The following is a 56,425-nucleotide window of genomic DNA, read 5'->3' as shown; positions in this document are numbered from 1 at the left end:
TGCTGGTGTTTATTTTCAGATTGGATATAATAGACCGAGAGGAGACGGGGAGGATGGGGTTATGAAACAGCATCTATTCACATTTTGAGGACAGAAAACATGTTATCCAAATGAGGATGATCTCAGTGCTCATGTACCATATTGCACCACTAGATGGCAATGTGTCCACAGGCAAATCTTCAGTCAAGACTCAAGTGCTTTGAAACCTCTCCCCTTCTCTTTCTCTCCCTCTTTTTTTCTCACATTATTTTCCAGGAGATGATCCAGCATTAATACCCAACAATGGGGAATTTATCGGGAGGATTTTGTTCTCTCGTCTGAGGCAAACAATTATCAGATATGATGGAAAATAGAACACATTTTGAAACTCAATGTAATCTCTCTTTCTCTGTGTCTGTCACGCACATGTGCATGCACACACACTGACACATTCGGATGATTTTACACACAGAGATACATACACACGAGTCTTACAAAGTGAGGCAGGATTTATCTATGTTTTATAACCTTAATTGGTCGGTAAATGTTAGCCGGTGGTAAAGCTCTTTGAATCATTTTACATATCAGATCACGAGGTGCCTGACATCTCCATGTGAATGACTTTTATCAGGATGTGTGATAACACAGTTTGTTCTTTCCTGCCTGTTATACAATCCCATGATTCTCAGCCACATGTAAATCCCTGCTCCATGCTTCTTCGTGTCATCATCATTTATTTCCAGAGGGAACAGGGAGAACCATGACAGCGTTGTTCAAATGTCATCTCCTGAACCTGGAGGTCAGGAGAGTGATTATGTAGAGTGACATGTCACAGTGTTGTATTGGGTGTCTGGCTGAGCGGAGGCCCATTACGTAGCATTATGTTGCTATGACAAAGCAGGAGGCTGAAACCAGTGATCCACTGCACGGCAGACATGCCCATCCCCCAGCCTCTGAGCAAACAATACAATGTCACTGGGATATCACGGCTCCTGTGAGAGTCTCCATACAGTAGGAATGTTTTTAAACGCCCTCCGGTTATACACTGAAATAATACCTATATTTTCAGCAAAGCTCACCAGCTCGGTTTCCATTGATCTATTTTGAATTTAGGAGATCAAATCAGAAATAAGTCCACTTGTTTTTTGGTGTGGACATTTTTGAGTTGACCCTTATATGGTCCATTTGACCTCACTACAAAAAGGCGACACATTAGTGTAACGCATCACAAAAGTGAACGGTTTCATTATCAGCAAAACAGGGAGATGAGATGATGCAAATTTTTGGGTATGAGGGATTTGAAGCATAACTCCACCATCATGCCATCTTATTAAATTACTGAATAGATACATTGTGATACCGAGCAGGAATATTTATAATGCATAACGTCTTAATTATATCTGGTACTATTGTCTCCATGGAAACCCATCAGAGACATTTCTGTGCCGTGAACGACTTCAACATCAGCATCAACAATTTTTAGCACACTGTGTGGATGTGTCCCAAATGAAAGATGTAAAAGATATACAGCTGAAGAAGAGATTGATTTAGTCCAAATGATCGAAATGACACTTAAATATACTAACTGCATTGATGAATATCATCTATTTATTAGTAGGCCTATATTTCTTGGCTTGGAGGTGGTGGCAACCAGAGTTTTGTACAGATTAGACGAACAACATATAAAATGTTTTTAAAATTTTTTACTTTAGCAATTTGTTTCCCTCTGTTTCCACTCTTAATGCTAAGCTAACAGGTAGCCCGTGGTTTTTGATCTATTATTGTGCTTTTGTAGGTAATTGAATCTATCGGCTGTGATGTCTTTTATCTGTAGTTTGAATTGAACTGAATTAAATTGAAATGTGCCTTAACCTAACAAGAGTATAAGCACAGCATTGTCACAACACAAAATTGAACATAAAGAAATGTAAAATTTCAACATATCACACACTATTATTTTTTTTACTGTTCCAAGGAAATGTTTGTCAATGGGCCTTTTTATTCAAAGCAGTTGGATTTTTAGCATCTAATAACTCAAAATGAAAAAAGCACTGATAAACTGACCAATCTGCAGCTTGAGAGGGAATTTCAAAGCTCTGTCACCAAAAGATTTAAATGTCACTGTAAGAAAAAAGCATTGTAAACTCAATGACCGCCATTATGCTGGTGGGGGAGGAAAGGGAAGGCGAGTCTGTTGGATGCCCAGGTCACCAACCCTTGACCTCTGTCCTCGACCCTTGAATCTCTGACATCTGTCTGCTTTTCCCGCCTTCTCTCCCTCCCCCTGTTCTGTCAAAGGAATTTGATCGTGGCAGGGGGAGGAATGTTGTTTCCTTAAGTGTCACATTTTTTTTTATTCAAACACTCAGATGCTCTTGAGAAAATGCACCAGCACTCACTGATCAAGTGTGATATATAAACAGGATGTTTGTAGCAGCTCACATACAGTATAGTTCATCTGAGCTCTACTTTCCACTCCAACTGCATCCTCTATTTTTCACTGCTGATGTGGAAACAAAGCATTTGCATCCGAAAACAGATCTTTTTTTCCCCCCCCATTTGATTCTTCTCTGCTCTATCTGGAAAGTAGGTCTGTAGGCTATGACATAACAGTGTACCACAGAAAGACTTCTGCATCTCTAGCCAGTGTGACTGGCTGGAGAGGGGGAGGGGAGGAAGACAGTGGGGGAGGTGTTGTACAGTACACAAGGCTTTCTTTTTCTCTCTAATGTGCACACACACAAACACACACAAAACAGTGAAGCCTTTTCCTCCAGACTGGCTCTGACAGCTCCTACGCTCCTATTATCTTTACAGTGTAAATAAAGCAGCAGGGCTTAGGGAGCTAAATCCAATATGTCAATGGACACCGGCGCACAATGAGGAATAGATACCCAACTAGATATTCCCCCTGCTACAGACTGAGCTTTCCACACGCTTCCCCAGTCTAATAACGACACAACAAGAGTCGTGTGACTCGGCGGCACCCTTCCCCCACCCATACATATTACCATTGCTCCTCAGTGCTGTCTAGAAAGGTCATGTGACCCTCATCAGCTTCCCGGGTTGGGGGAGGGGAGGCAGATTGAACCTGTTCTTTGTTAGGAGGTCAGCCCCAGCTCTATGGCAGGAAGCGCTGCTACCGTACAGCGTGAAATAGAAGTGCAGAAGGCAGTGTGGAGGGTTTAGAGGCAGCTGACTCGACTAAGACTAGAGCAGGCAAGCATGGTTTCATATAAAATGGCAAGAGGATGATGTAACAGAAAGAAAAATAAGTGAATAGCTCTGAGGCCTGGTCTCTGTTTTTATTAACACAGGCTCAGTTTTTATAAGCATGACATTAAGACAGCTGTTTGTGTGAGGAGAGGTAGCTCAAAGGTTTACAGCTGGAAGGGGGGCAAAAAATCAAGTAATGTTATTAGGTTGTTGAAATAAATGAAAGAAATATTGAGTGTCAAAATGTGTTCAGTGGGAACCTGCTACAAAGCTGCGCAGCATCTCTACTGTTTGCAGATGATGTTGTCCTTCTTGCTTTATCGGACCATAAGCTCATCAGTTTGCGGTCGAATGTGACCGGGTTGGGATGAGATCAAGGACTTCTAATACCTTGATAGTTGTTTTCTAAGATACATACAACTGAACAATATTTACACCTCTTCATTTTGCACAGAATTTTATACTGTTTTTTGCAATTGTCTAACTCAGTATGTATGAATGTACACGAGTGGTGGATAGTGGATATGAATGGGAAATTTTATATTTCTTCTTTTATATGTCTCTACTATGTTTTTAAAAGTTTGACTGATGGCATTAGGTAGAGACATAGGGAACTTAGCATCTCAGCGCATTGATAACATATATCTGCACACAACAATAAAACCTTTGAATCTTTTGAAACTGTCTAACAGTGGAATTCTCATAACGAGTGAAGCATTCGAATTAATTAAAGAAATTCAGGTATCACACATGTGAGTGATAGTCAGTCCAGATGGTGGGATAAGCTGCAGTACATTACAGTCTGTTCATCAGGCAATATTTGTGACGATAACACTGAGCTATGAAGTAAATCTTTTACTTAAATGCTCAATTTTTATTTCTCAAACTCCTTACTGTCACAAGCTTTGACTACTTACTGAAACAATGAGATACTAAATACTTGAAGGCTAAGTATTCTTAAAACATGTTTCATTTCCAATCAAAATATAATTTCACATCTTAAGATGCAGTATGTAAGAATTTCGGTTGAAAACAGACAACAAAAAAATTATACATTTATCAACAGAGTGTGAAGGAATAACACTTTTGTGATTATGATGTATTGTGTTGCAAAGCACTTCATCGGTGCTCCAACTACAACTGAGCTAACTAGCTGATTGTAGCAACAGATGGCAGCAGTTAGCAGTTACTCTGGTGATATGCTGCCCCCCATTTGTTTTAAGTATGAATTCAACAAGTGGCCAAAGGCTTACATGTTGCTTGCACCTTTAAACCCAACTTACAAGGAATGGACAAATTAAAAGAAATGCTAAACTATCATATGAAATTCTCCACTGGTTATTCAACTAGATGCTAATTCTGTGGCCCGTGATTTGTATTGTTGTTAAGGACATGTCTTGTGTTTTTCAGTGTTGCCGAGGAAGTAATCATACTTTCTTGTCACTTAGACAGTTTCACCATGCTTGAGAGACAATGACAGTTTCTCAAGTGGTGACTCTCAGACATCCTTTAGAGGAGACAAACTGCTAATTGGTATTCAGTTGCTTATTACTCATCTTGTGTTGCAATAGTCACTTCATGAATAAGTTGTTGCAAACACTGCAAATGTGTTTAACAAGGGTACGTTCTAAAGGTCATTATGAACACCATATCATATGCACACTACCACATCAAAGTAAGAATGCAGCACTGACACAGTACAGCATTCCAACAAAATTGTAATTAATCTTGAGTACCCTTTACACTGCCTTTAATGGCACAACTTCAGAAATGTGTTCAATACATAAGATCATGAAACTTTAGTATATAAAAAATGTAAATTATCACCATCAAACCCGGGAATTATGGGGAAGAACCTTATGAGATGACAGGCAAAGTACTGATTGAGGAACAAACAGTAAAATGTAGATTGGTCACATTTGCATACGGGGCCGGATGCATGAATGAAGAAAATTACTAATTTGTCATTTTCTGGAAATGAGATGTCTCACTTCCTCCCTGAACTTTGTAGAACAATTTACTGTCAACAAAGGGCTCTGACACTGTTTTTTGGCAGGCTGGAGAGCTGAGGTAATATATCCATTTATATGCTCTCATCAAATATGGTTCCTCCAGAAAATAGCTCTGACAGAACTCTCTTTGTAGTATATGGTCCTATAACATCTGCACATCGGAGACTGGCTGACATTTGCATGTCCTCTGTGAACCATGTGTGGTTTTTTTTCTTCTCTCATTCAGAATGTAACAGCTGAAGTAGCTTGAATTCCTAAATTTAACTGCCTTCTGTGACGATTTTTTCTCATTGTCATCAAAATGAAAATAAACAGACCAAAACCAACAACGTTCTCATGTCTCACACGAAGAAAACACCAAACACTATCATGATGAATGTAAACAATGAGCGTGGCTATTGTTCGTACTCACCACTGTCAAGCTGGGCAGCATTTGATTCAAAGATTGCTGAACGTTAAGACATTTGCTACACGTATAACAAAAACGCTTAGCATAACTTACCAACCCTAGCTTTAATATCAACACTACCAGCCAGTAAAGCACGCAGTAGCGTAGTCATAAACTGTACCTGTGACCTATAAAGACATAACAGCCAGAGGAAGAATTAGATAATGACCATGGCTGGAGATATACACAAGAGTGAGATCCTTTGTCCAGGGAGAGAGTTTATCAGCTGTTAACTCACTTCCTAAAATGAAAAATCGCTGTAATAACCCTGTCATATTCCAACAGGGACTTTCCTAGCTGTGCTATTCATTATTGACCTCAAAGACCTCATCACATCTTCAAATACCTCTTATCTCCCTTGGTATATGAGATAGTGTTTTCATTTTAGTCCCACAATTACCGCTTTTTCTATGTTTCGCTGTGATGTATTGAAAATGATGGCCTTTCTTTTTAGGTTGTTTTCCGGGAGGATAATGTTTCAGGTTTTCATTTTCACAAAACGTATTGTGAACATTAGGTTTATAATCAGGGCTTTAGCCATTATTTTAGGAATACTAAAGACATGAGTCCAAGTCTCTGACACAAGCCCCCCTCATTAAAATCAGAGAATAAAAGTAAGTCTCTAAAACTTCTTTTTTTCTTTTTATACTTTATCAAGTATGATAACTGTTTAATCATTTTTATATAAATGTAATTTCTCAATAAGAAGGTTTGAACACTGTTTCAAAGCAGTATTCACACTGCTAGGAAAATATCTATACTGAATGCATATTTTTTTGACTGTGTTAGCTTGAAAGCAGTGGCATAAGATAGTCATGACAGGTCCCAGTGCACATAATGGGCCCTAGTGCACTTGTATTTAAGTATGGTCGTAGATATTTATATGTTGTATTTATATACAATGTGGACTTCCAGCAAATGGGCATATATATATCTAATGCCGCCGATTATAATTTAATGATGTGTGTTCTTTTTTAATATGGGCATATTTCTGAGGTGGCAATGTGAATCTCACACAAGGGCCGTTTCTATATGGGCCTCCCTACCCCATGGGCCCCAGTGCAACCACACTGCCTGCACTGTCTATATTTACAACCCTGACTGAAATGGTCCAAATTAAGCATTCTGAGTCTAAAAATACCAAAAGTAGTAATTGAAATACACGTCACATGTGCTTATTTTTTGACTGACAAATATTCACTCTCTCCCTTGTTAAAGGGGCACTATGTAGTTTTTGGAAAATAAATTTAAACTCAGAGTTTTGACTCACAATCTGTTTAAGTGTGTATTTGGAAAATTTCTGGTGCTTTACATTGCCACCAGACAGCCATGTGTTACAGCGTGGTGCAGACACAGCTGCGCTTGCGCGTAGGAATACGAACGTTATATGGTTGAGGGAATGTAGTGCCAAAGGAAAGGACTGTTTGACGGAAACGCAAAGCGCCAACAATGTTCAAAACCTACAGTACACTTAAATTGACATATTTTTATTTAGGTGTGCCTGCTGTCAGTACCGTTTTCTCCACATAGGGGGAGAGCTGACGGTCATCTACTGAGGTCTGTTTGTTTATTCAGTTTATTTAGTCATGAACCAAAGAGAGTTTGTTTATTTAGTCTGTTCAGGCATAAAAAATAAAAAAAATCAGTCAATGAAGATCTTTCTCTTCTAATTGAAATGTCTTCCCCAAAACTACATAGTGCACCTTTAAGCAAAAAGAGGGACACAACCTTACAATCAGATATTATGCATCACATAATTGCATGCAACATTACATGCTCGCATATTCCCCCCCCCCCCCCCCATCATGGCTACGCGGCATAAAGCACGCAGCGCAGTGCCTCCTGAACAGAAGCTGGGAGCTGTTGCTGTGGTGGCTTTTGCAGGCAAATGTGCCGTGCGCGCGTACTGCCGTGTGTACGGTAACCGGAGGAATGTGTCACACCAGTGTAGAGCCGTAATGATGTCAACTTGTTATTTACTTTCCAAATCTGAATGACTGAGCAAGGCGAAAGGAGAATTAATCAACCGCTGCGTGACCAGGCAGGCGAAAAATAGTGGCGTGTGGGGGGAGGGGAAGCAGCTCCGAGGCCAGAGAGGCGACATGCTCCACTGTAGCCTGCGAGGCTCAGCCCGGCGCTGCTACTAAACACTAAATATCAGCGGTACAACTCACTTTAGCGCGGGTTTTCGACTGCGTGCCACGTTGAGGGTACATGTTGCGCGACTATACGTGTATGTCGGGTCAAATCCGAGCCAAATGTGCGCTCCCATGTTAGGCACACACGTTGAAGCTACGGCAAACATACATACAGCGGCTTTGTAGTAACGGCACATAGACGCAGTCTTGTGACGACAGGAAAGATGTATGTTGACGTGAAAACAGTGAATTTGTGTTTGTGAACGGTTATTTTTGGTTTATAATCCAGCGTGTGAGGCAACACAAGATATCAAACTATTAATGATCTTATTAATTGACTTGTCGTGTTTCCATTATTCAGGTTTAAGGTCAGCTAGCCTTCACTTCACCCCCCCCGCCCCCACCTCCACACACTCTCTCTCCCATTCTGTGTGTAGGTCTCTCTCCCGCTGCCGATCAGCGCCTGCTGCTGTCTCTTTATGTTACTGTTCTCAGTGAACGGTGAAACTCCACAGAGTAGCCTGCAGCCTCAGCCCACAGAAACTCGGGTGTCTATTTTTTTTTTCTTCCTCCAACTTTACCGCCCAGTTGTGAGTGCGCCTGAGCCCCGAATAACGCTTCGTTAGCCCACTAGAAAATTGGCCGACAGTGAGTCATACGAGGCAGCGGTCGGAACTTGAAATATGACGAGAAGCAAAATGGGAGGAAAGTCGCAGCTAGCTTGCTGAAGTTGGAGGTTTTCTCCTTGTGGAAGAGGAAGAGGTGGCGGCGGCGGACACCACGAGTTCACTCTCACAATAAAAGGTAAGGCAGAGGGGGGAAAAAGTGCGAGTGGCGTGGCTCTGGTGCTGCGCTGCGTTCAGGCTCGCTTCTGTGTTTGTGTGTGGGTTATGTGCGAAGAGGATAATGACTTTCAGAAATTGGTGATTATGGCGTTGATTATGAGGTTGCCGGCACACACAGCTCAGTCACCCCCCTGACTCCACACGTGTGTTGAAATTCCTGCTTGTGTCTTTCAGTTTCCTCTCTTGTCGGCGTTAGTTAGCCCAACAACCTACTTTTCGGATGTTTTCGTCTCACACTCGCACCATACCTTAGTGGCTGAGCTGTGGACAACTTAAGAAATATTACTAATAAGTTTTACAGGTTGAAGGTTGTCCCGTTTTGATGAGTTATTAGGATATCCATTGTGCCCTTAATGGCACAAAAGAAAAACCTCAACCACATCAATTTACACATGTGCATTTCCAGTCATTATGTTCATGAATGATATATTTATAATGCCATGCAGACTTAGGAGGCACATGAGTGGAGGGGGGAGACACTCAACTGTACTAGCCACTAGTGTCCAAGGGACAGTTCATGTTACTGTACAGCTACATTAATAAGCTGTTTCCTCACTCTGTCAGCTGTAGTTTACTTAAAACATTACAGAGGCATCATCATATATCAAAAGAAACCCTTTAAATATGAAGCTAGAGGACCTGGGATCCCACATGTCCACAGGTCACTTAATAAAACCAGTTTACTTTCATGAGGAGATTAAGAAATGTTATATGACCTATATATTAATTGTATTTCCAGGCTACTAGTCCTGACTGTTCTCTGTAGTTTATGGAATAATGGGATAGAGCGTGTACAGACACAGTTGAGACGTCTCGCCTCACCTCTGAACATCAAAGTGTTCATTATCTCCATTAGAGAAAGACACGAGAGGGATCAGGGTGGAAATAACACCTAAAACACACTGCTGTTTGAATGCTGTCTTAACCTGATATTACTTCAATGGCCCAATAATTGATGCCCCCATTTTCTTGTTGACCTAGTAGCTGCTGTTTGTTGTATACTCAGAGTATCAGTCAGTGTTTTTCAGCTACTGGAATCAGATGGAGGCATTTTAACAAAGAAGTTGCCTTGGTGAGAAGATGCTGACTGTGCTTGATTTAATTTAGCTGTTGCTGACACCTTTTCATCTCCAATGCCATAACCATTATGTTCATTGGATTTACATTTAAAGAAAGAATGGGTGTGTATGGGCAGGGCAGTAATAAGTAATCAACGTGTAAATCTTCCTAAATTATGTTGTCAAATTCTGCTCCGTACAGCTAGGGACATTTTAACCTCCCCTGTTCGGTTTTTCCATCGGCACTTTCGGCAGCGACAAGAGACACCATTCTGTGTTTACTTATTTCCTGATGTATTTCCATCACCAGCTTAAACGCGGCAAATTATGTTGGGGCTCGTCCGAAATGGACCATCTCAACCGTGCGCCCAATTTCCTACAAACGGGTTGTGTTGACGTCAGATTGGCTTCATCTTTATTCAGCGATGAACAGTAGCTTCCTCTTCTTCTTCTAGATAATTTTGTCTTCCCGGCTTTGTTTTTCAAGCAATGAGCGGCAGATGCCAAACAAATCCTAAGAGCAATAGCTGGAAAATCCAGGATGATGAGTGGCGGGCTACAAACAACCACTCCATAGTGCATTAGTAAAGAGGGCCAAAATGTGGCTGGTGTAAAACATCATTGACTCTGAACAAGAGCATCATCAGTTAAAGACACAACTTTGTATTCCTGAAAATGTAGTAAATGAAGATACGAGCCAATATTATTTTGTCACCCACATTGATGATTATGAATTTGAACAGATCATTATAGCTTGAGTACATCATGTTTTCTCAATGTTCCCAAGTGACTTTCCAATCATGTATTGTTATATTGTTTTACAAAATCTGTTGTAAATATTAACAATGCTGAGCAAACTAGATTAAAGCTAACACTTTATTTAAAGAGTTTTGTCTGACGTCGAGCATAAAAGTAGGACACAGTGCATTATTACATCATATGTGATTTTGCTTAAATTTCCCTAAAAATGTTTGTAAAACGTTCTGAATATATGGATTTCAATCATATTGACTTGCCCTGTTAGTGTTTACCTGTCTTGTTACCAGGGTCATGCACTTGCAGTCACCCCTAATTGTAGTGCTTACAAAAACAGGTTTAGTGCCACCTATTTAAAGAACAATAGGGGTTTTATTATGTCTTAACTGCATGTTTGAGACCACTTTAACTTTGCCATTTATTGAACACTAAATATGTTAGTGTCAGTGTCTTAGTGCCTCATTACTATTTCCCACGCTCTAGCAGTTTCAGAGTAAGGTTTCTCATTGCTTCATCGACTTTGAATCATTTCTGGTTAACATTTGGTTCATTTGGTGTTTCAGTAGGTGGACACAGTTACCTTTTGTATATAGGCCTCAAACCACATAAATGAATAATGTTGCTGGCCTACAGGTTATTGTCTGACTGCCTCTTGTTCAGTGACAGGATTTGAAATGAGACTTATTGTCTGTGGTTTCAGTGCTGTATGCAGTCAGGGGACTGAAAAAGTTGATGGTACAGTATGTGAAGAATCATTATTCATGTATTTAATAGGTTGTAGTCGGTCCTCATTTTTCTCTAAATACATTTTTGATAAATTGTTCACTTCTAAGTACTCAGCGAACCGAGGCAAAGAAGAGACAATAGCGAATCCAAGGTACATTGACTGTGTGCTCAAAAGAGAAATGTATCCTCTGCTCATAAGTAGGGCAAGGAAGTCCCTGAGAAAGCCCATGTCAGCCTTGTGGTGCTGTAGAGCTCTGTATCGGGCTGTCCAAATATTTCTGTAGCAGTATTTATTTATGATAGGCCAGGGGGGGAGGTGAGCCATTCTCTCCCTCCAAAAGAGACATACAGTGTGCATGGGCCACCAGCCAACTGGCAGACCAGTGGTTACTCTGAAATAACACCCATACAAGTACTGGCTAGTTCAAGGTTATGGTTATTTATTTGGATTTATTTTGGATTTGTTTATCGTTGCGTGAGCTCATGTCTGTTGTGCCCTGACTCTGTCCTTGTGTGTATTTAAATTAAAGCGAGTGGGAGGAAACCACATGCCTTTAAGGGTGTGTTAAATGTTTAACCGTTGCAATGTCTAGCAGCTAATCGGTTTGTATTTCTATTGTGTCGGAACACGTCATAGCCAATGATTCAGTGTCCTTTAATGACTTGACATGAATTGTTAATGGCACGTGTTTACTTTAGTGCACACTGGTCTGTGTGAGGATATGTCCAGTTAATAGATACAATTTTTCCAAGGTCAGTCTGTGAGCACAAACAATCTAATTCCTTAATGTTGGCGAGTAATGTAGAAAATACTTGGAGCTGTGTTTCCATCATACGAGTGTAGTGTGTTCTGAAGAAGGCCTATAATCTTTAACTAGCGCTATTACTAGGCTTGCTGGTGGATGACTGTTGAGGAAGTTGTGCAAGCACATGCATGTCAGAGTGAGACACTTCTTTACTAAAAGGAATATTACTTTTTTCCACGTAGTCTGTCTTTTCACCACCTTCTGATTCAGCACTTGGCAATGCAGTTGTTCATCTTTTGTGCTGATGATTAAATCAGAAGGGTTTCATATGCATACAGGCCATGGAGGTTCTCCATCTGCCAGTTGCCTAACATTGTCTTTAGAGAAAATGAATGGGACTTTCAGGACTGGGGGAGACTAATAGAGCTCCTCCTACTCTTAGAAACTCTGTAGAGCGGAAACATCCCTTGATTTCTTGTTATGATGCTTCTGTAAATATTATAGCATTTATATTGAAACAATGCGAGAGTAATTGTTGGAACATTTCTTCTATATAGTTTATGTTGGGGTTAAGTGATTTGGTGATAAAACACCATTGCAGACATGGAATCTATTACATTGCTTGGTGGATGATGCACTCCATATTATATTTACTGATATTTGCTTATAAAAGACATATTGCTCCGATGTATATGTTGACCGCGACAAAACAGAACATTTCAGTACAGATATAGTTCCGAGTGTGGTTGTTACATTGATTGGTCACTGGAGAGCACTGACATGTTCATTTTTCAACTGTAAAATGTACTTTTAGTGTATGTAATCGTCACAACTATAATAACCAGATTTAATGGATGCTTAAATTTGCATCCAAAAACTTCTGAGGCCAATATGAGAGTCTTATTTACTTCATACAGTGATTGGCCAGGTGTGCAGAGGTGAGAAAGTAAACACGCTTCCTCTTAATCTTTCCTTTTTCAGTCATTACTCAACTGTTCTACTTTGCATGTGTACAACTCTATGTATGCCTTCCTGGAGACTATCGCCATATTTAAATGTTAATCACATCTCATCCCTCTTTACAGCCTCTTTTACACTGCCTGTTTAAGGTGAGAATGGTTTTGAATGTTGCTGTTTTTAACAGGATTTAACAGGAACCGATTCTGTTTCCTTTCTGATCGCACAACACTTGGCTCACACGAAACCAGTGTTTGCGTCATGTTGCCTACAATGCTCAGCGCCTTCACTTGTGTTTGCAGAATGTCCACGGCTAGCAAAAACGAAACACAACAATGGCCAAATGGTGATTGCTTTTCTAAATGGCAGTGCTTTGGGATCTCTGTATAAAAAGGCCTTATGATGGCCTGCCTTTCTCTTGTCTTTTGAGTGTGGGCATACAGAAGAGTTATAAACACCTTTTGCCTCTGACGTGGTTGGACAACACATCACACGAACCTGTTCCTTTCTAGCATTAATTGAACCTGAAATGTCTTTGTTTGAAATAGGTTATCGTGAACAATTCTCATGCTGATTTATGATTCTATTGGATTTACATGATTTCAGCATTAAGATGATGTCAAATGCGTGACCGATGGCTGGTTATATCCACATAACCCTAACCCTATAAAATGTTATATGGTTTTCCTGGATAGTGAATCTCTTTTCACACCTTCAAGCATCATTGCATGTTACTAAACTGACATTAGATGGGCCGCCTAACACGTGTGGTAGTCAGTAAATTTCTTTCAAAAGACATGGACAGCATTGTTCAGATGAGTTCTGTTATTGATGTACATTCATAGTTTCAGGATAACTGAATTGTGGCTTTGAGCGTACTGCCACGGAAACGAAACGACCATCTGTAGAACGCCAGTGAAAGTTTCATGTTTGCTGCATGGTTTTGTAATTTTCTACACCTTTCAACGTCAAACCACAGTCTGGGCCTACCAATTGTAAACATGGGTGTACGCCAAAAGACAGATACTGTAAATACACAGTTTTAAACACTGATGGTTGCTTTTAATTACACAGGATTTCTTGTAATCAAACATGCAGTCTTCCTTCAGCAGGACCTTGTGAAATATTACAAGATCAGATTTTATTAATAGAAATAAATGGTGTATTCATTGCTTTCCAAGGAGACTATTTTTGGTCTAGTGACTTGTAACATGTTTTTAAGATGCACTAAAAAACATGTTTCAGTACAATTTGACCAAGAAAGAAGGGAATGTACTTCCGTTACTAAAATAACAAAGAGGGGTTGCTGTGTGGCTTTACCAGAGGTGTATGCACTCTTGAGTTCTCTCTAGTTATACGACACTAACATTTGGAAACGTTTTCAAACTTGTATTCCGTGTGTGACACTTGCTTAATAGGATGAGCGCTGTGTGAGGACACACACACACACGTTACAAAGGCAAATCTCCTGTGTGTGGTATTAGTGTCGTACTGTGTAAATGCTAGGTAAGGAAACATCCGAGTAACGGCTGAGAATGAAGATCAGTGTTTCAGTTCACTTGCCTGCCTTGTTTGTTTGACCCTGATGTCAGATGGAAGGAAAGCTCAAGGAGAGTGGGGGGTATTTAGGGTGGCATGAGCAGCTGTTGACAGAGAAGCAAGATCCTCTGGTCACCATGGCAACACTTGTATTGCCCACACTGTGTGTTTACAGCTTATTTGTGCAATCCTCGTCTCGCTGAAAAAAAGAATGGCCAGGCTGAGACCTCTATGTCGACGGTTACAGTGTCAAGGACACACAAATCTTTCCGACTAGTGAATGACTGTAGAAATATACATTTACTGTACCAAATAACATGTAAAATCCTACATTTTTTTCCGCTCTTTGTGAAAGAGTGCTTACGTAAAAGCTAGTTAAGACATACTGTACATTCCCATAAAGATAAGTAATAGTTTCGGTTCCTGTGGAGAACTCGGTGGAGACATTGGTCACATTTACAATGTCAACACAGCTTGGAGAAGACTGCCGAATGTTCTCTCCACTATACACTTGTTGTTGTTTTTTTTCAAATGTACAGATCTTTAATCTTGACTTCTGATGTAATACACAGGAACACGTGGCTCTTTCTCATATCATGCAACATAAAAGTACAAAGTATGCACTGGCCTAGATTTGAAGCCACTACATTTTACAAACATGTTGTTGTTGCACAATGAATTGTATTATATAAAAAAAGATGTGTTCAGTTGTTTAGTCAGTGTCTTGATGTGTTAAAATGGAGCGATACTACAACTGTCATTAATTAATATCTATACAAGGAGTGATATGAATGAAAGGTCAGAGTATTGAATCAAGGCATGTTATTTATTGTCTAAGTAGAATGTTACATTCTCTTCACCTTTTTATATTTTAAAGAGCATTTGGAAAAGGAGATTTTATTCTGCATGTATGTGTGCTGTACTGAGCATCAACAGAGCTTTCTGTGTCCCACTATCTCCTCTACACCATGTATTTACTTACCACCCACCCCCACACAGCCATATACACATGCATGCCCTACGGCGACGGGTCCTTGTCTGCTTGCATGCACATACGAAACCAGGTTATTTGGAGAAACCAGATTAATACAGGAAAATCAACGTGTTGACGTGCCCTGCAATAACCTGCTTATTGTAAAAGCTGTCTTCACATGCAGCCAGTCCATAATCAGATTTTTTTTCCCCCATTTCCTGTGCTATATCGTTTTTAACCAAGGCCGGCAAGACTTTGAGATCAATGCAACAAGTCCACATACTTGCATGACAAAATGGGTCATCTGTCTCTGCCAAAATGGCTGATGTGACCAAGAACAACAAGCGAGTGAGTTCTGATCTGCTGAATCTATGATTAATTTGGCTTTGAAGAGGAACTTCCTCTAGTTTACAGGTCATGGGGAGTCTTACTGCATATCTAAAAATAAAAATAATTTTTTTTTCAAAGCCCTCTGTGGCTCCAGAGGGGGATCAGTATTCTTAAATAAATTAAAAATGTGCGTAAATTGCTTTGACTTGTGTCATTTGAGTCAGCATTGTTTGGGGCTGAAAATCTGGGGTTCTGGAGAGAAAAAGAAATAAGTTTACCAGTCATCTGTAGGCCGTACCTCATCTCTGTTTCGAGTTTGCATTAGCCGCTACTACCATAATGAACTGAATCTCCATTCGTACTGCATTGTGGGTTATATAAATGCCAGTTTGTGAAAGAAGAAAGAATAACTGTGGTTCTGCTGCATTTATTTTGATCCTTTTTTTTTGCTAAGTCTTTGGTGTGTGTTTTTTTTTTTTAGGCAACTAAAACTACCTCTTTAAAGGGTGTTCACGCCAAAACTTTTAGTGATATCAATATAGTGTGCATGTTGCTACAGGTACAGGATAAAAATACTATCCAGGAAGACAAGCTCATATTGAATTAATAATGAATCGCTTCAACACTGCACAGCAGTTAAATTCTGTGGTGTTGGAGTGAGCAAAGGAGCTAGGATTCACAACTGCTGCATTTTAGAAGTGTCTGCATTTGACTAATTCCATAAAGTAGTTTGTTAATTGCAGGAGATTTATCATATTTTTTTCACCCAATAAAAATAACCAGTGTTTGTGAAAGAAGTCTCAACCAGTAAAGGGTTAACTAATGTAGGTGGGACAAACCTGGGGGTAGGTGAAATAGAGGCGTCCTGGTTTGGGTATGGGAGGCTGTTTAAAATGTACTGCAATCTGATTGGACCAAACCCCAAGCTCGCCTGAGCTTTGGATATTGGATAACAACTGATTGCTTTCAAGCAGGGATAGCTTTTCTTATCTAAATACCTGAAATAACATGGCATAATGTAGAAAATCCTTTGTTCAACAGAAATAAAATAATTTCCATCTTGTTTTGTTAGAAGCCGTCATTAGCCAGCTATGATGCATCATCATGATGCCACTTATTAGCGCACCATCCTTAAATCTCAGATGAACAATTTGTCTGCAAAGGAGTGGTTCTGGTCAACTATTGTGTAAAACCCCCAGAGGGACCAGCGATATTAAACGTCTCATTTAAACAAATTTTTAGTGTAGTTCGTTTTGCATAAAGAAGTGAGCTGCTGCACGTTATGATCTGTCTTTTTGTCCCCCTCTTTGTGGTTTTCTGTTAAAGATTATAATGATTTAACTTTTTCTACTCTTTGACAATGGTTCTTTTGTCTCAGTACTTATTGCGTCAATATAGTTCTTTGGGATGTTCTGTTTCTTTATTTATGAAATGTGTTGTCCACATCAATAGGAACCCAGGAGTTCTCTTCTTTGAACAGTGTTAGACGACAGATATTCTTTGGTTTCTACAAAGAATACTAAATGACACCAACAGGCAAGTGGGAGTTGTCATTTTTATTTGATGCTAATGGCTTCAGCATGAGGGTGGATCTTCGGTCCTGACACTCCTTATTAGAAGCCATTATGATGAATCCTTTCAGTGATCCATGCTGTCCGTCACCATCCCCCCCATTCATTTCCCACAGAGACTATATACTTGATGCTGGTGCCTGTGAATGTGGTATTCTCTACTGAAAGAGAAAAATACACACATAAGGCTCACATGGCACAGATCTATAAAAGATTTGACCCATTGTAATTTGTGTGAATCATAACATTGGGGTATGTTTGCAGTGTCAGTGGCTGTTGTTGCACTAATCTGTTACCCCGATGACCTTTGTCATTGTTGACTGCTGAAAGAACCAGTAGCTTAGGCCTACTGTTTGCAGGGGTGGCCAACCATGTACATGTGTGTGCACACAGAGTTCCTAGTCTACTGGTTTTCATTCCAACTGATCACCTCCGCAGGAAATTTCATGTACGACTTCTCCCCCTGTACTTAAAGCTGTGTTAATCAGTGGGTAGAGTCTTTCTGCAGACTGTTGTCTCTCGTGGCACACGGTTGGCCACCCCTGATAAACATTAAAGTGTTGCCACCCATAGGAAGCGTGGGAGAAGTGTTTCCCCTGGAGACTGAAGGATCCCATCCCCCACCGTTTTGCCGACCTACATCGGCTGTCGCTAAGTGACTCATTGGGAGAGGCAAAGAATAATGCACAAATGGTTGTTGTGATTACCTGTGTGGAGATCATTATTTATCACCCTGCTTCCATTCCACCATCCCCCCCTCTCTGATTCCCCTCCCCCACTCACTCTCTCTCTCTCTCTCTTTCTGTCTCTCTCTCTCTTTCTGTCTCACTCCCCTCCCCCCTCAAGACTGCAGCCCAACCAGAAGCTTCAAAGGCGGGTTTTACTCAGCAGAGCAGTTCAAGAGAAAATGGCTGCTGTTTCCAGGTCTTGTTTGCACATCTGTCAGGAGGTGACTGTTCAGGAGAAAATGGGGTCCCGGGTGTGCTGGTTTTCAACATCATTCTTTTCAAAACCTGCATGTGTAGGAGACGGCTGGCTGTGTAGTTCTCATTGCTCCATTATTTTACATTCAAATGTCTGTGTTCAGAAAGCATTTTATTTGATTTCAGTGATAGATGGATGCTTTTATATGACAAGCCCCATTTAAAGGACTGTTCAAATAACTATTTGCAGTGGCATGTTTGCTTTAATCAGGGTAGCTGAAATAGAAGAAATGGAGTTTAAATATCACCCCACCTTTTAAAAGGATTGCTTTCTATTTTTAGACCAAGTAGATCAGGTTATATCTGCAAATGTCTATTTTATTATATTTTGGCTACAATGAAAAGACTTAAGGGTCAAGCAGGTCTCCAAAAGGCTTTAGAGTGAATGACAACTCATGTTCCCAGTGTCCTTAGACTCTAGAGCCCAACTAATACATTGGCAGGCCAATATTGGCCAACCACAGATACAATGGTATTGCCATATATGTTGCCCGATATGTGCCAATATGAAAACTCTTAATTTGTTAGAGATTAAAATCCAAAACATTCTGCCTCCATTGCATATGTTTTGTTTAATAATTACATTTGTGAAAGTGCTGCAAAAATCAGTTGGAATCTGCTTCTCTCATTCATTCTGTTGCTTCTTTTTTACTACATATCAGTATCTGCATCGGCCCAAAAAATCAAGTTTTGGTGGGGGTCTGCTGACAACACTATACTATTGTGTCTTTATTTCAAACCTCAAACACTGTTTCCTCTGTTTTAACTCGAAATGATTGCAGCTGACTTTATAGCTGTGGAGTGAAAGCAGCACCTCCACAAAAGCTGCAGTCACTGAAGCATTCAGCCACACTTTGTATTACAAACGTGTGAGTTAAGTCGGAGCTATTAGTCATTCTAATGTTATTTATTGTAATCAGAAATTTGATTAAATTTAAATGTATGTTTGTCAGATGTGTTTGAAATTAAAAAAAGATCGAAAAACTCATCTGAATCATGGGTGATAAAGGTATGAAGGCCCTCTTGACTATGGCAAGCTGGTAGTGTGGTTTACATTGTTATGCAAGTGCTGTAAACATCCTGAAGTAAACCCTAATGAGTCTGATGACCACAGTAGGGGTTCTCATCATTGACGTAGTAGGGTTTCCATTTGTCTGTTCTGCATTTGGAAATGTTAACACCACTGTGAATGTACAGTATATTGGTTGTATTCTGAAATGACAGTAGCTGCACAGTTCATTTAAAAGTATGTGTCGATCTGCATGTAGAGCAGTAAAACAAGATCCAATCACAAGTGGTCACACGAGATAAATATTGAGACCAATGTTAATGTAAGGTGTGATCTATCGGACTTAGAGCTGTCCATGCATGGTAATACCAGGTCTGACTCTGAACAGCCTCTTTGTTTCTGCTGTCTGTTGCCACAGTGTTCTGTCACACCAACAGAAATTGTCCATTTCTGGGTGTTGTCGTTAATGTGTGATTGACAAGTCATTAATCTAATCTGCTAGGTGAGAGAACTAACAACAGCGGAAGGATAGACTTCATTTGGCAGGAACATTCAACGTAAAACTTCAGAGGAATAAAAGTGAGGAAAAGAGAATGAGTATAACAGGTTTATTTGTATGCAGTGCCAATCTCAGCCAGAAATGGATAGAAAACAAACTGGGCTGGTAAACAAGATGTAGTGCAGAGCGTGGTGCCTCGGCTCCATTGTTGGAATTTTGTGGGTGAGTTTTTCAAATGAATTATGAATTGAAACCCATTTTTCTGTCAGCTGTAGCGCTGGGCTGATGTGTAACGTTAAACAGCTTGTTATTGCACACAGACTGAGAATAATGCCTTGTTTTGACAATGATAGGATTGAATCGATTTGGTGCATATAACACATAATCTGGTGTCATTCCTCAAATGTACTGATCCTCGTGAGCGTTCAGCATTTACACACTTTAATTTGGTTTCTTGTTGGGTTTAAGGTGGCAAAGCGGCTCTGTGGTATTTCTAGGGTGGTTGCTCTTGTGACTCAAACACATAGTTAAAGGATGTGGGATTTGTCTGTAACCCTTTGACTGGGTGGTATGATTTGTGTTGCCATAACTGCATGGAATAGTTGTTGTGTGGGGCTTGGAGGTTGCTTGAATTATTTTCAGTGTCCTCTTGATTTTATTTGCAACTTATCAAAATGCCTGCACACAGCATTTCGGTGTCTGGAATGCTTTGTACTAGGCTTGTGCTGATTTGTGATCGGCTCGTATATTGACTATTGAAGAGTTTATTAGCTACACAGAGGTACACCTATATAAAATGTATTGCTGATGAAAAAAGATTAGCAACAAGCCTCCCCACACGCACCTCACCTGCTGTTATGACAACATAATCATGACTGAAAACATCCTAAATGCCAGAAGTGTTTTTTAACAACTAAAACTTATTGCTGATGAAGAAAGCAGACAACGTTGCTGCTAGAGAGAAAACAAACAGCAGAGCGAAACCCCCTCTCTGGGCGGACCGCCCAAGTAAACTATATGTGTGGGATTCACTGCCTAGCTACTAATATAGCACAATCAAACTGTCCTACACGAATGCTGTCTTAATGAAAGCTTAGATGTTCAGTTTTTGTTCGAATCGTCTTGGGGAGGTGTTGATTCAAGTGTAAGATCATTTTGTAGCAGTTCGTGGTGCTGTTGAATTGTATTACACTAAGAGGCGTTTCTTAAATTTTGTCCACCCTGTGTCAGTGAGGGTAGAATACATATTAGAAACATCTTTCAGCATAAAATGTTTTAAAAATCAAGTTTCCTTTTTATAGCTGTAATATCACTATTGTTATTATTATTATTAGAATAACCATGATTAGGGTTGTGTGGTTTTATATCCGAGTGTCAGTATTGTGTCTGCTGTATGCATCTCCATCCTTGTGGTAGATCTGTGCTCTGTAAACAATGTTTTTGTAGCAGCAGCCTTTGTGATGTCTTTCTTTTTTTCAGAGGAATCACATCTTCAGACTCTGACTCCACTTATCCCTTCAGTGGATAAATCTTACAGCCAGGTTAGCATTTTGTCTGGTCTTCTGGAGGCTCATTGTTTGGTCAAAGGAGGCTCTGATGCCTAGGGAGTTGTGTAATGGATGGTGGCATCATGGGCCCATCTGATAGAGGGATTATTGCGTCTGCCCTGCACTGACGGACCTGAGCCCCTCCAGGCTGCCTGTTAATTACGTTTCCAGTTGTTTGGTATGTAGCTGTAGCAGCTTTGGGAGCAGTGGCTGCTTTGCTTTGATGTGGCTGCCCCCTTCCTCACTTGCATGTAAGCTGACGACAAACATGGCTGCAGTGGTCAAATCAGGCCATGGTGACTCAGATAGACTAGCTTAGTGTTGTGTTTTCTGGCAGAACAGAGCATTGAGCTTTTGCCTTTGCTGGATTCTCGTTATCATCAACCAGGATTTGTTTTAAGGAAATATTCCTGTGAGATTCTGTTTTATTTTTTACACTTATTGCAGTTTGTTTTTTTCTTTAAATCCAGGTGTATTTTAAAGGTTACCACTGGAGTTGTTTTAACTCTCGTAGCTCCATAGTGGTGTTTGTTTATGCGTGCGTCCCTCTTTTGTTTATTGCGTGCATCCCTCTTTTGTTTATTGCGTGCACACACACAAGGACACATATGTACACTCTTGTGCACATGGGTGACAGCCCTGCCAATGGTTTCACACTTTTTTTCTGATGAGTGGCTGTAATACACCAAGAAACACAGCAACGCTCCAACAAAAGCAGAGAAGAAGAAAAACTGCTTGCTAGTTAATATGGATACAAACAACACTGTTGCAATATATAAAATTCATACTCAAAACAAATAGGGGCAGCATGTCACCAGAGTAACCTCTAACTGCTGCTACCTGTGGCGGCCCTTAGCTAGTTAGCTCAGTTAGCTGTGCAGCTAGCAGTTCAGACTGGGCACTTGGGACCAGGAGAGTGTTAGTGTTTACCTGAGCAGCACAGGGGCTTTGGGCTAGGACAGGCTAGGCCTAGCTGGTTAGCATGCTAACTTGAGTAGATATCTTTGCAACACAATACACAGACATCATAATGTCAAAACTGTTATTTCTTCACATTCTGTTGATAATTTTAGTTGACTTATGTTTTCAACGTCTCACATATTGCCCCTTTAAAAAATGTTTAAAAAATTGCCTTCACAATTTTTTTATGTGGAGGGCAAGACATTCAACACATTTGTCTAACCTCATACTATGGGGCGATATGGCCTTAAAATCATATTGCAGTAGTTTTATGCTCTTTCGTGGTACCAATATATTGCATGTCTCGATATTTAGAAATCTCAAGAGCAACTAGGCCTAGCTAAATGCTGAGACAGGTTGCCAAATTAAATATCACAACAAATTTTATCAAATATCTAACGATATTGAAACGTATTATGGGGATGACTATTGGTACTTAACACATTGAGTATTTTTCATCAATTATCAGTAATGTGGATATAATGACGACGTGGGTAAAGACAAGTATTAGAACAAGTAGAACAGTCTGGTAAGTTCAGCAAATCATCACTTTACTGTAATGCAGCCTTTAAAACCAGGAAAAGACAACACTTCTGTCATCCAGAATGTAAGACAATAAACAATCTCACCATATCACCATAATGATGTAATATTGCCCAGCCTTACCTCATACAGAGTTTTGCTGAGTGAACGCAAACATAACTTCTGTTTGTTTACTAGAAAACTCCACAGGGCACCTTTTTAACAGCATCTCCTTTTGTGTTGAAAAACGTTAAACTTAATTTTGTGGCTGCGCCAGTTGGAGAGCTTGTTATATTCCCAACCCTTAGCATGTCTGCTGTGGTACAATAAAGGCAGACTCCATCTGAAAGAATATACCAAGGTGAAAGAGTGAATAATTCATGTTGAGTAACATGTTCAACCCCTCTGGCTGTATGCCCACTGGTAATTGGGACAACACCATTCTCTGTCTATTTTGCTCGATCTCTCTTGTTGCTATGCTACCAAAGGGGAACTTGAGTGGGCCTGGACAGTGTTTGGAATGAAAGTTGGACAGCCATGCAGTCTTCATACCTGACACCACCCCCCTTTATTTCACTGTGTGCTCTCGGCAGAATATCAGTTGCTTTATCTCCCAGTGGGAGAGCAGGAAATTATTATAGTTATGATATATATTGAATGTGATTACTCATTTGCAGTTTTTATTTTGCCGTGCTTTTTTTCCAAACGATAACCTACTCAAAGGCCATTCTTTCCTTTTTATATTATGTACTGTACATTAGTGTATGTTTACATTGTGCGTGGGTGTATGAGCAATGTTGTTCCAGCTCCTTTTACCCTGCTCTTGTACAGCATGTGCCTGAGCCGCTGGTAAATTATGAACTGCAATATTCTTCATCAGCCTGAGGATAAAAACATGATGGAATTAAAAACATAATTGCTGTTTTGTTTCTTGAGCTCCCTTCAGTTCTGAGACCATCTCAATCTGAAATGGTAACACAAGCTCTATTAAACACCACTGTTTGTTGAAAATAACTCAGAAGGGAAGGTCAGGCTGGCTGCTATGAATAATTTGCCTCTTGCTCTCTTCTGTAATTCACTAAATGGGCAGTAGACAGGCATTTAATATCCTTGCTGCTTTATCAGGGCTCTTTCCATCTAGATGGTTGGCCGGGTCACTAATGGAAAGCACCAGTGAGTTCTCAGTGATAGCCAAATGGATATAGACACTCCCATTAGTCCCAAGAAAAGAAGCTAGAAATACTTAGACTCACTACCAGACATGGATTTACAGGTTAAGTGACCCGGCCATTGACATTGTCAAAGGAAGGAATCATGAAATGGGCGAGACGAGTGTGAAGTTACTAACAGAGGTTAGATGTCTGGGCTGTCCTGTTAAAATATGTCAGCACATGACTGCATCATTAAACAAGGCACAGGACAAATCCTGCACACTCTGCAGTGTGCAGGATTTGTATCTATTTTTATTGGACCATGATAGAGATATCATTTGTTAGAATATGTCAGAGTCTAGACCACAGACCTAAATGCTAATCTCAACTTTTATTTTTGTTTCTATTTTCAGGAGTGAACCCAGCCTTCCAACATACCTCCCCCCTTTCAGTGGGCTAAGATGAGTATTACCAGTGATGAAGTGAACTTCTTGGTCTACAGATACCTCCAAGAATCAGGTTTGTCTTCTTTATGTCTGCTACACACACGGATACTGAATGAATGTACTTGGGCTCGATACATGCATGTATTTTCTTTTTAGATTTCCAGGGTTTTTGCTGACTTTGCGCATCAAAGCTGCAACAGTAAAAGAAAATTCAGTCGTCATCATTATTACCCCCAAGTCGGTTGAAGTTTCGTTGTCCGCACACCACTTCTGGAGCATTACAGACAGTGTTACAGCAATAACCGAAGTAGCTAGGGACTGGAAAAAAAAACTGAAATGGCTCTGTACAGCTCCATACAGCTTGTCTGGCATAATCCAAGTCTCCGCAATCACTGAGATCCCAAATTGATTTGGAAAGATGTTGAAAAGACCCTTGACGTGCCGTCGAGCTCGTGCACTCGCTTCAGACGGGTTGTGTTCTAACCCTTTTAGCTTTGCAGCTTCAGTAAGGATTTCAGCTTTCAAAAGGATGTAAATATCATCTTTTCAGATCTATTTGGGATTTTGGGGCTTCTGGAGACTTGGATTATGCTTGACAAGCTTTGTGGAGCCATTTTATATTTTTTTTCATCTACTTCAATTGCTGCTTCAGAATGCTGAGATGCTGTTTTACAATATAGCTCCAGTTGAAATTTGGTTCAACTTTCTATTGACAGCAGGGTGAGTAGATTGTGACTGTGACTCACTGTTCAGTTCTGGGTGAATTTATCCTTTAAGTTAATTGTCAAGCAAAAATGTCACGTGCTGGGTCCAGCTTCTTAAATGTTGCTGCTTTCCTTTGTCGTTTATGACAGCAAACTACGAATCTCTGAATCTTGGACTGTTGGTTGGACAAAAATGCAATTTGAAGATGCCACTAATGATGAGCATTTTTCACACTGTTACATTTTGTAGACTAAACGATCAATCGTGAAAATAATCTTCAGATTTATCAGTAATGATAATAATTGGTATATGCAGCCCTAATGTGCACATCTTGTTTGAGCGTTGTCTAGAAAAAAGACTTGTCATCCATAAGCAATTTTCTAAGGACAAAGCACATAATGTTTTTTATGTTATGCACGGTCAAACATAACACTTTATATGAAGATATGAAGATCTTCAGCTCATGGTGGATTTAAATAAACATGCCCCCCTCCCTTTTAATGTGGGAACAAAGAATATAGCGTTGGCCATTTAGATATCAACATGCTATTCACTGTTCGATAGGATTTGTATCAGTAATTGAAATCCTCGACTCTGTCTCTTTATTACTGTTTATTGAGACTGTCTCTGCAGCCATCTGGCAGAAAACACGCTACTCGTAGCCCTGAGAGGTCCACATTGACATTGGCATGCCTTATTATACTCTCAAATGTCACACTTGTTATGCCATTCGGTTTTTGTATGCGATTACTGTTGGCTTTGTTTGGATCAGACAAGACTTTTCTTTGAATATTTGTGTTGTGTTTGTGCACATCTTGTGCTTGGCACTCTCCCGTTTAATGAATGTGAATGGTGTTTTGTTTTCAGGTTTCTCCCACTCAGCTTTCACCTTTGGCATCGAGAGCCACATCAGCCAGTCCAACATCAATGGAACACTAGTGCCCCCTGCAGCCCTCATCTCCATCCTGCAGAAGGGGCTTCAGTATGTGGAGGCAGAAATCAGCATCAACGAGGTGAGGGCAGAGACCTGTTGTTACTGACTCTCACAGATGTTTTCTGTTGCTTAATGACAAATGGACAGACACAACATGCCAGGTTAACATGTTCAAATGTTTGTATTGTAGAAGAATCAGGAAACGCTCGCTTCTGTAAATAATCACATTGCCCCATGATGCGTAATTAACTGCCTTTGTCCTGACAGGATGGTACAGTCTTCGATGGTCGACCAATCGAGTCGCTGTCGCTCATCGACGCAGTCATGCCAGATGTGGTGCAGACGCGGCAACAAGCCTTCCGTGATAAGTTAGCCCAGCAACAGGCGGCCTGTGCCAACGCAGCTTCGACCTCTGGAATCCAGTCGAACACACCAAAGAATGGAGAAGCCACTCTCAACGGGGAGGAGAACGGCACTCACAACATGAGTAAGTCGACTCTTTAGTACTTTACTGAACTAAGATAAAAATGATGTGATCAAAAGGTAATAAAGTGGAGTAAAAAGAAAGGGACAAGCAGACAAGTCTCTAGTTTCTCGACCTGCAGCTCATAATAAATTGTATTTCTATTGAAATTTTAGATGATATAAGGGGCTTTTTGGCAAAAGTGTCAAGAATGAAGCTTCAACAGGGCTCCCATGGATCATGAGTTTTTCAGTTTGAGGGAAAATAAATATGGCCTTTCAAGTTTTTGGAAATGGACATGGGTCATTGAAAGTGCTTTGAATTCACTTGTGCAAGAATACAAATTGAAGTTCTTCTTGATATATATTTTTAAATATTTGTTTGAGGTTCTCTAAAGCTGCCTTGTTCTCATTAAAATGTTTTCACTGGTGTAACAGCAATTAACCTTGATATGTGCCTCAAAAGCTGTGTTGGCTCCTTGAAATTTCAGGGATTTGGGCCAAAAATTCGAAGTAAAATAGTTTCTTATTAAAATTCACCATATCTGTTGTTACTTTTAACTCACATTATCATCACCATGGCATAATAAAAACATTGACTCTCAGTGTTTTCTCAGTTTCAAATAGAAATGGTGCATGCAATGACTGCATGAATAATACACAGTAATATCCACAGTATTATATGAATCTGTATATGGAACAGGGGCGAGAATTCAAAGGCAGCAGCTACAGTACTCTTCCAACACTGTGTTTTGGCTCTGTGCTTTCATAAGAAAGCAGCCTAGAAGTTGCATCCTTAAACCTATCAAACACAGATGACCTGCCATAATTAGCGCACAGCTTTACACAGAGAAACAACAACAGCCGTGTGGCTTTCACAGAATGTGATATCGTTCGCAGCTTCCTCTGTGAGTGAAACCAGAGAGGTGTAGATCAGGTGGAACTCTAAACAAGGGGAAGAGGAGTGGATGTTTGTGTCAACACATCACCTAGAAATTTAATTTGAACGTGTGGAAGACAACAGGAAGAGTCGGGTGTGAGAAAAGTACACAGGGAAGCTTTCGCATAATCTTGAGGCTAGATTCTTTACTGTGGCTGGGTTCTCATTATACTGTGATAATTGTGTGCACTCCAAGTGGGTCAGTATTTTCAGACGGAGATAAATAAAAATAGCTCTGGCATATAGCAACCAAAACTTATTATTGATTTTCTTTGATATCTTCCTGTTATTTAAAGGCAACCCTTCACCTCCTTTTACATTTGGTAACAATTCATATTCATAGAGGTGACCTGCAGTTAATCTATACCACTCTTAAGGGGTTAAAGGATTATTCTGATATTTTAATGGTCTATGGTAACATATTTTGGTGTATAAATGTATAAAAGTACAAAAACTTTTGGAATCGGTCCAGTAGATCGCCTTAATCTTGCAGCTGCATAAATGCAACGGTTGCAACATAAACCTTACTCACATTATTCTCTGACAACACTATGGGAAGGATTCAGATAGAGATGTACCAGTTTTTGAAAGCGTAAAATCCTTTTTGTTTAATCAGAAAATGTATCGCTCTCTTCAAAGCCACCAGACTCCATTGACAAAAACAGTAATTTAACCATGCAGAATACTGGAGTTTGTCTAACGCTGCCTTGATTGGTTAAGTAGTTTGTGATATCGTGTTACTTTTTAACACATTAGTTCAGACCCAGAGCCCAGGTTTTAAAATACCATAATCATCCTTCAGGCTTGCTGACAAGTGCAGGCATGTGTGTTTGCCTGCATGTGTTGATGCATATATAAATATGTGTGTGTCCACTCTCCTCAGATAACCACAGTGAGCCCATGGAGATGGATGTAGATGTGGAGATACCAGCCAGTAAAGCCACAGTGCTGCGAGGCCACGAGTCTGAAGTGTTCATCTGTGCCTGGAACCCTGTCAGCGATCTGCTGGCCTCAGGGTGAGTCTCTGTCTGTGCTGAAACTGATCTTAATTCACGCTGGATGAGTCATATTATATCGCATGCACGCTTTGGCTTTTATTTTGGAAGATATATGGCTTCATAAGATCCACCGCTGACAGCTTATGTTCCAATAATCTTTTGACCCCCCCCCTCCTGTTGCGTTGGTATTCTGTTCAGCTCGGGGGACTCCACCGCTCGGATCTGGAACCTGAACGAGAACAATAACTCCAACTCTACCCAGCTGGTGCTGCGCCACTGTATCCGAGAAGGTGGCCAGGATGTCCCCAGCAACAAAGACGTCACCTCACTAGACTGGAATGTAAGTTCCTGATCATCCGTCAACATCTCTCCTATTCTAGCTTTACCTTGTGGAAAACGGACTGAGCAGCTGAGGACGGTTAAATAACAGGTTTGTTATCTTTCCCTCCAACAGAGCGACGGGACTCTCCTGGCAACGGGCTCATATGATGGATTTGCTCGGATATGGACAAAGGATGGTATGTCCTCCATCGTTCCAGCATGGTGTTGTTTCATTAGGTTTCTGGCATTGTGAATAATGCAACATCTGTGACATGTTCTGGAGGGATCTTTTTTTACAAGAAATTAATATGGGTCTTATCCATTAGGAAATCTGGCAAGCACCTTGGGGCAGCACAAAGGGCCCATATTTGCACTCAAGTGGAACAAGAAGGGGAACTCTATTCTCAGTGCTGGTGTAGATAAGGTATGTCGGACAGTTTTTGTTTCTTTTAACAGACACAAAGAATAATAAAGCTCAAGTAAACTGTAGAATATCATTTTTTTTGGTGTTCATAAACTACAATGCAAACTGCTGTGTGTTAACAGTTAATCTTCTTTACGATATAAAGTCAATACAGCCAGAGAACCCTGAAATTATTAATGTCTTGCATATGTTATATTTCACAATATTATATCATAGCGTCGTTTTAGCATGGAGCCAAATCTATTAGATAAAACTTTATTCATAATAAAGTGAGACAAAATGGAATCTGTACAAGTTATTTATATTAACTGCAGTTTTTGTGCTACAGTGACGTGTTATTTTGTGCATTATTCTTTGAAAATAAAGCTGTGTATCAGAGAGAAGTTGAACAGGCAGAGAAAAGAAATTCAACTTACAAAGACACACACCAAGGACGATGACTATGACGCTAGATGCATCAGTTATGTGTTTACCCTACCTACCTATTTAGTGTTTAATTCAAGGCCTGGCATTCCTTTGGAGTACCTCTTAAAAAGCCTTTAATATGTCATTATGTTTATAATGATGCATTCAGAAAAGCTGTACTCATTTGTTGAAATGCTCCATTTCATTTTCTAGACGACAATCATTTGGGACGCACACACAGGAGAAGCCAAGCAGCAGTTCCCTTTTCACTCAGGTAAAGCGAGTTCACTGTGTATCCAGAACAATAAAAGCTTATTATTGTAGATAATAAATAGGATCCAAAATGTTTCCTGCTTGGGCTCATAAACCTCAGCAACCCCTTAATGAACCTGTGCATTCAATTGTTTCACAGCCCCAGCACTGGATGTCGACTGGCAGAACAACACCACCTTTGCCTCCTGCAGCACAGACATGTGCATCCACGTATGTCGCCTTGGCAATGACCGGCCCCTCAAGACCTTCCAGGGCCACACGGTAAACAGCTTTTTCTCTGTTGCTCGTCTGACCTCATACCACGCTCGCTCCCTTGACAGTCAAGCTAACGAGTTTTTGTGTTTGGCAGAATGAAGTTAATGCCATTAAATGGGATCCATCGGGCATGCTACTTGCCTCCTGCTCAGACGATATGACCTTAAAGGTAAGACTAGTCCTCAGTCTGAGAGGTTAGAGACAACAGACCTGAGTGGTGATTTTTATTCAGACATATTTTGCTGTTGCAGATTTGGAGTATGAAGCAAGAGTCGTGTGTCCACGACCTCCAGGCTCATAGTAAAGAGATCTACACCATCAAGTGGAGTCCCACAGGCCCCGGAACAAGCAACCCCAACTCCAACATCATGCTCGCCAGGTGGGCGAATCTCTCACAAATAACACACATTTACAGGTTTCAAACAAAACATTGAACGTTTGGAATATGCTCCAATAAGTGTAGGAATAAGCTTGAATTCAAATGCTTGATTTGCAATAGGGCTGCCACAAACGATTATTTTGATAGTCGACTAATCACCGACTATTTTTTTCGATTAGTCGACTAATCGGATCATACGTAAATTGAATGTATAACATACAGTTTATCGCACCAGCATGCAGCTGCTCTTATATAACAATCATTAGCTTTCAGCTTGAAGTGTTACTTACTAAAAATGAAGACAATTAAGATGATAGTTCATTAAACCTTTAATGAAATATAGGGGTGCAACGACTAGTCGACTAGTCGACAAATAGTCGACTACTAAATTAGTCAATGACTAATTTAGTCGTCGACTAGTCGGTAATGACGTCATCGTGTGTGTATCCCACGGCATGCAATGCCACGCTAAACAGTGTTTCACCATAGCCAATTGAAATAGCTCAGAGTGAGACATCTCATTTTCCCCAACTTAATAAGAGCCATTGTTTTTTGTGCAATTCATAATCTGACTACTTTGATAGTCGACTAGTCATCGACTACTATAACGACTAGTCGACTAGTCGTTAGTGGCAGCCCTAATTTGCAACATACTGGGTGTTTCATCTACACAGTCACTCATTTCAACCAAAAATCTTTTGATACTTGTACTCTTGTCATATTATTTGTTGTCTCCTGGTGGAAAAATTGGAAAGCATTAACTAGTCATGATCACAACATACAGTCAAAGCAGGGCTGTACAACTAATAGAAAAAATAAAATCTTTTTTTTTTTAGTAGAAATAAAAAATGTAATGCAAAATGTATCATTCCCACTAATAGGGAATCATATCGCAATCACAATATCCGTCAAAAATAATTGCAATGTGATTGTTTTCACCATATTGTGCTACCCCAAGTCAAAGTTATTATAAACAGCTGGTAAAATAAACAAGAAGTGACATTATACATTGTTTGCTGTGGGTATGAAGGAATCCTGTAAACTTTTTTTAGTTCGGTTTTTTGGTAACAATCTACATGTGATGATAAAGGATTTGAGTCTGTAAATTGTTGGTTTAGTCACCTTTAAAGTGCTTGAAAACGACTTTAACTTCACTCTTAAAAAGCTGTATGAACCCTGCGTTACACCTGCAATATCAATTTCAAGTCCCAAGTTTGTGTGCTCAGAACAAAATATGTACATATGTGTGTGTGTATGGGAATGGGACACTTGACATGGCCTAGTATTCAGAAGAAACCCTGTTCTTGTTATTATCAGTGGCCCACAACCCTAAACCCTGACCCAGATGTGCATGCATGTGTAAACGTTCGAGTTCAAGTACGACAGGAATTTACAGCCCTTGCTGAAACCTATCATACCTGCATATAGTTCACATTGGAAATAAAGCTGTCATTATTATCACCACTTCCTGGAAGGAACTTGATAATCTTAAAGTAAAAGCCATTGTTGAACTCTACGTGTGCAATACATTTTAATTGACTTCAGTTTTGCTCCAGACATTATATCCTTCTGAGTTCACTTTAATTTGTTGCCGAGGGCACCCGTAGAAGATTAGCCCTGACTATTTATACCTGGGTGAGGAAGATGTGTTAATTGAAATCCTCCTCCTTTATATCACCATTGGTTTTCTACAGTGTTTCTGTTCTGGAGTCATGGATGCAGTTTAAGTTCACACATTTTTTCATTTTTTTGGCATAGTACCAAAGTGTGACCTTTGTTGTGTCGTGTTTCTACTTATAGAAGCTCTGATTAATGATGTTTCTGAGATGTTTTTACTTGTTAGAATTGTGAAATTGTCAAGGACAAGATGTTCTGATGCAGAAACAACCAACACATGATAACGATCTAAAGCTTTTGGCGTTCATTCACTGCAACATAAATCCTTGGAAATAATGACCTATGCTGTTGAGAGGCATTTTGCAGGCAGGTTACAGAGTTGTAGTTTTGATCATTTTAATGACTTGCAGAGATTTTTTCTGATACGGATAAATGTTTTATCTCACAAATACATTTAAAAAAATCCATTTAAGAAAAGGATGATCTTTAGGAGTCCTTGGTGCTGCTATAAACTATGCACTTTCTTTTCCCACAGCGCCTCTTTTGACTCGACAGTACGACTTTGGGATGTCGAGCGGGGGGTTTGTATTCACACGCTGACCAAACACCAGGAACCCGTCTACAGTGTGGCCTTCAGCCCCGACGGCAAGCACCTGGCCAGCGGCTCCTTCGATAAGTGTGTCCACATTTGGAACACCACGGTGAGCATCTGATTTAAATGGAAGAAGATTCATTGTGATCGGTAAATCGTGACAGAGTTGGTCATTTATTTGTTTGCACTGTTGTTTCAGACTGGAGCCTTGGTGCACAGCTACAGGGGCACTGGTGGGATCTTCGAGGTGTGCTGGAACGGCACTGGGGACAAAGTCGGTGCCAGCGCGTCAGACGGCTCGGTATGCCTAATCGTTTACAGCTCACTTATTTATTTCCTTTTTTAGGGTTTAGTGCGAATAAAATCAGCTCAGAAAAAGTATTTCTAGTACTAAGAAAACAACAAGTTAAAAAAAATGACATGTTGCTTGTAATGTTTTATTAAAGCTACCTTCTCTTCCCCCCTTAGGTTTGTGTTCTTGATCTCCGAAAATAGCGGACGTGAGACTTTGATGATGAATCCTGGAATGTGCAGCAAATTGCCTTCTTCTGACATCAGCAAACAAACTGTCACTGCTCGAGAAGAGCCGTAAGGTGGAATGAAACAAAACCAGTTTACCGCAGCAGCTGCTGAGGAGCCGACACCAGCTGACTCCAGTGCACCTTACAGTTTGTTGATGTGTGTTTTATGATACGCCAATGTGAAACACGTCGGTCAAGAGATCCCCAAGACTGGACTGAATCCAACTCCCTGGGTGCATCCACGTTTTAAAAGGTTTCTAATGAGGAAGTGCTGCGATCCCTCCGGGCCTCTGGTCCAGCTGTTATCGGGGTGAAAGGGTGGAAACACAAAGATGAGTTTTATATAAAGAGAAAAGTGTTAATGAGACACGCGTGTTTGGCTGTCAAAGGCAACAAATTGTGAAAGACAAGGTTGGGGTTTTAGATTTCCTCTGAGCAAATGTTACTTCATGGGACGTGATAAAAGTAACTGATACTGAAGCACTGGTTTGTCAGTCGACAGGGTGCTGTACTCTACTCAGTGGAGAATAGTTTGTTTCAAGAGTGCTTCTTGCTTTTTTTGGTCTATTTTCCACAGATGGACTTTTGAAAGTCAAAACTGAATGTGCCGCTGCGAGGTTAGTTCTTAGCTCACGTGTAACACCATGAAAACCTGCCAAGAAACAGTCCTAACCTCCTAAAATGACCTGCTCAGTTCACTCAAGATTAGAAAATGTCATTTTGTGGACAAGATGTGAAAAGTGTGGTTTACAAAGAGAATTTTCTCCCTTTTTTGGATGTAAATTTAAGAATGTAAAGATATGTAAATTAGATTAATACACAGACTTATATACTGTGTATATATGTTTATATACAGTACACTTTATTGCCATCCTGTAGGGGCTCATTAATGGCTAGAGCGGTCACGTCTTTGCTGACAAAACGTGATGAGACCTCTTTTTAAACGAAGTGCATGTCTCATCAGCTCCTTTTAATACAGTCTTTTTCAACTGGGCCAATCACATCCGATGCATCAAGTTATTTTGTTTTTCAGCGAGTCGCAAATGGCATTGACGCAGATGTGTTAAGCAGCTTTGCTTTCCACTACTGATCCCTGAAAGACACGGAGGAAATGTGCACCTCATTCACCTGCATTCAGGGAATCCTCTGGGGGGGAAGAGTCATCACAGTCCTCTGCTTGATTTCTGCTTTAACTGTGTATTGTATGTGGAACAGGACATCATGCAGGAAAACAACACCTGCTTGATTAGCATTACCATGGGTTCTCTTTGGCACTTTCCTCTGAACAATCTACTGAAAATTCAGAGCACAGTTTGGCCAGAAGGTGGAGGTGTGGAGGTCAAGCAAAAGTCCTGCTGTTGCTTTAAAAAAAAAAAAACTCTGATTGGTCTCGTTAAGTCCCACCGAACGCTGCCGGATGATCAGATTTGGTCAGATTTGAAATGCCTGTGTCGTGGGCAGTGAGTCTGCCTCCCTCTACTTAGTGGGATCTCATGTAAAAGATCTTCAAACTAACTCGCCACCACTTTGATTTGCCTTTTTTTCTGGTCCCTTTTCCTTTCAGTCGACTTCTGCTTGAGCTATGTGAAGTGCACTTTTTGTAATGGGCGGTTCAGCAAATTTTCAGATTTTGCTGAAAGTGAAGGGCCAATGTTTTATTTTTGTCTTTTTTTCTCCCTCTTTTTTTAATTGTCACGTTTGGATATTAAAGGTCCAGTGTGTAGGATTTAGGGGGATCTATTCATAATTATGTTTTCATGAGTGTTTAATCACCTTAAATTAAGAATCGTGGTTTTCGTTACCTTAGAATGAGCCTTTTATATCTACAGAGGGAGCCTTCATGTTTTCCACGTTTTAAGCGGCCGCTGTAGAGGAGGGTGAGACGCTGCAACCTCACCGCTAGATGCTACTAAATCCTACACACTGGTCCTTTAACGGGTGGTTCATTGTTTTCTGACTTTTTCATTTGAGAGCCATTATTGTCTGTGTCAGACTGAGAATTGGGCTGTGGGTCGGTGGCCTTTCTTGGCGTGCTAAGGAGCCCAAAAATGGATTAAGTGCTGTGACAGCTACTATCTCTCTCTCTCTCTCTCGCACCCTGGTCCAGGGTGCGGTCACCTGTTTCCAAGACAAAACGTTGAAGTCATTCAGTGTCTCAAATAAATCACTCTATTTTGATATCAGAAAACATGGAGACTGTGTCTTTAATTGAGTGTTTTTCAAAGCTCGATGTTTAAAATTGCTATGCAGCCCCTCAAAAGACAAAGAAAGTGTGACCAACGAAACCTTAAGAAATATTTTGGATATTTAATATGTTATAAAATGGATGTGTGCAAAAATACAAGATGGACAGTTCGATATACAGTAAATTGTCATTACATTCTTTGGGAGCTTAATGGAAAGATTGTGTATCACAAAACCAGCAACTAATTCAATGAATTTTCCATGGGGAAATCTTTCCTCCAGCACTTAAGGCACTTTTGAAAGTCAGCTATCGGTTATAAAAAAAAAAAATGTAATTTTCTAACTTTGGGACTGTTCAGCTGCTGTACCGTTGATGTAAAACCAAACTGTGCTGCAGACAGATTTAAAAAGCTTAGGAAGAAATAAAAGGCTTGGAATCAAGAATTAGACTTATCCTGTCGCACCAACTAATGAAATCTCATGACCAGTTAATACCTGGGACAATAGAGACTAAGTGGAGACAATCTAAAACAAAAGTAGCTTATAAAAAAAAACAATGTCACACAGGAAAAGTAGAGGGAGGCGGGTTGTTGATGACCCCAGCTAGTGCCTCACAGAGTTCTCCAAGGATTCTCCATCAGCGTCTACATCGTCATAGTCTCGTAGCTCGCTGGAAATGTTGATTTCAACTGTACTAGACTCTGAACCTAGCAAGACAAAATAGGGGCAGGTGTTACTGCACAGGACACCTTCACAACCTATAAAACTGCTGATCCATTGAGATATTCACACATCCCTTCATCATAAAATGTGTGCATGGATTCACAAATGTATTTTGGGAATTTTATCATGCAAGTGCAGTTTTTAATGTGGACATTTTAATGCATTGCTCTTTGAATTTGAGCCATGAGTCTTTTTCAGTCTGACCGAAAAACAGATTGAAGGCTTTATAAATGATTAAAAAAACCCATAAATCTTTTAAAAGATTAACTTTATTTCTGACTGAATAGTGACACAAAACAGTGATTTTGTACATGATCCTCTTGGTGCACAAACACAAGCTTGTATAAAATGGTATAAAATGCTTTACAAAATCATCCCAAAATACATTTCATTGTATCAACCGGTAGCTACTGCAAAGTTCACCACAGGCATAGATGCATGTGTCCCAAACTAAATAAAAGCAATCTCTGCTTCAAATAAGGATTTATAAATAAATACTTCAACGTGCTTTTCTGCTCAAGTCACACTTAAAGGATAAGTTCACCCAAAAATCAAAATTCCGTCACTATCTATCTATCAGCCCCATGTCAATGGAAAGTCGGGGGAAGTTTCGTTGTCCGTTAAACAAAAACAGCATTGCAGCATTCTCCAAAACAACTAACGTAGATGGGGACTTAAAAAAGAATAAAAGTTGTTTTTTCTTTTTTTAGCTTTAAAACAAGTCCCCATCCACTTCAGTTGTTCAGCAGAATGCTGCAACACTGTTTTGATGTGAAGCTCCAGAAATATTTTGCGGACTACAAAACTTCACCTGAAGTTGCATCAGCATGGGGACGAGCAGATGACTGACTTTAAAATTCTGGGATGAAGATCTTTAAGATCAAATCTTATCAAAGTGAGGCCCCAACACCTTGAAACTGAAGCAGCCAAATGTAATTGAGCCATCCTTAATGTGATTACTTATACCTCGAATGTTTTCTACTGTGACAGGTCAGAATGTCCTGTGTGTAAAATCCCAATGTCATCACTCAGCTACACTAAAAGTATAAATATTGACATTTTTATCCAGGAAATGCACATCAGTGTACAGACTACATGCAGCACATACAATTATATGCAGTGAGCAAGGACAAATGTATAAACACATTGATAAACCAGGTAAAATATGCTCAGCTGCCAGTTAGGTACAACTAGCTACACCTAAAGCACATACAGCAGTCAAAGATGGCACAAAATGAAGTTGAACCAACATCTTTCTTCTAGTTTGTTTTGCCAGATTGCATTTCTCTGAGCAAGGTGTCCCACAAAGATTGGCACCTGAGTGTATTTAACCTGGTTTATCTACATGTTTTAACAGCCTCTCCTCTCTCTGCATGTCATCTTATATCAGTAATAACATTTAAACGCTGTGATGACTTGGCACCCAAGCAGCATGCTTGACAGAATTTTGCATACATATCAAAGTTGTACAGTAACAAGCATGTCCTGCTACGGTGGATTAAGAATAGTAGCAACACTGTTGTCATCTGCTTATTATTTATTAAAAAAATGTGTAACTTTCTGTGCAATGTGAAGTATTTTATCATCAAACTTTTTTCTGCTCGATATCTCCAGAGCTCTGCAGCTGAAACTAATTGAATCACAATGATAAAAAGCTTTCCCCAGTGGATGCCATAGTGGTACCTCCCAAAAGAAAATACATCAGATATAGAGCACGGCATCAGGAGACACCATGTAACAGAGCTTCACCAGCCCTGATATACAGGTGAGCCGTTACTGTCAGTGAACGCCCGATTACCTTCTGAGAGGACACTGATGCCGTCGGAGTGGTGCTGCCCGTTGCCCATCGTGTTCTTCTTGGAGTCCTGGATGTGACTCTGGTAGAGCAGAGTGCTTCCCACCATGGGATTGTGGCCCGCAGTGTTGGGCACTGAAGTAGAAATAGAGTCCCAGGCCAGCTCCCTCCTCCTCTGCAGGCTGAAGTCCACGTCGAAGCCCGTCCAGCCGTGAAAGGCCAGCGTGTTCAGGAAAGCTTGCATGGGGTTCAGGATGCCCTATAATAGTGAAAACACAGAATAATGTAAGGTGTTGGATAATGATAAAACTAATGTTCTTCATTCTGTTTGCTGATATTTGTCCACTCACCATGATGAACCACGTGATGAGGGCTGCGTTTCTGATATCCCTGAAGCCGTTGTCATTGATGTCTGTCTGCATCTCCAGGTAGAAGAGGAGGCTCTCATTGATGATGTTGGGAACCCAGCTGAAACATCACACATGAATAATGAAATGTCTCAGTAACAGCTACAGTTGTAAATATAAATGTATTAAACTTTTGATCAAATGAAAATGTAGTATACAGTCTTTTGTGGCTCCAGAGGAAGCTGCATGTAATCTGATAAATTGCCTCCAGTGATGTCACTCGGTGGCTAATTTGCATCGTGGGTAATGTAGGCACCAGGTTTTGAAGATGAGTCCGCTGGTCAAGCTTTGCACTCTTATTTAACTTATTATGAACAGTTATAATCATTCGATACAGCAGAACCAGAGATCGACCTTTTATTATTCCAAACATTATTCTTCCTTTTCAAAACCTGCGATCCTCTCAACTAACTCTCGGCAAGAAAGTATACAAATGCACTTCCAAAAAATGTCAAACTATTCCTTTAAGTGTATCTTCTTGATAAAGAATGGTAACATACCAAATAAAGAACACCAGCATTATCTTAAAGAAGCGTATTTTTATCTCGGTGGCCAGCCGTCTCTCGTTTTCGGTGTAGATTCCTTGTCGTCCTTTTAGTAAAGATGTCACTGTAGGTTGGAAGGAGAGAAGAGGTGGTCAATGAAGGTCATGTCTGAGAAAGTGTTTGTCATAAAGAGATTCAGAGCGAGGAACTGACCTGCAGATATGGTGCGACTGAAGAAGACAGGATTGGCCACGAGGACGAGCAGCATCGGTGCGTATGTGGTGACATAGTGTGGGATGGCGTGCTGGAGGCCTTGTTCGCAACTGAAAAAAATGCAACATAAAATGTGCATTAGCATCAGTATCACAGCTAAAGCTAAAGAAGTACTATAATGTGGCGACTGCATGGCCGAAACAGGGAAACAAACATTTTTCTATCACCACAGATTGTCCGTGGTATATTTGACAAGTTATCCACAGTCTTTTCTTGTAAACAGACCATAATCGCATGGCGACCATTTTCCTCTGATGTCACACTCAGCTCAAACGCTGCTGCCTCCTAATGCTGCTGTAGAGAACCTTGACAATTATTCATTTCACCTCTTCCCAGCTGTTCAGTAATTTAACAGACAACGTTTAGGTTCAATCCGGAGCGACATTGGTCAATATTTCAAGATTAAACGACCTATTAGTTACCATTACACAACAGCTAACGTTAAACAATTAACATTCAGCTGCTTCCTGGCTAACGTTACTGTTTGATGATACAACGAAGTAAAGCCTAGTTTATGCTTCTGCGTCGCGGCGACGGCGTAGTTACGTCGTCAACCCTACGCCGTCATTGAGCATTCGAAGTTCTGCGTCGACAACGTAGCTACGCCGTCGCCGCGACGCAGAAGCATAAATCAGGCTTAAGTGTTCAAGATGCGCGTTGATATTTCAGAACAAGCGATATCTGACACCCTTCCACGCATATTGTGGAATACTAATGGTAGTGTTAGCTAGGAAGAGGTTGAATGCTAACGTGAGCTGTTGGTAGGTAGCTAATGGGTTATCAAATATGTGTTTTACATTGAAATATGGGCCTAATGTTCCTGGCCCAAAGTGTTGAAACGATAACAAATTCTCACATTCTCTACATTTACATGACTTATGACCTAGAACAGAGCCGTCGGACGTCATCCCATCATCTGAGCTTCCCACCCTGAGCATGATTTCAAAGGAAAATGGCTGCTGGCAGAAAAGAAAGTGACAAACAAAAAAGTTCATCTTCTTTGTTTATCTCATGACAAGACCAGCAGATGCGGAAAGGTGCTTGATGGTGTAATTAGGAACAACAAAGAGTCTTACTCGGAGATGGATGGGTAATAGAGCATGGCCACTCCTTCGATGCACAACAGCACAGCCAGACCCCACGTAATCATGTGGTAGAGGATAATGGTGCTGATGGGGAAAGAAACAGAGTCATGAGACTGAGCTCACAACTCATGCTGCAGCTCTGTATCTTGATGATTTTTCTTTTTTTTTTTCTTTTCTGTGCCGGCAGCAAATGTAGAACACAGACTGGGGGGAGGAAAGCATATTGTTGGCCCATTGAAGCACAAGAAGAATATTAAAGAACTGTGACTCAGACTACTTTCTCTGCAACAAATAGTGAAAGAAGAGGCATTAAAGGAGAAGTTCACCCACAAATGAAAAATAATTCAGTATCCACTCGCACAGATTCGTAGTCCACAAAACAAAGGACAAAAACATTTAAAATAAAGCGAGTCTGGTGTAATCCAAGTCTCTAAAAACCCAGAGATCCCAAAATGATTTGTAAAGATGTTATTTACACCCTTGACACGCGGTTAAGCTTGTGCACCTACTTTAGACTGGGTGCATGCTAACACTTTTAGTTTAGCAGTTACAGTGAAGATTATGTCTATTAATGTGAAGACTTTTGCTTCTTTCAATGGGGTATAAATAACATCTTTTCAAATCAATTTGGGATGTCGGGGTTTCCAGAGACTTAGATTACGCCAGAATAGTTGCATAGAACCATTAAATCTTTTGTTGTTGTTGTTTTAAAACAAGTCCCCATCTACTTCAGTTGTTTAGGAGAATGCTGCAGCGCTGTTTTGCTGTGAAGCTCCAGAAATGTTTTTTTATGCACTACAATACTTCACCCACCTTTCCATCAGCATAGCTGTGAGTAGATAATGACTGAATTTTCATTTTTGGGAGAACTTCTCCTTTAAATCTCTTGTAGACAGTGACGCGCAGTGAGAGCACAGTTTAAAGCTCTGTGCTTCATCTTGTTGAGGTGATAATGACTTGTGTCAGATGGAGGGTGAGGTTCAGAGCACCTGATTCCTGCTGATGTTTTCACCACCAGGAAGACATCAACGGCGTAACAAAAGGTCCACCAAAAAGAGGCGCTGAAAAACAACTGGATCCACATCTGTAACACACAAATTGGATACAGTATTCTTATGACATCATAGCTATAATCATTCTGATTATAAGAAGTATGTGTGTAATTGTGCTTAATTTTTGAGGCTGATCTGTTATCTCTGCCTTTTCAGTCACAAAGGATGCATTGTAGTAGCTTCACAGCTGGCTATGCACATGATTGCCGATCACGCATTAAAGCAAATGACTGCTTTTACTCATGAAATCTGGATTTTTCACAATGACCTCCCTTTCAAATGTCAAATGTCAATCTTCTAGCAAACAAGAAACATTCGCACGCTGAAAGCCTGAAGTGAACTGTTTGATAGCCAGACAGGGTGATGCTTTGTCCTACATACCGCGCTGCCGACACAGAAGACCTCTGGCCAGACATCAGTGCTGTTTGCCACCGAGATGTGGTCAATGATGTTTGGCAGGCCAAGCCAGACAGATGACCTGATGATGATACCTGGCAGAGGAAAACAACACATGATCTCTAACTGTAACTGTTGAGGAAATTAGACGATTCCTGCTCGGCAAGGCAGAGGAGAGGAATAAACAGGAGAGGGGATGTGAAATTACTTAACTTGTTTGTTCTCGGAATTATTAAGTGAATTTATTAATTAGATTCAGACATGGAGTCCTTGTAATAGCAGCTTTGTATCATGGAAATATGAACTGCCTCCAGGTGTGTTTTATGGGGGTGTTTCCATTTCCTACACCCTCACTGCGGAATGGAAACATGGGAGCTCTCCCACAACCTTAATGTGATGCAGGCTGCACGCTGTTGTGTATTTTATTTGAAATGGTGCTTCACGCTGTTAGTTTGCAGCGGTGAATGTACATGACCTCATCTGCCTTCTCCAAGGGCAGAGGAAAGTTATGAATGAGCAGTTCAAGTGTCGGCCGTAGAATGTGAAAATAATCTACAGCCTTTTCTGTATCAGTCACTTTAAAAACAATGCTGCATATGTTTGACGATGAATATAACTACTTCTCTGAACTGTGATTTGAATCATTTGAGGACTTTTTTACACGTTGTATGGACCTTTCCATCACAAACGTCAGCTAAGCGTTAGCTAACAAAAGGGCAACCTGTAATTCACTGTACCGGAAATGAAGACTGGTGATGATGTGTTATATTGTATCGTGTGGTGTTGGTTGGTTGGTTGGTCGGTCACTCTTTAATAGGGATTTTATCTGTTGCGTGGATGAATGGGGCAGGCCATGTCATGCTCGAGGCTAGGAAGGAGGCGATTTACCCAGCTAGAAATGCCATTATGTTATAAATAATCTTACAAAATTGAGTGTGTGCAAAATCTTAACTTTTTTAAATTTCAAACACTGACACGAGATGAATTTAAATATAAAAAACACTGTGAACCAGAACACTGAAATCCTAAATAAATAGTTTCACACTGTGTTTAACCCACATTATAAGGCCTGTGCTCATCAACACATAAAGCAATGATTTATGTGTTGCAACTGATATTTTAAAAATATATTTTAAATATATTTTAAAAGTAACTAATAAAGGCTACTTCTTTGTCTTCTGTGGAGAAAGTCCCCAGACTCCCTTATAAAAATCCCAAATTTTAAGACACGTTGCGTAAGGAGAAACTTTATGAATTTTGTGAAATGCTGTCTTAAACACATTCTTGACTATCTAGGCCTATTTGTTAATTTGGCAAATGGTATACATGAAGAAATTTCTTTATTTGTGTAAAAAACGTCGTTTGTTCCAGTGATGTAGGTGCACGTTTGCACAAATTGGGTCAGGGTTAAGAAGGGATCAGTTGCAGGTGTATCCTTAATGCTACTTATCTGTATTTGTTACCATCGCTATCATAATGGTAGTGCTGATTAAAATGTTAACGCATTCATTTATTAAGAGAGGGTACAAATATTCATTTTATGTGTTATTATTCGTTTATGTACCTCTTCTATTACCATGATACTGGATGTCTATAAGTTATGATACTGACAGTAGCTACCTGTTGATGTAAACCTGCAAACTGTGAAGGAATTGGTCACAAAAAAGAACAATGCTGCTTTCAACTCAACAAATAATAAAAAGAAAGGTTTGCAGTTGTTATGAGTCATTTCATTACTCACTTGAGAGGAGCATGATTCACTCTTTCGTTCTGAAATAAGCTGCTTCTCTATTATGCACAAACTTTATCTGAGCTGGTATTTGAGTTTTACAGTTGGTAATCAGGTTGGCTGGAAAAAGAGTGACATGTTCACAGCCTGTTTTATTGAATCCAAATGTTGCAACAGCTCATGTGGGATCACTTTATACTGAAAAACAAATCTTTTTCTTTTTTATGCCAGATAAATTACATTTTTTAACATAATTATTTTTATTTAATTTCATGCTTTGCGTCATGGGGCTTTGCTTAAAATCGCTTACCAACACACATTAAGGCTGAAAGAAGAACACTGCATCTCTAAAAGACAGTTTTCATAGCTGTACTAAACTTATGTTTAATGTCTCCTCTCTGTTTGGATAAGGCACGCACATATGGCGCAACAATGGAGTTTAAAACAACACATCTGCGTGCGTAATTGGCACCAGCGAGCAACCACGTTGTGAAATCTACTCGACCTTTCTCTCTCTGTAAAACAAAAAGTGGGTCAGCCTTTCTTTACCTGCGCATCCCAGTATGTCACATACACTGATGATGAACAGTATCCGGGAGGAGGACGCGGGCCTGGGCAGAGGATACTGTCCCAGTCGTCTGTATCCTTTGCGTTTCGGCAGAAGTTGTAAAACAGCGAACATGAGGCTCAGAGCCGCGCTTCCCAAACTCAACGCCCCGAACAAGACGGGCTGGAAGGAGACCACAAACTCTGTCGCCGCGTCTCTGTTCGGACAGCAGAAGGTCTCCAGCCGCGGGGATGCCATGACTGGAGGAAGGAGAGAGGGAGAGAGTGACAGAAAGAGGGCTACAGTGTCAGGACAAAAGAGAAAAAGGAGAGGAAATGACTGGGTACATGACCCAACTCCGTGAGAAATCACGGGGTTGAATCATCATGTGCTTCCATTTAATCCCTGCAGTTGTGGCTTAACTGTTGCCACAATGCAAGGAGCCGACAAAGCACTGTTGTGTGATAGAGTTAAAGTCTGAAGTCTGGTGAGTTCAGCTCCTGGATGTTTTCATTCACTTATACATGGCCAGTACTTTTTTGCTGCTCCCGTGGGATGAGCACATACTCAAATCAAGTAATAATTAACATTTTGATTTTACATTTTATATAAACCCTGAGGGAAAGAAATTGTCTTGGGCTTGATTTATTGCAAACAGTTAAACTACATACAACAAGTCAGAACAACCTCAGATAGAAGCAAAGAACCTACACATTCACAAATCATGATGATAATAACATTAAATAAAAATAGATCATAAATGTGATATACATAATGTATAAATATATTCATGAAGACACTGTAAACTCTCATTTTATTACAGTACTTGTTTTTCAGAGGATTTTTTTTAGTTACCAGTTACTTTTCAGATTACAATTTTTCATACCAATTAGTGTCCAGTGAAAACCACGCATCTCCAACCAACCAACCACCCAACCACCCAACCACCGACCAACCAACCGACCGACCGACCGACCAACCAACCACCAACCCCAACCAACCAACCAACCACAAACCAACCAACCAACCACCGACCAACTGACTGACCAACCGACCGCCCAACCAACCAACCAACCAACCAACCAACAACCAACCAACAACCAACCAACCAACAACCAACCAACAACCAACCAACCAACAACCAACCAACCAACCAACCAACCAACCACCAACCAACCAACCAACCAACCAACAACCAACTACCAACCAACCAACCAACCAACCAACAACCAACCAACCAACCAACCACCAACCAACCAACCAACAACCAACTACCAACCAACCAACCAACAACCAACCAACCAACCACCAACCAACCAACCAACAACCAACTACCAACCAACCAACCAACCAACCAACCAACCAACCACCAACCAACCAACCAACAACCAACCAACTACCAACCAACCAACAATCCATCAATCAATCAATCAATCAATCAATCAATCAATCAATCAATCAATCAATCAGTCAACTCTTCAGTAACCTAAGCCTATAATTATTGACACTGTTCAGTTTCTTACCTGGTGAGGGAGCTGATTAAAGGTCTCCCATCTGTCCCATTATCCTCACTGTGTGATGCCATCACATCAATGCTGAGCCTTCTGGAGCTGATGAGGACCAAACTGTGAAATATCAGTAGTGAGAGAAACACATAATGCTAACCTGGGAGACACGTGGTGACCAGTGAACGGTGCTGCCTAATGACCTCCATATCTGCTGCTTGTGCTATGTGTGGGTCGTGTTTTTTGTTTTTGTCGTATCAGTGTTATAAAATTACTGACTTGCGCGTAAGGACAATGTCTAATTTGATAAAGAAAGAGTGCTCATGTAGAGGAAACAATGTCTTTTGTTTGTTCAGGCAAGTCATTATAAGGTCACATCTGTGAGAATTATAGTTTAATGCTCTGTGCACACACAGACATAATAAAGTAGGCTCAGCCCCTCAGGTTCATGATAATAAGGATAACATTTGGTGGAGTTTTGTTCCAGTATTGAAGCCTAAATTTGAAATAACCCCCCGTCACAATATGTATGCAGCAGACATTCGTCCACCATGTCCAGATACAGGAGAGGTCACGGCAGCTGCTGGGCTCGCCCGCTTGGACGGAGATCTGAGAGAACGGGTGGACATTTGAAGCAGATTTATTTGGGAAACAAAGCATCAAGGGCTTTCATTATTCAGGACTACAGAGAGGGCATTCAATGAGTTTTTACAATGGCATTCTAATCCATATGCACCTTCTCTGACAAGGCACAAAGTCAATTGTATGGCAAGCTTGTAGCCTGCTGCCAGGGATTAACGACTCCCCGAGGAAAACAGTCAGTATCGACAGGCTGGTAAAGTCTGCTCTCTGTTGCTGCCCTCTGCTGGTCTGTAGCTCTCAAAACACAGCACATCTTGCTGCTGGTATACTTTTGGGAATAGTTGCAAATTTGTACCATTACATGTTATTGTATAATATCTATAGCAGCCTAAATCAATAATCACAGAGGTGAATCCCATAACTCAGCTGTTAGTTCAAAGAAAATCTTTCAGGTCGTTCCCTTCAGGGAAGTCAGAGGTCAGGGTAGCTTATTGCTGCTGGGGTTTCAGTGTTTTACTCAAAGACACTGAAGCAGAGCATAGTATAATAAAACACTATAATAAATAAAATACACACAGTTGTGTCAAAAAGTCTGAGACCACTAGTCTGAACACCTCCACCCCACACCCGTCCTGAGCCACACACCACCCTCTCCACCAGAGACGACGACACAGGCCCAACAATCCGAGTCAAAAGCTGAATCCCCGAAAAATACACGACTCTCAGGATATCCCAGCACCCAGCATGTCTCCCTCCCCCCGAAAGACAGCACACTAAGCTGGCACGGACGCCACGCAAAACCCCATGACCCATGCCACCCCAGCACAAGTTACTCTTTAAATTAAAATTAAATGACAAGAGACGAAACAAAGTGCAAATGCTGATTTTGTCCCAAAGGCTTGATTTATGGAACAGAATTTAATAGCAAACAGCAATTTACATCAAAATATTCCTTGTGATGGTAATTCTGATTAATTTTATTTTTTAGTATGATTCATTTCACAAATAATACTCCCACTGAGATTCAATAATAATAATAACAATAATAATACAATTTTCACATGAAAGAAATAAGCAAAAGAGCTAATTACATCAAGACAATGCATTTAATAATCAAGTTTCTCTGAGGCAGTTCATGTAATACGGCCTTGACAGGAGTGAGGAGGACATTTCACAATCACATAAAGATGATCCCCTCCAGACATGTTCAAAAACAGATTAAAACACTCTGCTTTGAGTTGTTTTTCTCCAAAAAATGATAATGTACTCACAATTTCTTAATAAAAAATGAGCTTAAAGAAAATCCAGAACCTATTAATATGCAGATATTTGTTTGTTCCAAAACTTTTAGCGCTAACTCACTTCATGCTTGTGTAAGTTGCATTTTTTTGGACCGTGAATGGCTGCCAACTAGTCACACAATCACCTATAATGAAACCCAGATTCAAGGTGAGCACAGAGAAACTGTCCTTCCTTCAGCAGATGAATGTGGAAAAACAGCCTTCTGGAGTCAAACATTCAGCACAAACATCTTTCTGCATAATGAAGGTCAAACATCCAAGTGGAGCAACAATAAGAAGAACACGTTTTTTAGAAATGCAGCAGCTCTGCAGAGGAAACCATGTCAATGTCACTGCAGAGAAACAACGACAACAAAAAAGTTTGGAGCTCCTTTTTTTAAATGAACTTTTAAAAATATTTTTCGCGGAAATCTCAGGACAAAAAATTGAAGAAAATCACCTAATAAGGTTTTTTTGTCACTGGACAATTTAAAATCGTATCCTCAAACAGGCACAAGGGGAAGAAATCTAAGCTGAAGTGAATTATTTAATCATGTTCCGCTAAGTTTTTTAACCATAGATCACGTTCTGCATTTACATGTAGTGTCATTTCTTCCTCATCCTCAACACCGCCCACCTCCTGCTGCAGAGGATGGGTGTGGACCTACAGTGTCAAATTACACACAAATTACAGACCTGCTCAACAGGCCCCGCTCCGGCTCCCTCTGCACCTTCATTGGTCGAGACCCACCCGCTGCATTCAACCAGCCTGCTTCCTGCATGGCAAACACTGCTTGTTGTGAGAGGAAATGACATCACAGCACCAAGAGCCGTGCCACAAATACACTGAAAACAGATGAGGACCCAACGTCTGCTTCAGCCTCCACTACAATAAGAAACAGAACAGCTTCGAGAAGAGCCACTGTGAAGTATGTCTGCTGGACACGCAGAGGCTCCACGAGACTCGACATGTCAGAGTGGGACTGTTGTTTTTTGCTCGAACCCTTTGATGAGTGGTGAGTAGCTGCTGGCAGTGTTATGCTGACGCTGCAGCTGGAATAAATGTACTGTCTAACTCAGAAAGTTTCACCATGTCTGACTGAGTGTTTTTAATGTGTCTGCACCTAGATGTTGAATCAGACTGGTTTCCAATTCATGATGCTGCCTTTAACGGACGTCTCCTCGCTCTGCAGAGGCTCATTGCACAGGTAAAGTTATCATCACATGCAATATTTAACAACACAATGTCATACTGTTTTACTTTGTTTATATGTGGCCCTGCCACCTTTCTAGCTTCAAGCAGTGTTCTGGGGACCTTATTTTCCTCTGAGAACAGCTTGTTTATTCAGTTATGGAATATTTCTGAGTTTGTATTATCACCTCATTAATATTGCAAAGATTAGAATGAGTCGTGGATAGTTTATTTTGGAGCAAATCTCTTGATGTGCATCTGTGAATCTGTTGTTAACGTCATGTATTTTGTTCGCAGGGTGCATGTGTAAATCTGAACACTCTGGACCAGGTTTCTCCCCTCCATGGAGCCTGTATACAAGGCCACGCAGCTTGCGCCAAACTCCTGATAGAAAACGGGGCAAATGTCAGTAAGGCATCATCGCCTGATTGTGTGCGCGCGCCTGTGTGTATATATAACAAAATTCAAGACAATCCCAAATGAAGACATTTATGTTTTGTGTCTTGCTTTAGAAGAAATTCCTAAATTCTGCTCTAGTCTAGTTAGGACACCATATCAATAATTACTAGGCTGTACTATACGCGGCTGCAATTAAGTAAGATATTAACCCAATACACACACACACAAACAGGCATGCAGACACATTGATGCATGCACAGTAACACATTAACAAATATAAATCCGTAGATACAAAGTCTGACTTGCCAAGCTGCAGTGCATGTGCATTAGCATGCTTGATAGCAGATCTGCAATAAAAATCAGTGGAGGATATTTTGCTACATTAAAGGTTGTATTTGTAAGAAAAGTTGATTTTTTAGAAATAATGAAGCTTTGGGATAGTAGGCGGGGTCCGCCACCATCCCAATGCGGGACAGGCCGGGGCTAGCTGGTTAGCATGCTAACTTCAGTAGATATCTTTGCAACACAATACATAGACATTATAATGTCAGAACTTTATTTACATCCTGACGATAATTTTAGTTTAAGTATGAGTTATCAACTGAAATTCTTAAAGGTGCAATATGTAAGAATTTGCCACCAGTCGAATTCATATTCCAAACAAACGGGGGGCAGTATATCATATCAGTAACTGCTAACTATAGCTTCCGTTAGCTAATTAGCTCAGTCAGCTCAGTTAGCCACGAAGCTCATGCTCCAATTGGCTGAATCTCCCTGGACTTGGAGCTTGGAGCACAGGGGGAGTGTTGCTGATCTTTAATATTGGAACAAAGTGGCTAGGGGCTAGCTGGCTAGCATGCTAGCTTGAGTAGATATCACTGCAACACAGTACATAGATGTCTTTGACATAATGTCAAAACTGTAATTTCTTCACGTTCTGTTGATAATTTTAGATCATTTTTGAATGTTTTGAACTAAAATTCTTACATACTGCACCTTTAAATGATCACTTTACCCACTCGCGTTCACATGACCTGCTCACCATAAAAAACATGACTACTTTTGCCTGATTTGTTTACTAATCTGACTTTTGATTAAAATCGAATGAGAATTTCTTGGTGAACTGTCTCATACATATCCTTCCTCGTGTCAGGTAAACAGTTCAACAGTGGATGGACAGACTCCGCTGTCAGAGGCTTGCGCCCGGGGCCATGTGACCTGCGTCTCGCTGCTCCTTGGACATGGAGCGACTCCTTCAGGAACCAGCCAGTCCAGCTCTCCAATCCACAGGGCGGCAGCCAAAGGTTAGAGGTCACATTCAACTGACTGCATGCACACGGATAACCTATGCTGAACCAGAATAGTCCGTCACTACAAAATGCACAGAGAGCGCCAAAACATCAGAAACACACATCTGAGACATGTATAATGTATTATAAAACAGCGTCGTGTGCGTTGTTGCAGCCTACAAAGCAAAATGATTGCATATTCTTCCACCGGGATTCAACGTGGCAGCAGATTTCAAAGCACAGCCTCTCAAGTGCATCAGCTCTCAATGTGATGATCTTGGTAACTCTGTCTAGGTCACCCAGAGTGCATTGAGCCGCTTGTTCAGCATGGCGCAGATGTGGATCAGTATATCGACCAATCAGGTTTCCCTCTGCATGTCGCCTGCTCCAATCAGCATCTGAGTACTGTGAGGAAACTGCTTCAGCTTGGTAAGAATAACTTGAACTTTTACCCTTGATAGTGTTTAGTTAGTGTGATTTTGGAATAATTTAATGCTGTTTTTGACACATATAGTCTTATTATTGTTAATATGCCGTTTATAAGGCCTTACAAGGGCGTTATTACCTATTGACAAATAGTTATAACAAGGACGTGAAGCATTACAGTTTGTTCACAGAGATCTAACAGGTGGATCAACATCTCCGGCTCTAACTGACCTCAGTAAAAATGAGTAACATCACTCTGTAGGAAATCACACCGTAGATTTCTTTGCAAACAAATGGAAATCACATATCTTCATGCATAACATGTAACGTATAAAGCGTGACGTATTTCTCTTATTTGTAATAAATTTAGCATTTTTACACCCACATCAAAGCTCAAATTGCCACAAAGGAAGGCTTTACCTCTTCAATATGTTTCAACACACTGGGTTTTAATAGACAGAAGAAAAAGTAAATAACAATTTGAAGGAAAACAATTGGCTCATTTTGCAGCTGTGATTATTATTTATGCACATGGCCTTAAGCAACGGAGTCAGACAACGAGGGAGAAAAGCCAGTGTCAGCAAAACAAAAGGGCTAAATCATAATGCTACTCAAAAAATAATAAAAATAAATAAGAATTAAAAAATGGAACGGTGTAAGAAGTACTCAGGTCATTGACTAAAGTTAAATACTCATGACTTTGTTATATAATAAAGTATTATATCGTTATTAATGATGCAACAATGCACCAGAGTGGAATGTAACTATGTGCATTTACTCAAGTACTTGCAATTGTAGCGTAATTTTAGGTACTTTACAACAGTATCTCCTTTTCATGCCACTCTTCACTTTTTATTTGACGACTATATTTATACGTTTACAGATTAAGATGTTACATACAACACACATGACCATTTCAGTAATATAATACTACTAGTGATTTTAATTGGAATACTTAAGGTACATTTTCCTGATATTCATATATTTTTACTAAAGTGCAGTGCAGGACCTTTAATTGTAATGGAGTATTTTTTATATATCAGTACTGCTACTTTTACTTCAGTAAATGACCTGAGTACTTCCTCCATCACTGCAAAGGCTTCAGATGTAGTTAGTTGATCATATAACTTGAATGTAAATCCTCAATCTGCCAATTAAATGTAGTGGAGTAAAAGTAATAAAGTAACAAAGTAAAAAGGAAATACTGAGGTAAAACACAAGTAAATAAGACCTGAGTAAATACAGTCTGGGTAAGAAATGGCCCCTCGTCTTTTATCTAAGTAATTAAGAGGATGCGATGCAGCTCTGTGCTCTGCTGCAGGAGGAGAAAAGCTTTAACTGAACTGTCACCTGTTGTGTAATGTGAGCAGATCATCAGTCTCTGCTCTCCTACAGGTGCTAGTGTGAACAGCAGTGTGTCCGGCGACTCTCCGCTGCACATCGCCGCCCGTCTGTCCAGTCCTGATCTTGTGTCTGTCCTGCTCGACCACGGGGCCAACGGCTCCCTGAGGAACTCAGAAGGCAAACGGCCGCTGGACCTCGCCCCTCCCGACAGCCTGGTGCAGAGGCTGCTGAGACAAATAGGAGGTATTCCACCCAAACCGACCCAGTAGCCTCACTGTGGGAGTTTTCATGGCCTTTTACATTAATCAAAACATCTCTCTATCATGGCTCCTGCTTCTCCCCCGACACCTGCACAGGAGTGTCCCCTCTGACGCAGCTGTGCCGGCTGCACATCAGGAAAACTGTGGGCAAGCAGAGGCTGGGCGGGATTCACGACCTTCACCTTCCCACAGAAGTGAAACAGTATCTTCTCTACCGATCAGACCCAGGGGGAGATCGAACGCACTGAGCAACACGGGACTGTTCATGGTAGAGTGTTTCACTTCCAGGTCAGCAGGGGGTGTACTTGCATAATCTTAGCAGTGAGAAGTCTCATGGCTCATGGTTGAGATTGTAATTAGCTGTAATGATTCTCCTGTGTGGCAGGAACTGGAAACAAACTGATTCTCGAGATCAATCTGGACTTTTGTGTGGAAACGTAAGTCATAGAGCATCATTAAATATTATAAACACATACATATTGATACGTAAATGGGAATATGGGCTCAAATGTTCTATAAATGTTACAAAATTAAAGTTTCATAATGTTTGATAAACTGAAATAATAGTTTTTGAATTGCACAAGTCTTCACATTCTGCTGATATTGTATTTTTTCTGTAAAAAAACATGTTAATGCTGCTGTATTGAGAGTTTTTCCATTAGACCTACAGGACATTAAACATTCTCTCATATAAAATCTTTATGTCCCGTCCGTGTCGTCTTCACAGTACTCAGTATTGTAAATGGTTCAGTGCCACATAGTGGGCATGTGACTGATGTCAATCAGTCTCAACTGAGTCCAATGTCATTTGGTCCAAGCCTCAAACAAATCCCATGTCATTTCACTTTTCCTGCAGTATCAGGTCTTTCTAAAAAGAAAAGAGAAGGTATTAGTCAGTGGCAGACTCTTGATGTTTGAGGGGCAGGGGCGAAAGAAATAAAAAGGGCACCAGCTGTATGTGAGGGGGCGCCGGTGTGCAGAAATGGCACTTGAAGGGCACTTTTTTGTTTCGGACATGCAGGCACCATGTTGCGATCCAACCTGTTCAAAAAGTATAAAAATGATTTGAATTTGTTTATTAAGATTGAGTGAAATACATATAATCCAACAATAAGGAGTATAGAGTATAAGACTTTCTTAATTTCCTCTCAATCACAAGCACATTTCCTTCCCATCCGTTTACAAAAGCGAAATACAGACAGCCAGACAGCAAATGACTCAACTGAAAACATCAAATGAACACAGACAAGTCATTGGAGTCATCATGTCTCAAGTCACAAGTCTTTATCTTCTAAGTCCAAGTTGAGTCTCAAGTCATTTATTTTTTCTGTCAAGTCAAGTTTAAAGAAAAACTGATGACACAAAAATCTCTATTATAACAATTATCCGGAGTCCAGATAACCAGTAATTATGATTATTAAAAGGGGCTCTATGTCACAATTTGTAGCAATTTACATGTATTAATAACTTTTTTTGGGCCACGTGAGCGGATTGTCATGTGAGGTGAAAAATTAGACCGTCCCCGTCTCTCTCGGTTGCCAATACAAGCTTGTGGACCATTTGTTGAAGTTGTTTAAAGCTGCAGGACTGTGGATTTCTTTGTGAAGCTGAAGGTCTCGGGTCGAGGTCCTCATCTCAGAGCCTCTGTCTGCTCCACTAACAGAAAGCAACAGTAGCTAATGCCAATTTCGAAAATGAGTCTGCTAACAATAACTAACGACCAGCTTTCAGCACGCCACAAAAGTTCCACAGAGATGATTACTATCTAGTTATACAGTGTGTGGCGTATGTCTATTTAAGACACGCGCTGTGTCATTTTCCTCCAGTCTGTGTTTACCAAGAGAAAAAATATGGAAATTCATGGAATGTGGAGAGACATGCTTTTAAAATTGTCTTGCTTTTCTGTCAGAAAAAAAACATCCCCAAGAATCTATTGTTATGCTGAGATATTATGCAAATGGTTCTGTGAAAAATCAGCTGTTTCCCCCAAGAGACTGAATAAAACAGAATATGCACCGCGCAGGAAAAAAACAAACATTATGTGAACACTGAATGCATTAAGAAGAAAGAGCACGAGACGTATCATATATAAAAAAGTGACACTGAAGCATTCATTGTTTGTCCTTGAAGCTCAGTTCAGTTGAGAATGAGCCGTGAGAATACAGTCTCATGCAGATGATTAAAAGAAGAACCAAGCATTTATTAGCTTCTTGTTTTCTTATGGTGCCGCATTAGCCTACTTATAATAACCTGAGGAGAAGAGAGGACACTGCAACAAAGATGAAGCAGTGATCTCAACATTTTTATTCCCAATAATTCAGATGCTAAAAACCAAAGAAAAAATGATTTATATAGGTCACTTGTCCTCTGCTTTGCCCTAATCTCGTATTTGCGATGTGCTGGCAGATTTCATGGTAATCATTTGCTTATCCACTGCCTGAAGCAGGAGCACGAGATGCAAAACAGATCCATCTTCCCCTCTTGATTCTCTCGATACTTTTCTCCACACAAGTCGCATAAATATTGAGTGTGAGCGAGGCATCTTTTGTGATGTCCCCAAAGCTGCGAGCAGCATGTCAGCTGTCACCATCTGTACCCAAAACTCTTCAAGGGCTCACTGACCTCTGGCCTGTGTGTTTGTCTGTGCATACAGCCAATCAGTGGGGCTGACAGACCCCGCAAGGAGGGAAAGCAGGAAACAGGTTTAGGATTGATGGAAAAGAGAGCAAAATGGTGAAGAAGGAGAGGGGAAGATTTCCCATAAGCATTCTCTTGCTGGGTACAGATTGTATCATTTTTGTGTTGCTACACAGTAGGTGAGTAATGTTTACCACCACTTAAGGCTGGTCAATTTATTGATTATATATCATTATCGTGATATATACGGAAGCCAGGAACAGCCATAGGTGTGATTAATTTTTGAATGCCGTTATCTCGAGATCAGAAGTTAAAAATCGCATTATCTTGAATTTCTCGAGATAATGGGAACAATTTGCTCGTTATCATGGGAAAACGATAATTGTTATGTCAAAATAACTATATGATCAACTCATGATCTCGAGATAACAACATAAACAAAATAATTGCACCTACGGCTGTTCCAGGCCTCCATACAAGACGCCATCTAAACATTAGGATTTAAGTAATTGGAGGGAATAACCTTTTTGTTTTCTCGTGATAACAGGTTTATTTATCTCACTATCTCAAGATAACAAAGCTTGTTTTCGCTAAATAACGAGATGTATAAACTAGTTATTACGGGAAAATGATCTCACATAATAATAATAAAAAAAATGTAAGCATTTAAAAATTCACCTAAGGCCCTTCTGGGCTTCCGTAGCTGAGACTATATATCGGCTTAGATTTTGGATATCATTACATCATAATGTGTCATAAGTGCTGTCTTTCCCTGGTTTTGAAGGCTGCATTACAGTAAAGTGATGTCATTTTCTGAACTTACCAGACTTGTTCTAATGCTTGCTGTTTAAAAAGTACATATTTTTACAGAAGACCAACAGTCACCACAACAATATTGTCACACTATTGATATCAAGGCATTTGGCAAATAATACCATTATATTTGATTTTATCCATATCACCCAGCTCTATAAGAGCTCTATACGTTCGTTAGCACCTGCCCATGTATATTATGCATCTATCAAGAGTATTCTAATAAAACTATTTGGTTAAAGTTGATTTAAAATCTGAATGACATCTGTACAAAATAGGTGCTGTCACAATTTTGATTTTAAATAGACAATCCATTGAAATGCGCTTTTAATTTTGATCACTGAAATCTAAAGCAAGTTATTATTTTCTAAATAAATTTACGAGGCGTCTCAGTAGCTCAGTTGGTACAACGTGCGCCTGTACAGACGACAGAGGCTGTGTCCCCGTGGCAGCAGCCCAGGGTCATCACCTCTCTCGTCCCAATTTCCTGTCACGCTTAAAGCCACGAAAAGGCCAAAAAATATCTTTAAGAAAATTGACCATATGGCCATTACAAATATATGGTTGTCATATAACACTCTTTAAAGAGGAATTTGAAAATGTAAATGACAGTTGTCAGAGCGTAAAACCACTGATCCATTGATCTTTACAAATCAAGACTCAACAGGCCAACAATGGCATAGCTGGAAGTGTTTAATTGAAAATTGAGTTGAATTTTGACAATGGAATGACAAGACAATGGAAAATGTGGATTTGGAGAATAATGACACCTCAACCTCTTCATC

General features: G+C 40.3%; 3 protein-coding genes across 5 annotated transcripts; 2 read left to right on the top strand and 1 right to left on the bottom strand.

The window, feature by feature from the left end:
* Positions 1 to 7,807: 7,807 nt before the first annotated feature.
* Positions 7,808 to 35,425, top strand: tbl1x (transducin beta like 1 X-linked). Of its 2 annotated transcripts, XM_084362971.1 has the most exons (16): positions 7,808 to 8,597; positions 18,141 to 18,243; positions 24,379 to 24,484; positions 25,984 to 26,129; positions 26,318 to 26,537; positions 28,336 to 28,468; positions 28,649 to 28,790; positions 28,905 to 28,968; positions 29,098 to 29,195; positions 29,814 to 29,874; positions 30,013 to 30,134; positions 30,223 to 30,297; positions 30,380 to 30,507; positions 32,660 to 32,825; positions 32,916 to 33,017; positions 33,185 to 35,425. In XM_084362971.1, exons 3-16 carry the CDS (start codon positions 24,427 to 24,429, stop codon positions 33,209 to 33,211), a joined length of 1,542 nt encoding a protein of 513 aa, XP_084219097.1. In that variant the 5' UTR covers positions 7,808 to 8,597; positions 18,141 to 18,243; positions 24,379 to 24,426; the 3' UTR covers positions 33,212 to 35,425. The 2 variants fall into 2 exon arrangements, with proteins under 2 accessions (XP_084219097.1, XP_084219096.1); XM_084362970.1 differs by lacking the exon at positions 18,141 to 18,243.
* On the bottom strand, positions 34,419 to 44,202 carry gpr143 (G protein-coupled receptor 143). Its single transcript, XM_084362976.1, has 9 exons — positions 43,916 to 44,202; positions 41,623 to 41,732; positions 41,179 to 41,273; positions 40,181 to 40,273; positions 39,045 to 39,154; positions 38,847 to 38,955; positions 38,290 to 38,407; positions 37,943 to 38,198; positions 34,419 to 36,128 (listed from the first exon to the last, which is right to left on the bottom strand). The coding sequence occupies exons 1-9, from the start codon at positions 44,169 to 44,171 to the stop codon at positions 36,025 to 36,027; spliced, it is 1,251 nt and encodes a 416-aa protein (XP_084219102.1). The 5' UTR covers positions 44,172 to 44,202; the 3' UTR covers positions 34,419 to 36,024.
* Positions 44,203 to 48,150: 3,948 nt separating this feature from the next.
* On the top strand, positions 48,151 to 52,669 carry LOC311263075 (ankyrin repeat and SOCS box protein 9-like). 2 transcript variants are annotated; one of them, XM_084362942.1, is made up of 8 exons: positions 48,151 to 48,296; positions 48,409 to 48,488; positions 48,770 to 48,877; positions 50,025 to 50,175; positions 50,455 to 50,589; positions 51,982 to 52,173; positions 52,287 to 52,478; positions 52,576 to 52,644. In XM_084362942.1, the coding sequence occupies exons 1-7, from the start codon at positions 48,212 to 48,214 to the stop codon at positions 52,436 to 52,438; spliced, it is 903 nt and encodes a 300-aa protein (XP_084219068.1). In that variant the 5' UTR covers positions 48,151 to 48,211; the 3' UTR covers positions 52,439 to 52,478; positions 52,576 to 52,644. The 2 variants fall into 2 exon arrangements, with proteins under 2 accessions (XP_084219068.1, XP_084219067.1); XM_084362941.1 differs by having other exon boundaries at positions 52,287 to 52,669.
* Positions 52,670 to 56,425: the final 3,756 nt, after the last annotated feature.

This window comes from Pagrus pagrus, assembly GCF_965226575.1.
Source record: "Pagrus pagrus genome assembly, chromosome: 9".
In the NCBI taxonomy this organism is placed as follows: Eukaryota; Metazoa; Chordata; class Actinopteri; order Spariformes; family Sparidae; genus Pagrus; species Pagrus pagrus.
The sequence above is the reverse complement of the archived record's forward strand: the minus strand, read 5'-3'. Positions and strand labels throughout refer to the sequence as shown.

Excerpts from the sequence above, each read along its gene's own strand:
- tbl1x (XM_084362970.1), top strand. The coding sequence starts at position 24,427 with ATGAGTATTACCAGTGATGAAGTGAACTTCTTGGTCTACAGATACCTC. Across the intron at positions 30,508-32,659 it reads TCCAACATCATGCTCGCCAG|CGCCTCTTTTGACTCGACAG; the intron begins GTGGGCGAATCT and ends CTTTTCCCACAG. Across the intron at positions 32,826-32,915 it reads TCCACATTTGGAACACCACG|ACTGGAGCCTTGGTGCACAG; the intron begins GTGAGCATCTGA and ends CTGTTGTTTCAG.
- gpr143 (XM_084362976.1), bottom strand. The coding sequence starts at position 44,171 with ATGGCATCCCCGCGGCTGGAGACCTTCTGCTGTCCGAACAGAGACGCG. Across the intron at positions 40,274-41,178 it reads AAAACATCAGCAGGAATCAG|CACCATTATCCTCTACCACA; the intron begins GTGCTCTGAACC and ends TTTCCCCATCAG. Across the intron at positions 38,956-39,044 it reads CAGTCGCACCATATCTGCAG|TGACATCTTTACTAAAAGGA; the intron begins GTCAGTTCCTCG and ends TCCAACCTACAG.
- LOC311263075 (XM_084362941.1), top strand. The coding sequence starts at position 48,212 with ATGTCTGCTGGACACGCAGAGGCTCCACGAGACTCGACATGTCAGAGT. Across the intron at positions 48,878-50,024 it reads TGATAGAAAACGGGGCAAAT|GTAAACAGTTCAACAGTGGA; the intron begins GTCAGTAAGGCA and ends TCCTCGTGTCAG. Across the intron at positions 52,174-52,286 it reads GCTGCTGAGACAAATAGGAG|GAGTGTCCCCTCTGACGCAG; the intron begins GTATTCCACCCA and ends ACACCTGCACAG.